The sequence below is a fragment of the Cervus elaphus genome, chromosome 18 (assembly GCF_910594005.1).
Source record: "Cervus elaphus chromosome 18, mCerEla1.1, whole genome shotgun sequence".
Taxonomy (NCBI): Eukaryota; Metazoa; Chordata; class Mammalia; order Artiodactyla; family Cervidae; genus Cervus; species Cervus elaphus.
In genome coordinates this window covers 110861825-110924703 of record NC_057832.1, presented here as the reverse complement: position 1 = coordinate 110924703, position 62879 = coordinate 110861825, and the positions used below count along the sequence as shown (strand labels likewise).

At 42.1% G+C, this 62879-nt stretch overlaps 4 protein-coding genes and 1 pseudogene across 7 annotated transcripts in view; 1 reads left to right on the top strand and 4 right to left on the bottom strand.

Annotated features, from left to right (window-relative positions):
- Positions 1-11347, top strand: part of CLEC5A (C-type lectin domain containing 5A) — a 13525-nt gene extending 2178 nt beyond the window's left edge. For 2 of the 4 annotated variants that reach the window (XM_043873410.1, XM_043873409.1), the window contains 4 exons: positions 1836-1895; positions 2209-2345; positions 6952-7058; positions 8515-11347. In XM_043873410.1, the coding sequence (XP_043729345.1) occupies positions 1836-1895; positions 2209-2345; positions 6952-7058; positions 8515-8629 (419 nt within the window). In that variant the 3' untranslated portion in view covers positions 8630-11347. The remainder of the gene's footprint in view (positions 1-1835; positions 1896-2208; positions 2346-6951; positions 7059-8514) is intronic. The other 2 variants (XM_043873412.1, XM_043873411.1) reach the window with 2 other exon arrangements.
- A 5217-nt stretch (positions 11348-16564) lies between these two features.
- On the bottom strand, positions 16565-17509 carry LOC122674895 (putative olfactory receptor 9A1). The gene has a single exon (XM_043873508.1). The coding sequence runs from the start codon at positions 17507-17509 to the stop codon at positions 16565-16567; it is 945 nt and encodes a 314-aa protein (XP_043729443.1).
- A 10488-nt stretch (positions 17510-27997) lies between these two features.
- LOC122674865 (olfactory receptor 9A4-like) lies at positions 27998-28942 on the bottom strand. The gene has a single exon (XM_043873458.1). It carries the CDS (start codon positions 28940-28942, stop codon positions 27998-28000), a length of 945 nt encoding a protein of 314 aa, XP_043729393.1.
- Positions 28943-39973: 11031 nt separating this feature from the next.
- LOC122673734 lies at positions 39974-40537 on the bottom strand (annotated as a pseudogene).
- Positions 40538-56943: 16406 nt separating this feature from the next.
- LOC122674841 (olfactory receptor 9A4) lies at positions 56944-57996 on the bottom strand. The gene has a single exon (XM_043873418.1). The coding sequence runs from the start codon at positions 57946-57948 to the stop codon at positions 57004-57006; it is 945 nt and encodes a 314-aa protein (XP_043729353.1). The 5' UTR covers positions 57949-57996; the 3' UTR covers positions 56944-57003.
- Positions 57997-62879: the final 4883 nt, after the last annotated feature.

Below are 62879 nucleotides of genomic sequence, written 5' to 3'. Positions count from 1 at the left end.
AGCACACCCAGAAAAACAAAGATCTTCTAATTAATTTTCTTACTTTTAGAGATGAGAAACCAAGACTAGAGTTGATGACATTTCAGATCCTGTTTTCCTTTTGGGAATGAGGATGATTTGTGTATAACTAGTGTAATGTGATATGAAAGTACTTTATAAACCCTGTCATTTAAAGAATTGTTTAAATAAACCCATGCCCCACAAAAATCATCAAAAATTATATTCAGTACCTTTTTTTGGTGCCAAGCAATATGCTAGACCAAACACAGAAGGAGACTGAAAACAGGAGAAATTAGTCAACTATCATTCTATAAAACACAAAGTCCAATGCCAGAAGCTATGGGGATAAAAACATGTCAGGCACGGCTCTCTTTATGAACCCCACCTCCTTTTGAAGCTTTTCCAAGGATCTCCTTCTCACTTGCTCTTAATACAAACCTATTACTAGCCACATCTTTATCAGAAAGATAATTTCTTCTTCATCTTTGTAGCAACCGAGGCACCCAGTAAGTACAGTGAGCCAAAAGGAGGAAATGCTCATGAAATATGTATACAGTTCTGTTCAGTTATAAACCCCAAGTCATTTCTAATGAAATCCAGGTTATGCTATATTACAAAGAGCCTTTGAATAGGGGACTAAAATAAAAAGTGAATGCTAACGTGCACATTTTATATATGATTGTAAGTAGCTAATTGGCACCTGGGTAAACTAAACTGGTCTTCAACCACCATGGACAAACAACTGGTCCAGGAAAAGTCTGATCAACCTCTGGAGCCACTGTAACCACCCACTCCGACAGCCAGTGTTCCCCAAAAATAATGAGGCCTCCTCTTGGAGGCCTACTGATTCTCCTTTTGTGTTTAAAGAGATGAATGGACTCTTCTCTGCCCACAGGAAATCTCTGGGGACTCCCCTGGCAGTCCAGTGGTTAAGACTCTGTGCTTCCACTGCGGGGGGGCATGGATTCAACCCCTGGTCAAGGAAATAAGATCCCACATGTCATGTGGCATAGCCAAACATCGAAAGAGAAACCTCTGGAATGTCCATCTGCCTCCTTGTCTGCCAACATCCTCTAGTTCTGAATCTTGTTCCAGTTAGCACAGTCCTTAGAGCTGATAATTGCTGATGAGAGAGAGTCAAGAGCTGCCCATCAGGACCATGGGTTTTCACATAGGGTTTAAGGCACACCCAGCAGTGGGGAGAGCAGCAAAGGTGCTATGTGGAGCCTGGAGAGGGAGCGCTCCAGACAGCTCTTTGGGGAAAACACTGTAAAAGGTACAGATGAGAAAGAACAGGGAGGTTTCCTTTCTGGTACTAAATGCATCTATTCCTCTTCCTTTCTCCTGCTCTTTTTCTTGGCATCTCACACTGTCAAAAGTATATGTGTGTGTGCTAAGTCACTTCAGTTGTATCCGACCCTTTGCAACCCTATGGTTTGTAGCCCACCAGGCTCCTCTGTCCATGGGGATTCTCTAGGCAATTATACTGGAGTGGGTTGCCATGCCCTCCTCCAGGGCATCTCCCAAATCCAGGGATCGAACTCGCATCTCTATGTCTCCTGCATTATCAGGCAGGTTCTTTACCACTAGAGCCACCTGGGAAACCCATCAAAGGTATATATGAGACACCAAAAAGAAGACATAAAATAGGACCTGAGACAGGTCAAATAATAGTAGTAGTTGGATGGACGTTCCAAAGAAAAAAATCTGAAAAATTCCAACACAGAGTGGCAAAGAGTCCCTTATTAATTCCACTGTCCATTCTGGACATCTGCTGTGACATTTGTGTGTCACATCCATCATCCAGCTATCTTCAGGTTTTCTTTGCATTTCAGTTCCGCAGATTTTGGGGAATGGCACTGTCAGCTTCACTCCAACAGAGAGCTATGGAACAGGTACAGCGCGTGCTTATAACCCGCTCCACCTCCAGGTTCTTAGGCAGTGAATTCTTAGATACTTTTCCCATTGTCTCCTTTCTTATGAAACTGTTTGACCCAATGGGGCCATAGTGACCTTATCATCATTCCCTTCATATTACAGACAGGGAAACTAGGGTCAAAGTGGATGAAATTTCTTCCTGGATTGAAGAGAATTGTATTGATATAATAATTCTAAAGAAACCCACTTCCTACTGTCTTGTGATTTGCTCCCAAGATGCATACCCAAAACCCCACTAATCTCATCCTCTCTTTTCTTGGATTCCTGTAGTCTGCCCCAAGGGGTGGGATTTTCATCAAGGAAGATGTTTTTTCTTGTCCAAATCGGAATTGCCTTGGAACAAGAGCATGAACTTTTGCAAAGTAAAAGGATCCACGTTGGCCATCGTCAACACGCCAGAGAAACTGGTGAGCCCATGGAATGGTACAGAAAAGCAGCATCCCTTCACCAGCCTCACTGGGTGGAGTTGAGTTGGTGGGGCAATTTGATTTGCGGAGCAGGGAATGGGTGGGGGTGGGATGGAGACGGGGCGGGAGGCTCTTCTCAGTAGCAGTGGGGTGTGTTCCTCAGGCCCATTTGAGCTAATGAAATCCACACTCTATGGTCTCTCCCATGATCAGGGTGTTGGGGAGGGGCCAGGACATTTAAAATACAGGGAATGACTAAATGAGCCAATGTGTATAAAGCTTTTAAAACTATGGAACTCTTCACAGACATGAGCTGTTAATATTTGATCCCAATCAGCCTAATAAGTAAGGAAGTTTTTAAATAACAAAATTAGTAATATGCAAAACAAAGAATGGGATCATAGTATTGGGATTGCGGTGTGCAATTATGAGAGTAAAAATAGCTCACACTATGTAAAAAGCTTTATTATCTCTTTTTATCATAATAACAATTCTGAGGGGTTGTTCTTTCTATAGTTCTTTATATTTTATATATGGGAACACTAGGAAAGCACCTATACTCCAATAAAAATTAGATTTTAAGAAGTGAATTTTCATGCTCAAATAAATAGAATAAAATTAAAATATAAAAAACTAGGGCACAGGGAAATAATTTGATCAAGGTCATACACCTAGTAAATGACAGCACACGGAATTGAATTGAGATCTCTCTAAGTCCAAAACCCACACTCTAATCAATTTTAGGGCTTCCCAGGGGGTGCTAGTGGTAAAGAGTCTGCCTACTGGTGCAGGAGACAGACGCAAGAGATGCGGGTTCAATCCCTGGGTTGAGAAGATCCCCTGGAGGAGGAAATAGCAACCCACTCCAGTATTCTTGCCTGGAGAAGCCCCATGGACAGAGGAGCCTGGTGGGCTATAGTCCAGGGAGTTGCAAAGAGTCAGATACGACCGAGCAACTGAATTTTAGGCCATAGTTTTAGTTTACAGTTGCCTCTCCTTCAAACCCCACGTACTTGCTGAGCACTAGACATTGTGCTCCACACAGTATTCTGCTGCTTTCCGCTCTTCCCTTCACCCTTCTTCTAAAAAGCCCTGTGGTGGTGAAGAGTTTATGACAGCGTCTCTGTGAATCTCAGTAGTAGGTGCCCAACAGTGAGCAGGGATCATGATGATACAGCTCCTCTAGGGCTACGGACCCAAGTGGGAATGGAAAATGCCTTGAAGTAGAAAACCAAGAGCAAGACAGAGGGCAGAAAAGAGAAAAAGGAAAGAAGAGGGGAATGGGAAAGGACGTCCATAACCTCTTTTCCTCTACTAACCCCTTAAGGGTTGATACATTTCAAAAGCCATCCTTGGCATTCTCTGCCACTTACACTCATGCTAACCCCAAAAAAAAGCTCATCACGTCAATGGCTTGCCAATGACTCTCATATCCGTATCTTCAGTTCCCTTTCCTAGACCAGACAGTGAATCACATTCTACTTTGATGTCTCAAAACCACCACAAACATACCATGCTTAAAACTAAATCAAGTTTTACCCCAACTGCTCCTCCTCTTGTATCCCAAATACTGGTGAGTCATCATGTCAACCGAAATGGAACACCGACAGTTTTCTTGGACTTTGCCTTTTCGTTTCCCCTCTAAATTATCTGCTAACCAAGTTCCTTCCCTGCTATCTTCACAGCAAATCATTCAGCTCTCCCCTGGATTTCTTTGGGATTCTTCTAATTTCTCTCCTTGCCCCTAGTTTTGCCACTTCTTACCTATCCTCCACAGATCTGACCTACTAACTGGTCTAAGGCTCTAAACTCTCTGTGCCATTCTTCCAAAATGAAGTGAGTTAAAGTCCGGTTTTCCTAGCATGACATGTAAGCCTTGTATGGTCCAGCCTCTGCCTTCTCTCCAATCCTGTGTCTGCACCAACCGAATTTAGCATCTTGTAGTTCCACAGATGCTCCAGCCTATGGCGCTAGTGGTAAAGAGCCTGCCTGCCAATGCAGGAAACTAAGAGGAGCGGGCTTCATCCCTGGGTTGGGAAGATCCCCTGAAGGAGGAAATGGAAACCTACTCCAGTATTCTTGCCTGGAGAATCCAATGGACAGAGGAGCCTGACCGGCTACGGTCCATGGGGTCACAAAAAGTCGGACACAACTGAAGTGACTGAGCATGCACGCACACTCTGCAGTCTGCCTGTGATCTAATACTTCCTTTTCCAGAAAGTTCAATCCTGACCACTACCCCCACCCCACCCCCCGCCACACACACACCCCGCTCCTAGCACTTGCCTTACAATAGCTATCTCCCCAAATCCATCTCACGTATTACCTCATCTACAGTCTTTATATAGACTCCGAAATCCCATAATTATTCACTTCCTCCTTTCTCCCTGGGCATGGCTGCGTGCTAAGTTGCTTCAGTCACATCTGACTCTATGAAACCCCATGGACTGTAGCCCACCAGGCTCCTCTGTCCATGGGATTCTCTAGGCAAGAATACTGGAGTGGGTTGCCATGCCCTCCTCCAGGGGATCTTCCTGACACAAGGATCCAACCCGCATCTCCTGTGGCTCCTGCATTGCTGGTGGATTCTTTACCTCTGAGCCATGAGGGAAGCCCTCCTGGTCCATATCTAATACATATTTCCTAAAAGCACTATACCTGGGATACCCTTCTATGCTGGTCAACTCATCTATCTTCTCTTATTAGATCTGTGGATTGTCAACATGTTGGGATAACTGATGTTTTAGAAATGGTGGTGAAATCTATTCATCTCTTTCCAGAAACATTACATAAGCACAATATTGTGAATAAAATTCCAGTGGTTTTATAGATCCCTGTAGAAACCATCCCTGCTTCCAGCAAGAGACAGAAGGGTTAAGAACCCTTGTTTCAGACCATGGGTCAGCAGACATTTTTTAAAAACACAGATGGTATATATTTTACACTTTTCAGGTCATATGTTCTCTGTCACAACTACTTAATAGTGCCATCATAGTTCAAAAGCAGCTATACACAATATGTAACAAATTGCCACGGCTTGTTCCATTAAAACCTTGTTTATAAAATTTTGCTCCAGTCTGAATTTGACCCACTGCCCATATTTTGCCAACCCATTTTAAATCATAATTTTTTTTTAAAAGAATCAAATGTATTTCTGTATCTCCAACCTAATACAATGCCTGGCACACAACAGATACTCAAAAAAAAAGTTTACTAATGAGTAAATCTGGTAATCAAGTTTTAAAAATAATGAAGTACTTCAGGGAAGAAAAATATTAGGAAAGGAGGAATAAAGGCAGTAACCAGGGGGATGGAGAGAATATTTAAGAAGACTTGGATAGTCACTGATAATGGGAGGAATGTGAAGAATACAGGAGAGTCCAGGGGACTCCCAGGTTTCTGGCCAGAATGATTTGTGACCCATTAATTTAATGCAGAAAGTAAGATGTCTAAGGTCACTGTCATTTTAGCAGGCACTCAAATCAGTTCAGTTCAATTCAGTTGTTCATTCATGTCTGACTCTTTGCAACCTCGTGGATTGCAGCACGGCAGGCCTCCCTGTCCATCACCAACTCCCAGAGTTTACCCAAACTCATGTCCATTGAGTCAGTGATGCCATCCAACCATCTCATCCTCTGTCGTCCCCTTCTCTTCCTGCCTTCAATCTTTCCCAGCATCAGGGTCTTTTCCAATGAGTCGCATCAGGTAGCCAAAGTATTGGAGTTTCAGCTTCAACATCAGTCCTTCCAATGAACACTCAGGACTGATCTTCTTTAGGATAGACTGGTTGGATCTCCTTGCAGCCCAAGGGACTCTCAAAAGTCTTCTCCAACACTACAGTTCAAAAGCATCAATTCTTCAGTGCTCAGCTTTCTTTATAGTCCAATTCTCACATCCATACATGACTACTGGAAAAACCATAGCCTTGACTGGACAGACCTTTGTTGGCAACTGATTATTTCTTGTGGCATTATCTGCTTTGGCAACACACTTTCAAATCTCCCTGTTTTTCCCTTGCCGAGTATTCAAGGAATTTACTTGATCCAGTCTTGCTGCTGCTGCTGCTGCTAAGTCACTTCAGTCATGTCCGACTCTGTGCAACCCCATAGATGGCAGCCCACCAGCCTCCTCCATCCCTGGGATTCTCCAGGCAAGAATACTGGAGTGGGTTGTCATTTCCTTCTCCAAGATGATCCAGTCTTATTTGGAATGTAAAACTTCTGGCAATGAAAACAATCCTATGCAGAGTAGATCAAAGAAATGTGTAGTTGAAATTACCCTTTTTTAGATGGTATAGTACCCTCCTCCTTCATTTTCAAAGCATCAGCATCACCCGGGAATTTATTAGGTATGCAAATTCTTGGTCCCTTCCACCACACTTACTAAACCGGAGCTCAGCAGTCTGTGTGTTAACAAGACCTCCACATGATTTTGATGCTCTGGGTAAAATGAGAATCACGTCTCTAGGGCTGATGGGCAGTGCCAGGGATAGCCAGCCCTGGAGTCCTTTACTTGTTCCCAGACAGATATAATCATGAGTCCATTGGCAGAAAGGAAGCAGCAGGAAAGAACTTTTTGCTGACTGTCTTATCTCTTTAATTTCTAGAAATTTCTCCAGGACATAACTGGTGCTGAGAAGTATTTTATTGGCTTATTATACCAGCCTGTAGAGAAGACGTGGCGCTGGATCAACAACGCTGCGTTTAATGGCAAGTACGTGAACATCTCACATTTTTCTGGGATCTTAGCTGCTTCTAGAGACTAGACCAGAGACTCAGTGGGTTTGCCCTGGAACAGCACAAAGGCTGAGACTTAGCTGCCTGTTCTCTCCCTCTCCTTTATTCCAACCCACTTATCCCCAGAGACACATTTTTGGGGTAAATTTTTTATTATGGAAAATATAAAATATTTCTGAGTAGAGAGGACTGTTCATTCAACAAATTATTTTGTTCAAATCAAAATCCAAACAAATCCCCATACATATCATGTTTGATATATATCTCATAAGTATCTTTTAACCCAGAGATCACAGTTTTTTAACTAAGTTCTTACAAGTTCCCCGGAGATGGTTTCTCTATCTAAGGAAATGTTACTATAAACAATTTGTCTATGCCTTAAAGCTATTAAACTTTAACTCCCAAGAGCTATGTCCTATGTATCATTCCATGGCCATAGCCATGGTGAGGAACATGACATTCCCAGCAGACCTATGAAAATGGTGAGTCAGATAGAAAGCAAGTCAGTTCCCCAGACTGTAACCAGCCGCTCGCAGAAAGGAGTAAGTGAACATTCATTCAGTGTCTACTAAATGCAAGGCCCTTGCTAAGCACTTTACATGTCATTCCTGGCAGTATTCACAATGATGCTACAAGGAAAAGCCTTTATTGATTCCCATTTAACAGACAGATGAACTGAGGCTTAGAAATGTGTTGAATATCACAAAGCCAGGGTGTGGTAGAGCTACAGTTCGACCTGCATCCACTTGGCTCCAAAACTTATGTCCTTCCCATGAAACCAGACTCTTTCCAGTCAGACTGAAAGACAGTTAAAAGAGGTGTGAAAAGACCAACCAAGTTTTTCACAAAGCCAGCTGGTGTCCAGGAAAGGAAGAGAAATCTCCTTCTTCCTTCTCCTCTTGGGCCTCCTATTGAAAACATAGGACCTCCAGCACTAAAACATTATGTCTGGGAGAAAAAGGGACAAACAACCCATGAAGTGTTTCTAACCAAACAGAGTGAGTTAATCCAAGATAACGAGTCCGTAAAAACTCACAGGAGAGCTGACAGGAAAGCATCAGTTTTTGAGCTGGATTTGGGGATGCTGCTGCTGCTGCTAAGTTGCTTCAGTTGTGTCCAACTCTGTGCAACCCATAGACGGCAGCCCACCAGGCTCCTCTGTCCCTGGGATTCTCCAGCCAAGAACACTGGAGTGGGTTGCCATTTCCTTCTCCTATGCATGCATGCATGCTAAGGCGCTTCAGTCGTATCCGACTCTGTGCGATGCTATGGACAGCAGCCCGCCAGGCTCCTCTGTCCACGGGATTCTCTAGGCAAGAATACTGGAGTGGGTTGCCATTTCCTTCTCCATGGGGATGCTGAGGGCGTACCAGAACCAGGAAAAGGCAGAGCTGAAATGACAGGCCTTAACTATGCTTTCTTTTCCCAACTAGCGTTACCAATCAGGGTCAGAATTTCCACTGTGTGACCATAGGTCTAACAAAGACATATGACGCTGTTTCATGTAACATCACCTACCGCTGGATCTGCGAGAAGAAGGCCCGATGATGCAGCTCTCTGTGGCCTCTGACAAGAACAACAAATATACTACAGAGACAGCAAAAGAGCATATTGGCAATTGGGACTGATCCGGGAGATACAGAACATTAAATTCCTACGTCTGTCTTCCACAGGTCACTGGAGAACCCCCTAATAGCTCCTCAGTGCTAAAGCACCAGGCCCTCCACAAACATACTTGCAAACACACAGCTGAGGCCAACTCCTCATTCTGTGTCAGCAACTCCCCGAGACCCTATTTCCTGAGAAAGTCAGACCCATGGCTTTCGATCTACACGGGTCAACTGATCAAATGATCTCTTTATCCATCTGTCTACTAGTAGAGGTCCTAGGCTATTGGAGGAAATCAGCTTCTGCACTCCACTTTGGGGGACTGGATACTATTAATATCACCAGGAGACAGACTGTTTGATGGAGACAACTGGGTTGGTACAAAGATAGAACCAAGAATTTCTGACTGATCAACAGGCTTTGTTTTGTCCTCAGAGCACATGACCATACTACCAGGGAGAAACTTCAGACTGAGCAGGTGTGAACGTTATTTAAAGGATAGCAAAGGTGGAAGAGGGATAAACTCAGCTTCTGGAGCTCAATTTTGTTCCCAAGAGACCCCTGTTCTCATGCCCTCCAGCCTGCCTGGGGAGGGACAGCAGAGGCCCTCTTCAATCTGCTTTGAGGCCAGGCCTAGGAATGGTCTTGTGAGCTAAGCTAGGACCAGAGACAGCACTGTTCATGGGAATGGAGAGGGGGGTGGGCAGGGCAGGAATCTGCTAGGAAACCTCTCTGAAGACTACCTAACACCCAAGATGACCACACTTCAGAGAACTGAATCTCTGTTCTTCAGCAAAGTCCTAAAGAAATAAGCTAAATATTTCCTTGGTCTTGGCCTGAATCTCCATTTTAATGGATTTTGATGACCTGACTGTGTTTGTTAACTATATATTAAGAATTTGGTATAGTTCCTTGGGTCCCAGTAGTCATAATATATTCCTGCCTGCAGTTCTAGAGAGATCGTGCTACCAGGTACAATACAATGACCCCAAAGACGCCAGCACTGGTTGATACCACACTGACCCAGGACTGGTCCAGCTGACCACAGAGTAGAAAAAGAGGAGGACTGCTCAAGGAGACATTGGGTGGAGGCAAGTTGTGGGCATTTTGTAGAAAGGGAACACCAGGGACACAGGAAAACCATTTGCAGGAGGAAAAAGAGTTCATTTGGCCATACTGAAAGAAAGGCCAGAAAAAGGTAGACAAGTCTTGTGGGCATCCAGTCTGTCCTCTGTACTTGCAGGAAGACATCAACTACAGACCCTCCTCAGTACGTATAAAAGAGAAAAGAAATATGTTTGTGTTTTAATTTAACAAGAATTAAGCCATAAGATCAGACTCATTGGAAAAGACCCTGATGCTGGGAAAGATTGAAGGCAGGAGGAGAAGGGGACGACAGAGGATGAGATGGTTGGCATCACTGACTCAATGGACATGAGTTTGAGCAAGCTCTGGGAGTTGGTGATGGACAGGGAAGCCTGGCATGCTGCAGTCCATGGGGTCGCAAAGAGTCGGACATGACTGAGTGACTGAACTGACTGACTGAAGCCATAAGGGAAGTTTGCATAAAACTACTAGAAATTATAGTCACCCAAGTAAAGAGCTCACCATTTATGTCTAATAAAAATGTACTACAATGATTGTGAACGTCACTTTTTGTATGTCAAATTAAATTGATGACAGTTTTATATTTTATTACAACACTAAGCTCTGGTTCTATATTCCTAGGCTTCCCTATTTGGGGTTAATTAGCATGGCCACTTACAATGTTTAAAAATGAGATTAACACATTATGTGTTAGAACTTGCTTGAAGGAGGTTATTAGAAGCATTGGGCTGGCCAAAAAGTTTTCATTCAGGGTTTATCCCAAACGAATGCTTGGCCAGCCCAACAATTTGCATCCAGATGGGAGTGGATGTTGGAATGATATTAGAACTCAATGGAGATACAATCTCTCTGATGGTGTCAGTGACAAGCAAGTGCTACAGGGAAGGAAGGGGGAGGTTGAAAGTGTTGTAAAGGAAAGAATGAACAGAATTCTGAGCTAAAGTGAGCCCAGGATTCAGACAGCAAAAGGGAAACCACAACCCTTCTGTTTGGCAAAGTGAGAACTAAGGTTGCCACACTTCCTGTTTTATGACAGAATAAGTTGCAGGCTTTTATAGTCAGGAAATGTAGACACTGATGGCCGGCTCAATTTTTCCCCAAGATGAGGCGGTACTTCCGCACAAGTTCTAACCACAAGGAGCTGGGATGGGGCTCTTGGTGAGGGGAGCTGGGAGCAAATATGTGGACTCTGGTTTAAGTTCATTACTAGAGATTGGGCTTCCCTGGCGGCTCAGACAGTAAAGAATCCACCTGCAATGTACGAGAACCAGGTTCAGTCCCTGGGTCAGGAAGATTCCCTGGAGAAGGAAATGGCAACCCGCTCCAGTATTCTTGCCTGAAGAATTCCATGGACAGAGGAGCCTGGCAGGCTACAGTCCATGGGGTCCCAAAGAGCCAGACATGACTGAGTGACTTTCACTTTCACTGGAGAATGGGGGGAGGGTTGCTGAATCAATAGAAGGGTAAGTAACTGCAGCCTTATTGGGAAGCAGTGGTATTGTTTGTTTGTTTGTTTTAAGCAATGGAAATTTAATAAACTATTGGACTAGAGTTTTGATTGTGCATCCAATATGATATGTGAATCCATACAGATTTCTTACTCTTTCTGTGCCTTGATCCCCTTACCCATAACATGGAGCAGTAATACCTGGCTCACAAAACTCTTTTAGATATATATGAAATAATATCCATACTCTGTGTGTATTTCAACAGCAATACACAATGAGGGATACACATTGCGGAAGATTTGAAGTTGAGATCTTCATCTGAGAAGTGGTTCTTTAATTTGCAAGAAGCTGAATGTAGGCAAGACACCATTTCTCAGAATCTGTTTACTCCTTTACAATATGGGAATAAAAAGAAAAGAAAAAGAGTTCAGGGAGAGGTGGCTCAAAATTCCTGTGGCCCCCTGGACATCAATGCCATGCTTTCCTTGTGTCTGGCTTACACACAAATTCCTCTTCCTCTCTGTGTGACCTACGGGTCCCATGACTAAAGCCATTGACCCTCTTATCCTCAATGTTGACAAATCAACATGGATAGCTGGATGACTGAAGACATCAGGTATAGGCAGCCTTTGCCCATTGTCCCTGTTGCCAACCCCCACTCCCAGAAGCCTTTGTCTTCCGGTTAGTCCTACTTCACCCGCTGAGTTTCTTGCAGCACAGACCAAGTAACAATGCAGGAGAAGTCTTAGCTGGCCTCTACTTTCCCCTCACCTCTGACTGACGTGGTGATTTAGGACTCACCAAAGTCTCCTTCAATGGGCCCTCAAGCTTCCTTCAGATCATCTTCACTATTAGCCTTGAGTCTGAGGCAGCAGAGGTATTTGAATATCTCTAAAGCTACAGTTTATGGTCAATGTCTTTCAACTGCGGGTACAGAGAACTGAATCAATCACAATGCTTCATTTACAAGGCATTCCCACCCTTGACACATGCAAGGTCTTTTTCTATGTACACATTGCTTCAGGGGACCTCTGGGTGCACAGGGTCCTTAGAGGAAGTACGTTTCAAGTACAGCCCAAAGACCCATGTAACATTCAAAGAAGAAGCTGAAGATACAGAAGATTTTTATGATGTTCCCTGAGTTTTAGAGCTATCAAGAAAGTATTATAAGAACTTCTCTTGTGAGGTTATCAATAACCTACACATAGTGAAATCCAGTGGCCATCTTACTTGACCTCTCAGGACCATATGACATAGTATATCAAGACATCACTCTTCTAGTTTACCTCCCATTGTGCTGCCCATTACCCAGTCTCCCTCACTGACTCCTATTCATTAGTTGGTCCCTAAATACTGAAAACTCAGGGCCCAGTCATAGGCATTATTATTCTCTTTATCTGTGCTTCATCCCTTGGTCAATCAGTTATTCTCATAGCTTTAAATACCACCTACACTCACTCTTGGGCTTCCCTGATAGCTCAGTTAGTAAAGAATCCACCTGCAATGCAGGAGACCCCAGTTCAATTCCTGGATCAGGAAGATCCACCAGAGAAGGGAAAGGCTACCCACTCTAGAATTCTTAGACTTCCCTTGAGGCTCAGCTTTTAAAGAATTCACCTGCAATGCAGAGACCTGGGTTCAATCCCTGGGTTCACTGAAGAATTGATGCTTTTGAACTGTGGTGCTGGAGAAGACTCTTGAGAGTACGTTGGACAACAAGGAGATCAAACCAGTCCATCCTAAAGGAAATCAGTCCTGAATATTCATTGGAAGGACTGATGTTGAAACTGAAATTCCATTACTTTGGCCACCTGATGTGAAGAACTGATTCATTGGAAAAGACTGGGCAACACTGAAGGCAGGAGAAGGGGACAACAGAGAATGAAATGGTTGGATGGCATCACTGACTCAATGGACATGAGTTTGAGCAAACTCCTGGAATTGGTGATGGACAGGGAAGCCTGGTATGCTGCAGTCCGTGGGGTAGCAAAGAGTCAGACATGACTGAGCAACTGAACTGAACTGAACTGAACATTCACTCTCAAATTTATGTATCCATCCTGAAGTTCCCTGAACTCCAGGGTTTTACGTCTGTCTCCTCAGTATGTTCTCTTAGACATTTAATATTAGACATCTCACACTTAATTTGTTCGTTAACTGAGCTCTTGATATTCCCCCCAAACTGGCTCATTCCATGGTACCATCTCAGTCAACAGAATTTCACCTCAGTTAATACAATTTTATCCTTCTAGTTTTTCAGACGTGCCCCCCAAAAATGTATAGTCACTAACTCATCTCTTTTTTCATATCAAATCCAAACAAATGCTGTTGTCTATAGATTAATGCAAATAAGATGATATTATATTAGGTTAGTTATGTATAAAATATAGTCTTTAAAAACAGACTTTACTGCCATCACCTTGATCCAAATGATTATCACCTGTTGCCTAGGTTATTGTAAAGGTCTCTATGGCTAATTAGACAATCATTTAAAATATTCAGCCTCTTCATCCCTGTCAAAGCAAAACTTGTCCTGGACAATGTTAAACAGGCAAAGAAGACTATTCAAGGTTATCAAACCAGGAAAGGGAACCCATGCCTGCACTTCTCTTCACTCAAAGAGTAGAAGAATTTTCAACTATAGAAATGAACTACTGGAAAAGTACTGAGGCCCTTCAGCTGGGAGATGTTGATCAATAGGAAATGGTGAGCACACTGAGTTTTCCTAAGTCTGTAAAAGGTGTTTTTCTGTGATGAGTCCAGCTCTGCTTGCTCTCTGGTATCCATCAAAGTCAGGCTCATCCCCTCCCACAGAGACTGGGAAAAAGGGCACTTTCTTCCTTGAGGATTATGTTTCAAAGGTACGGCTCCCAAGTCCCAAGAAAATCCTCCTTGGGATGTAAAACTGGCAGCAGGGTTTTTTAAAAGTTTACATCTCAAAGGAACAGAAAAAGGTTTTATAATTGCAAGTGTTCTAATGCAAATGCCAGGGGCCTACAGTCAGGAATAAGCCCAGTTTAAGTTTAGTCAAGCCAAGAGAAACATTAAGGACATCTTGGTAAACCTCTGCCTGGCCTCATGTCCTCCAGCAGCATATTATCCACACCTTGATTCTGGAATTTTTTCCGTGTAACCGGCTGTGAACAATACAATGGGACTGAAGATTCAGTATGCCAGATCTGAGGCCAGGTCCTAAGAGGCCGCTAGTGTTTTCAGCTGGGCTTTCTTGTGTTCTGTCATCATTATAGGAAAAACATGCCCAGGTGAGTCTGCTGGGCCCAGAAAGAGGAAAGATACCCCAGTTGCAACATCAATAGAGAGCCAGCCATAAACCACCTGACTACCATCCAATTCTTAGACTCATAGATAAGCCCTCCTGATTAGCAGAGCCACCAGCTAAGCCGAGCCTTGATAAGCTGAAACCCAAATGCATGAAAACAAAAGCATCATTGTAATCATTGGAGATTTGTGTGTGTGACTTATACAGCAAAAGTTAATGGATCTCCCTCCTTCTTTCTTACTGTCCTTCAATCGATTGCCTGCCCAGGAGTCAGAATAATCTTGTTAAAATAATAGGCAGATTCTGTCACTATTCTTCAATACCCTGCAATAGTTTTCCCCTTCACTCCGAAAAAAAGCAAATGTCTTTAAAAGACTTACACGGCTCTACATGATCTAAATCTCAATTACCTCTCTGATTTCATTTTCTCTTACTCATCTTGTCTTATTCCATTCCAGCATGTTGCTTATGCCTTCCCTGGGTTCTCTCTGCTTATTGTTTGCATACCTGGAATGTTCTTTAACTAATGTCTACATGACTCATTACTTCACCTCTTTCAAACTTTTCCTAACAACCTTATTTAAAATTTCAGCATTCTCCAAACAGTTCCTTTCATTCCTATTTTACTTTTCTTCATAGTACTTTTCCACCATCTAACATACAATTTTTTGCCAACTTTACAAAGATATAATTCACATACCATAAAGCTCACACATTTAAAATATACAATTCCAATTGGGGGGCATACTTACACAAATATGTGCACCCATAAAAGGTTGAGAAATTGAATTAGTACATGTCTTAAGACATAAGAGAAATGCAATTATTAACTTTTTCATAGGCATACATATGTAGGGTTACGAAAATAATAACAAGAATATTGAAGGGTATAGAGTGAAAAGTCTTGATCCCCTCCTCATTCTATCTGCCAATCCTCACTACTATAATCCCACCAGAAACCACCTATTAGATTTTTCTGATGGTGCCCATATGAAAATATAAGCAGATATGAATCTATATGCATTTCTATTCCTTCCTAACACAAAAGGATGAATAATAAATTCAGTGTACCTTACTTTTCTCACTTAACAATATAGACCAAAGGTTGTTTCTAACCACTTAAGAAAGAGCTTCTTTAATCTTTCTATAGCTAGATATTTTATTATACAGATGAAACATAATTTATTTAACCAGTCACTATTGATATTAGTTATCAATATTTTGTTATTACAAAGATGTTGTAAAAAAGATGCTGATAAAATTATGCTAATAACATAAGAAACAGGGGATCAGTTAGGAAGCAGGGTGCTGATTAGAGGAATGATGAGAATGGCAATGCTGGAGAGAAGGGAGAAGGACAAATTTGTGGGAAGCTGGAAAATAGTGTGGTAAACTTGGGGTGTGTGAGGGGGAAAGGAAAAGAAGAACCCAGAAATGAATTAAAGACCTGGAACCACAGAAAGAGAGCTACAGAGAGGAAGGAGGAAAGTAAGTGCCAGGAGAGGATGAATACAATTGCCAGTCGAGATAATTTATAGGAAGTCACTGTCACTGTTGAACCTTGGAGCAGAAGCCTCAATAATGTTGATCCCTGAAGTTGGACTTGGTATTGTTCATGGAAGTAATATAGGGAACTTCCAGCAGTGAGGAAACCAGAAAATCACAGAACAATATAGGTGAGAATGACCCAGCACCTAGAATCAAACATTTAGGTCAGCTGTAAGACAATGAACAACATTTTGAATGCTTTTCCCTTTCAAACAACTCAGTGTTTTTTAATAACTTGCGTATTTACAGTTCTTAAATTTATTTTGTGAGAAGCATTTTAACTGCAGTAATATGTATTAATGAATATAAGCACTTAAAAAATAACAGTCTACCATATAGGAATGACTCACTTATCAACTGAAGCAATGTCAGTATTTAAAAGTTGCCTTGTAGATCACAAACAGTTTGCAGATGAAAATGATTATTTCAGATTTTAATCTGTGCTTTCATCTTACTCAGGCCCAAGGTAATGAGTCCATCCTCAGGACACAGCTAATCCTTCAGGAGTTGATAGCAGCGTTTCATAACATTTCGAAAGGCCTCTATGAATTTGTCATCCCGGAGGGTGAAGATAAAAGGGTTCAGAAAAGGGTTCACCACTAAAACCATCAGTGATGCTACCCTGTTGTACTCAGCAGCCTGCGTTTGCTTGGGTTTCACAAAGAGGAACAAGCAGCTGCCGTAGCCAATGACAACAAAGGTGAAGTGGGAGACACAGGTAGAGAAGGCTTTCCTGCGGCCAGAGCCTGAGGGGATCTTGAGGATGGTGGATACGATGCAGGTGTAGGAGACAATTGTAGGGATCATCCAACCAACAATAATGAAAACAGCCATTAAAAACAGAATAAACTCTGTGAAAAGACTGTTATCACAGGATAGTTTGAGCAGTTGCCCTCGGTCACAGTAAAAATGGTCTAGCACATTTGATTTGCAGAAACTAAGATGAAACGTGGCATAGACTGGCCAGATTTCAAACAGGAAGCCAAATACCCAAGACACAATTACCACCCAGAGACAGGTGTGGCTGTTCATAATGATGTTGTACCACAGAGGGTTACAGACAGCCACGTAACGGTCCACAGCCATCGCTACTATTAATAACAACTCCGACATTCCCAAAGACAGGTACAAATACAGTTGTACACAACAGGCACTCAAAGATACTGCCTGCATCCCAGGAAGAAGCAGACCCCAGAGCATCAGAGGGATGGCCACAGATGTGGTCAGGATCTCTAGGACAGAGAGGTGACCCAGGAAGAAATACATGGGAGACTGAAGATGTTTATCAACACAGACTGTCAAGATGATGACCATGTTTCCAATTAATGTCACAGAGTAGAAGAAAAAGAAGGTGGCAAATAGAATATTGTGTAGTTCTTTAGAGCCAGGGAAGCCAAGGAGATAAAATTCAGTGACACTAGAGTAATTTTCCAACATTTGGCTGTATGCTTTTGTTGTTTTTGAAATCTGGAGGGCAAAGGAAAGACAACATGCCATTAATTTCAAATCACTGAAGACATTCACAGTTTGACAAATACCCGTCCTGCTCTCAGGCTCCATAGCATGAGCAGCAGGGTCCACATTTCACTGTTCCCTGTAAAAAGTTGATGTTAAGTGTTTTATGAACAACATGCATAATATATGAAGATAAGTGGGCATCTCCAGTTCAGTAAAAGATAATCATCAATACCACTCTATGCATAAGATCACACCCACCCCAGGAATCACCCTTGTCTCTCAATTCACTAGACATTCTGCCTGCACCCTTCCTTGACCACCTTATCGACTTCCCTGGCCACAACATACCCATTTAGAGCATGACCCCTTCCATCCTGAGTGTCCTAATCTGTCTTCTGGGCCTGTTGTGTCCATGCCCTGAAATAATTATTGCATCTCAACAGTTCCAAGAAAGTATTCCTAGTCATCTCAATGAGACATGGTTCCTTCTCCTTGTTTCCTTTGAACACTGATTCATTTGCCTCATCTTCACTTTGAAGTTTTCAATTCAGTTACCTGTATCATCATTCTTCCTGGGAAGGATGACAGGCAGGGGGGTGGGGTCCACTCAGGATGATGTCATAAGATAAGAGCTATTTTGAGACAAACTATGAAGTCTTTTCCAGACTTCTGGTAGCCGGCTTCCTGGAGCTGACTGTCCAATTTTTCCTCCTTATTCTTATGGTAAAAGTCACTTTCTTCTGCTCATTACAGTGAATGCGCCCCCTCAGTAGGAGAAGCCTCACTAGCTCTGAGTTTGTGACTTCTAGCTCAGAGATGATGATTCCACTTGTCACCAGGGGACTGCAGAGTGTTGGGGAACAGGAGAAGTGAAGACCCTGGGACTCTCCTTGCCAATGTCTATGACCCCCATTCCTACGGCAAAATCTGAAACCAGGAACTAGGAAGTAGCTATGATATAAGGTAGCATGCTCTGCTTGTCTAGGGTTTCAAAGTTCTAGCTCTAGCAAGAAGAGACTTCCAAATGGGAAATGTGTCCCTGTGTTCAACCAGCGATGGACCTAGAAATATGGGGAAGTATGGGAAGTCCCCAGAGAACATTTACTCATCTATGTCCTCAATAGTCTCCTGAGCCCTACAAGTAAGGAAAAGTGTCAGAAAACATCAAAATGGCTCACTCTGAGCTCCTTAGATTAACTGGATTCCTTCCTTCATCCCATGCAACTCATTGCTCAAACGTCTATAACCGGGTGCACTTCCAGAATCTCTAAAGCTACACATGTGCCTCTTCACACTCTGGACTCTCCTTAGGCTGTATTTTCTGCCTATTAGCTCTCATCAGGAGCTGAAATTGACGTCCCTCAAGGAAGCTTGTCTTCTTCATTCGTCGTCACACCTCTGGTGCCAAGAACAAGTATGACACAGAGTCAACATGGACTCTTTTAATGCTTCCTAAGTAAATAAATCAGTGAATGAATCACAAACAGGTCAATGAACGAACAAAGAGTATCCATCCTGACCTGCTTTTCCTTCTGCTGACAGGATAGGACTCTCTTTCACTCTTGACAGAGGACTTGTCTGGTCAATCTGTGGCCTCTCTTCCTGGGGATCCCCTACAGAATAGGAAGCATACAAAAGAAAGAAATAGAGAGAGATGAGCGAGCAGGGTCTCGGGTAATGACAGAGAGCTGTGTCTGTCACCAGCACTCACAACAGCAAAATGTGTTTTCTGCTCCGAAGGAATCATGGGTTCACCATGCAGCTCCCTTCATCCATTCTTCATATTCCAGGTGTCTTTCCTCTACAAGGTAGCAAAGCCCAGAACTTCCTATCCTAATCGTCTCCTGCTAGCTCTTTCACAGAGAGGAACCACTGGCAGACACTCACCTCCAGAGAAGGGGACTGGCCTGCAAAGTTCTATGGCTCTGGGATCAGCACTGGGTACCCCCTGCTTGGTGATGAGTGCTGGGCATGGTCTGTGGGTCACAGCAAACTGCTGCCCTCTCCACTCTCGGTGAAAGAGGGAACACCTCACACCAGCAACTGAGGGGTAAGTCTAGTGATAAAAGTGCTGTGAGAGCCTGACCATGGTTCTCTGTATCTCTCTCCGTTTTTCCTTCACCTCTCTGTCCCTAGGGAGACTGACTCACTGATTAACTAAATCTGTTAAGTTCAGAGAATCCCTAGAGAATCAGTGAAAAGAGAGTCAAAGAAACTTTTCCCTGTTCCTCTCGAGGCTAATCAAGTTTAGAACATGGAAAAGTTCTAAATGGGCAAACTTGAAACCTCTGAGGCAAGGAGTTTCTCAACACCCAGCTGGCCTTCCCTCAGACCCCAGGTCCTGGTTGTTATCAAAACAGTCAAAAAATAGCCAGACCCTGCTCTCTTCAATCTCCCTGATTCCATTCAGCCCTGAGAGCCAAGAGACCCACAAACAGAACACACTTCAACTGCCTCTAAAACATATCAAAACCCAACAGCCACCAAAGAGCCTCTGTCAAAAAGGTTTCCTTCATCCCAATCCCCAGGAATCCCACTTTTCCCAATGATCTCTGCACTCCACCTACAAGATACTCTCTGACCACAGTTATGGGAACCTGGGAAGAGAGAAAGAGGACGGAGGATCTGCCAGGCACCCTAAACTCACAGCCTGTGAATGCCGAATACTCTTCTAGGCTCTCCACCCTGTATACATTCCAACTGTGCTGCTCATTCATGTATTCCCTTAGATGCCAAATGCTACCAGGGCACCTTCCTGACCTGCCTGAAGTGAGAGGTACAGGCAGACGGAGCAATATACAGGACTGAGTCCTCCAAACATTAATAGTATATAAAAGTGAGGACAGTTGGATTGCTGGATAAAATAGCAAAATAACATTTAAAATATTTATAATTACTTTATTAAAACAACTCCTGGTAAGAAAATGAAGTTTTACAGAGGAATAGAAAACAAATTCCCTCTCACCAATGTACAATTCTCCTGATCATCTCATACATCTAAATACTATGATTCATTTCTATGATGTCCATACAGAAATTTTCTATCATACACATGCATATCTCTATAAATACCTTCACCTGTAACATGTACATTTGTACTGTAACAGCTTCTAAATCATATTACATGTCTTAGCTACTTTCCAATCACCCTCCAAAAAGTTGTATCAATTTATAAACTTAAAATGAGATTATATTGGGGTCATCCAGACAGACTTCTACAGGAAGTTGCAGGAAATTTTTATTCTCGTGTTCACCATATGACCTTCCCAGTAATCATACTAACATACAAGGAGACAATAATTACATTATGAAGGGGAGGAACATCCCAGGGTTCCTCATCCCCATGGGAACTGTGATGACAGCTGCCCAAGACACTGGTGTCTCAGCTACTGCCTCTCAGCCTCTGAGCTCTGAACGTGTCAGCTTCTATCAAGACGTTTTGTAGTTTGTGAAACAAGGCTACTGGCACATGAGGAAATCTGAGGGATGTAAGGTAGGTAGACGTTTCCTCTAAGAACCCTTATTGCAAAGCCAACTTCCCTAATTCAGAACATGGTTCATTGACCCTACATGTTCCTACAGTGATGTTTATGGCCATGGGAGCTCAACAGACACCTCAAAAGTAGGAAGGAATGTACACTAACAAAACCCATTAGGAAAAATTTTGTCAGTTTCTAAAAGCTAAAAATATAGCTACTATGACACAGCAATTCTGCTCCCAGAAATTTACCTAAGAAATGAAAAGATACATCTTGACAAAGATGTCTGTTCTGATGTTCCTAGCAGTTTAATTCATTACATCAAGTGACACAAAACAAATAGCCCCAACGAAAGAAAGGTAGTGTCAATCTTCATTATTCACATATTCTGTATCTGCGCATTCATCTACTCACAAAAACTTGTGTAGTCTCAAAATCAGTATTTCCAAGCAGTTTCCAAGGTCATTAATCAACATGGGCATGTATGCTCATAGCAGAAAACTGGAGTCACCTGGAGTACACGTTCTCAACTGAGGTTGAAGAAGGCACAACCCTCCCTCTTGTTGCAGCTTCTATACTGTAAATAAATGTCTTTTGGCTGTCCAATTAGTAACATGTTTTTGACATTTGTTTGCATTTTGTTGGTGATTTTGCTGCTTAAGCTAGTGTTGCTTTTCAGTTGCCAAGACGAGTCTGACCCTTTGCGACCACATGAACTGCAGCATGCCAGACTTCCGTGTCCCTCACCATCTCCTGAAGTTTGCCCAAATTCATGTCCATTGAATCTGTGATGCCATACAACCATATCATCCTCTGTCACCCTCTTCTCTTTCAGTCTTCAATCTTTCCCAGCATCACGTGATTTTCCAATGAGTCAGCCATTCACATCAGGTGGCCAAAGTATTGGACCTTCAGCTTCAGCATCAGTCCTTCCAAAGAGTATTCAGGGTTGATGTACTTTAAGATTGTCCAGTTTGATGACTCTTAAGCATAATGCTTAAGCATAATGTTTTTGCAAACTGTGGAAAATTCTTAAACATATGGGAATACCAGACCACCTTATCTGCCTCCTGAGAAATCTGTATGTAAGTCAAGAAGTAACAGTTAGAACTGGACATGGAACAATGGACTGGTTCCAAATTGGAAAAGAAGTATGTCAGGGTTGTATATTGGCACTCTGCTTATTTAACTTATATGCAGAGTACATCATACGAAATGCTGAATTGGATGAAGCACAAGCTGGAAGCAAGATGCAGGGAGAAATATCAATAAACCCCAGATATGTAAGTGACACCACCCTTATGGCAGAAAGCAAAGAGGAACTAAAGAGCGTCTTGATGAAAGTGAAAGAGGAGAGGGAAAAAGTTGGCTTAAAACTCACCATTCAAAAAATGAAGATCATGGCATCCAGTCCCATCACTTCATGGCAAATAGATGGGAAAAGAATGGAAATAATGACAGACTTTATTTTCTTGGACTCCAAAATCCCTGCAGATGGTGACTACAGCCATGAAATTAAAAGGTACTTGTTCCTTGGAAGAAAAGCTGTAACAAAACTAGACAGACTATCAAAAAGCAGAGACATTATTTGCTAACAAATGTCCATCTAGTCAAAGATATGGTTTTTCCAGTAGTCATGTATGGATGTCAGAGTTGAACCATAAAGAAAGCTGAGCACCAAAGAATTCATGCTTTTGAACTGTGGTGTTGGAGACTCTTGAGAGTCCTTTGGACTACAAGGAGATCAAACCAGTCCATCCTAAAGAAAATGAGTCCTGAATATTCATTGGAAGGACTGATGCTGAAGCTGAAACTCCAGAGCTTTGGCCACCTAATGCAAAGAACTGACTCATTGGAAGGGACCCTGATGCTGGGAAAGATTGAAGGTGGGAGGAGAAAGGGATGACAGAGGATGAGATGGTTGGATGGCATCACCAACTCAATGGACATAAGTTTGAGCAAGTTCTGGGAGTTGCTGATGGACAGGGAAGCTGGGTGTGCTGCAGTCCATGAGGTGGTAAAGACTTGAACATGACTGAGTGACTGAACTGAACTGAAGCATAATGCTGAAATGTTTATCTCTTGGTGCTAAGGGCAAGAAGGCTGTTATGTGCTTTGTGGGAAAAATACGTTTATATAAGAATTACACAAGCTTCATTATTTAAAATACGTGTTTGGTAAAATTCTTCAGGCATGAGTTACAAGCTGTTGGCTGTGTGTCAGTCTTCATGGATCAATAATACATATTAAGCAAGGTGTCATTGAATAGACTGAAGCGACTTAGCAGCAGCAGCATTGAATAGAAACAAACAGAAAACAGAGTTATATACTGACTAGCTGACGAAAGGAAGATGTAATCAGTAAACACAAATTTGGTTAACTGTCAATTACAAATTGGCGCTTGCCACGGGTATTTGCCATCTGCTTCTGCAGAGCTTGAACCCTGTGCTGCTGAAGCCGCTGGCCTTCAACACCCCCTGAGGGAGTTCAGCGTGAGAGTGAGGCACTCTGTGCTCCAGGGCATCTGGTCAACAGGTCTTTTGTTGTTGCTCAGTTGCCCAGTCGTGTCTGACTCTTTGTGACCTCATGCACTGCAGGGCAAAGGTTAACAGCATTTTGCCAAGGGAACAAGTCTTTAGATAGATATTTTCAGGAACTAATCTCAAGATCCCAATCCTTGCATCTCTTCATATTTAGGAAAGCACTAAATCCCTTCATGGTGACATCAGATCCTCGTGACTAGCAAAAAATCTTTTGTAAAGTAAGCATTTGATGGCATTGAACTTCCCCCTCACCAAAATCTTATATAATGACCCTCCCCCACTGCCTCTTTGGAGCAGTTTCTCAGACCTATCTGAAGTGCTGACTCCCAGGCTTCAGTCCTCATTTTTCCCCCAAATAAAACTCCCCCAGAGTTCCCCCACTGGCAACTCTCATGTTGTGTATCATTTTGGTCAATATAGCCAAGAAACATAGTATTGAGGCAAGGAACATGATTTTATTTGGAAAGCCAATTGACCAAGAAGATGGCAGACTAATGTCTCAAAACAACCATTTTGTAGGGGTGTGGATGCCAGGGTCTTTTATAGGACAGTGAGGAGGAAGAGATGATGAAGTAAAGACCATTATCTTGCAAATATCTCCTGAAGTGGACATCTACAACATAGTTTCCTTCCATCCTGATGTGGTCCTATGGCTTTGTCACTTCAGAAGTTGAAGGATTGAGAAAAGAAATAACTACTGAAATCATCAGGGAAACCACCATATTGTAATTGGATGTCAACTGTGTTCTGTGCCAGTTTTGTCCACATCCTGAAAAAACTGCTGTATATTAACAGTTGAAGAAAATATTTTTGGGCATCTCTGTTGGTCCACTGGTTAGGAATCAAAGCTTTCGCTGCCAGGGTTTCCAGGCCAATCCCCAGTTGGGGAACTAAGATCCTGCAAGCCCCATGATGCATACAAAATGAGAGAAAGTTTTCCTTGCCAATCCCACTCAGACATGGCTACTTCTTTTCTTTGTATCCACTGAACACAGGCTGCATTGGGATTATATGCATTTTAAAGTGGTTACATGTTTTATGTATCACTTTAGGTGTGCTGTTGAGAATTGTGCCTATCAAGGACATTGTCATAAAATAATTTGACACAGAGTATTGAATCATTCCCTTATTTCTGGGGAGCTGGCTTCCTAGTGTGGATTATTCACTATCTTCAACTTTATTCTTGTGATAAAAGTCTTCCTCTATCTGTGCTTTTAGTGAATGTGTCTCCTCTAAGCACAAAGAACCTAGCCAGCTCCAAGTTGATGACCTTAAGTTCTGACATTATATTTCCACTTGTGATCCCATGCCATGAGAGAGGAGAGGTCCCAAGAAATGAAGAGGCTCAAGACTTTCATCCCTATGTCCCATCTATCCTACACATCTATCCCCAGTCTCCATCTGGGGTTCACAAAAAAAAAAAGCAGCTGAAAGTTAGAGACAAAATTCTCTATATTCCGAGGTCCCAAATCTCTAGTTGCAGCAAGGAGCCAGACATTCAAATAAATAGTCTGTCCCTCGGACCAAACTGCCATCATCTCAGCTTCATAGAGCAATGTGTAAAGGCTGCAAAAACATATCTGCTTGTCTATGACTTTTCTATTTTGTCTAGAGCCCTAGGCCAAGAAAAATGCTAGAAAATGCCAAACCAGATGGTACTATGTTCCTTAGTTGCCAGGCTCCTCGCGCACTAGAGGTATACCTTTGCTCAATTCACCCCTTTCACACTCATTGCTTATATAACAATTTCATTATACAAATCTCGTTCTCTAAACTCTCTAAGCTGCATTTATCTTTCTATAAGCTTTCATCAATATCTCAAATCATATTACATTTGTACTTATCATTTTAACATCAAAATCCCACATTGGAATTAAGTACCTTGAAGGCACCTTCTTTGGCATCCTAGTATCACAACCAGTGATAAGAAGAGAGAATGACAAAATGTGTACTCTATAAATACTATTCAGTGAATATATCAATTAGTATATTAAAGAACAAAACAATAGACAAAGAACGTCCAACCTGACTAGCTTTCCCTCCACTCATTCTTTCCTAAAGCATTTTCCAGTCAACTTGTAATCTCTCTCGCTGCAGATCCTTTACAAAACGAGGAGTGATACAAGGAAGAGATGAAGAGGGAGCAGGGTCATAGGTCCCTCAGGCAGAGGGCTGTGCCTATACCCAGCACTGCACATCCTCGCCCTGCTCTTTGCTATGGAGGGATGATCTGAAGGACAGTTGATCTACTCTGCAGCTGCCTCACTTCACTCTTTCTTTGAGAAGCCAGCCCAGCTCAGCCTTCCCAAAGGGATGCTTTTCTCTTCTCTCCTTCACAGAGAAGAATCGCTTGGAAGACATTCATCTCAAGAGAAGGGGAAGGACTAAAAGGTCTCCTGTCCTTCAGGCATCAACCACCACCCCCACATGACAATGCTTGGGAGGCAGCCTGATACTGTCCTCTTCACTCATAACGAGGAATAAATAGCCAAGCGCAAAAACTTAAAGTACAAAAATAATGGTGCTAATAGGAATCTGGCTGTCCCCCTGTCTCTCATTTTCTCTGCCTCTTTCCTCCTCTCCCTTGTCTACCCCCAAGGATGGTTGTTCACTGAGGAAAAATTTGCACAGGTTCAGAGACACAGCAGAAATGTAGTCAAGGAAAGGCTGAAGACACTTCCACTCGTCCCACCTGAGGCTAATCAAGTTGGAGACCCTGGATGTGTTGTGCAGTCAGCAAAATTGAAAGCTCCCAGTCAGGAGCTTCTCAACACCCAGGCCACCTTACTCACTCGACCTTCCTTACCCACTACCACACATTCCCAGCTGTCTAAATCAGCCAACGCAGCTGCTACATGCTTCTCCCTGATTACATGGACCCCTACAGAGCCTAAGCCACCCCCAAGCTGTGACCCCACAAGTGGATTCAAGACACTTTTCAAAAACTTGGTGGCCAAATGGACTTCTGTCCAATTCCTCTCTTCATCTCCAGGGTTACGAGAAGCCCGTCTTTCCCAGATGATCTCTGCCTCTCTGTACCCCACAGCCTCTGGTCATAGTTATGGATCCGGGTCAGAGATCCACAGAGAGGATCTGCCACCTACTCTACCGCCAATGTGTTAATGCCATGGCCCATTCCCATCTCTCCAACATGCATGCATTCCAGGTGGGGTTGTTCAGTCATACATTTCCCTCTAGGTCTTCAAATGCGATTGGGTTTCGGAGACCTGCTCAAAAACCTCAGCTGCTTGGATTGAGGGATAGAGGTTTAAAAAATATTCAAAATTAATCCCAAAAGTGCTACATAAAAATGAGAATGGCTGAGATGCTGAGTAAAATTGTAAAATCACATCTGAAATATTTATTATTACATTTGCAAAAACAGTTGCCATTTTTCATAAAATGAGCACAAGTCATAGTTAAAAATCAAATGGAATGATGGAACATCAATGTCCCTCTCCCCTTCTGCTTAAGTCTTCTGATCCATTTCCTAGAGCTAAATATTAAAACAAATTTCTAGCATAATAGATAGAGACTTGTCTGTATTAACACATTCAACATTGATGTTGTTAAGGAGTGAATTCCTCTTACAACTGCTGGTTGAGAAAAACTCCAAGAATGCACTACCACTGTTGCACCTTGGACCAGAAGCCTCAAGAAAAGGTTAGACCCTGGAGTTGGACTTGGCATCACTCATGGAAATCATATGGGAAGCTGAGGCTTTGAGAAAACCAGGGAAACACAGGACAATATAGGTGAAGATGACCCAGCACCTAGATTCAAACATTTAGGTCAGTTGTCAGAGAATGAATGATTCTTCTCTACACATTTCACATTCAAACATCACAGCATTGTTTTTAATAACCATTAACATCTTTTACATTTTTAGTTGTTAAATTTATTTTTTTAATTATATGTATTTGTTTTATTTTTATTTATTATTACTTTTTTGACCATGCTGGGTCTTTTTGCTGCATGCAGGCTTATGCTAGTTGGGGTGAGGCAGGGCTATTTTCTAGTTGAGGCTTCTTATTGTGATGGCTTCTCTTTTGCAGAGCACAGGCTTTAGGGTACACAGGCTTCAGTATTTGTGGTACACAAGCTTAGTCGCCCATGGCATGTTGGATCTTCTGGGCCAGGTTTTGAAACCATGTCTTCCGCATTGACAGGCGGATTCTTTAGCACTGGACCATCTGGTAAATCCTATTAAATTTATTTTGCTAGGTGTATTTTAACTAGAATAATGTGTATCAATTAATATATCCATGTAACTACAATAATATGTGTAAATGAATATACCCACTTAAAAAAAGGAAGTGATTATTAAAAGCTAAAAGTTACATTAGACCATAAACTACTTGATGATGAAAATGATTATTTCTGATTTGAATCAGGGCTCTCATTACTCAGGCCCAAGATGATGAGTCCATGGTGGTCCAGAACAGCTAAGCCTTGAGGAGTTGATAGCAGCTTTTCATGGCATCTCGAAACACCTCTGTGAATTTGTCATTTCGGAGGGTGAAGATAAAAGGGTTCAGAAAAGGGTTCACCACTAAAACCATCAGTGATGCTACCCTGTTGTACTCAGCGGCCTGTGTTTGTTTGGGTTTCACAAACAGGAACAAACAGCTGCTGTAGCCAATCACAACACAGGTGAAGTGGGAGGCACATGTAGAGAAGGCTTTCCACCTGCCAGATCCTGAAGGGATCTTGAGGATAGTGGAGATGATGTAGAGGTAGGAGACTATTGTAGGGATCAAAGAACCAAAAAGTACAAAAATAGCCATTAAAAAAAGAATAAATTCAGTGAAAAGGCTATTATCACACGATAGTTTGAACAGCTGTCCTCGGTCACAGTAAAAATGGTCTAGCACATTTGATTTGCAGAAAGTAAGATGAAACGTCGCATAGATTGGCCAGATTTCAAAGAGGAAGCCAAATACCCAGGACACAATTACCACCCAGAGACAGGTATGGCTGTTCATAATGACGTTGTACCGCAGAGGGTTACAAACAGCCACGTAACGGTCCACAGCCATCGCAGCAAATAATATGAACTCCGACATTCCCAAAGACAGGTACAAATACAGTTGTACACAACAGGCAGTCAAGGATATTGCCTGCATCCCAGGAAGGAGGAGACCCCAGAGCATCAAGGGGACAGTCACACTTGTGGTCAGCATCTCTAGGAGAGAGAGGTGACCCAGGAAGAAATACATGGGGGTCTGCAGACGCTTATCAATACAGACCATAAAGATGATGACCATGTTTCCAATTAATGACACAGAGTAGAAGAAAAAGAAGGTGGCAAAGAGAATATTGCGTAGTTCTTTAGAGCCAGGGAAGCCAAGGAGATAAAATTCAATGTTACTAGAGTAATTTTTCAACATTTAGCTGGTTGCTTCTGTTCTTTATGAAATCTGGAGGGCAAAGGAGAGACAACATGCTGCTAATTTCAAAGCACTAAAGACATTCACAGGTTGACAAGATATTATCTCTTGCTCTTTCAGGCTGCACAGAATGACCAGGCTGGTTCATATTTCACTATTCTCTGTACAAAGTTGATGTTAAATATTTTATAAACAATATGAGGGTTTCCCTGGTGGTTCAGTGGTAAAGAATATGCCTGCCATTGTGCGAGACATGGGTTAGATACTGGATCCAGGAAGATGCCCTGGAGAAGGAAATGGCAACTCACTCCAGTATCTTGTCTGGGAATTCCTACAGACAGAGGAGTAGGGTGGGCTACAATCCATGGGGTCATGAAGAGGCGGACATGACTTAGTGACTGAAAAACAAGAACAAGTATATGATAATGTGAAGATAAGTGTGGATCTCCAGTAAGATAAGAAATAGTTAACAATATCACTCTATGCATAAGAACACACCAAACCAAGGAATCACTTTTGTCTCTCATTTCACTGGACATTTGGACTCCAACTCTGCCACCATCCCTGACCACCTTGTCTTTTTCCAAGGCCTCAACATACTCATTTACAGTCTGACCCCTGCCATCCTGAGTGTCCTAATCTGCCTTCTTACATCCATGCCCTGAAATAACCCTGCATCTCAACAGCTAAAAGAAAGTATTCCTAGTCAATCTCACTGAGACATGTTTCCTCCTCCTTCCTTCCTTTGAACACAGATTCATTTGCCTTATCATCCCTTTAAAGATTTCAATTCAGTTATCTGTATCATTTTTGCCTCTTGGGAAGGATGACAGGCAGGGAGATGGGTTGATGTCCTAAGATAAGAGCTGTTTTGAGACAAACTATTGAGTCTTTTCCTGACTTCTGGGCAGCAGGCTCTCTGGAGGGAGCTCTCCACTTTTCCTTACTTATTCTAATGGAAAAAGTCCATTTCTGCCTCTCATTTCACTCAGCGTGTCTCCTCCTAACAGGAAGAGCCTCAGCAGAACCTAGTTAGTGATTTCCAGCTCAGATTAATGAATCCTCTTGTCAACAGGGGACTGCAGAGTGTAGGGGAACAGGAAGAGTGAAGAGGCTGGGACTGTCTTTGCCAACTTCCATCACTCCCATCCCTACTGCATAATCTGGGACCAGAAACTAGAAAGGGGCTATGATTTAATGGTAGCATCTGTTGGGCTTCTGGAGTTTCAGACTTCTAGCTCTAGGAAGAAGAGACATCCAAAGGTGCAGTACGTCCCTATTTCAACCCATTATTATCTGAGTACTATAGGAAGTGTGGAAACGTCCCAAGAGAACATTTGCTTGCCTAACTCCTCCATTGTCCACTGAGTTCTACAAATAAGGAAAACTGTCAAAAAAACATCAAAAAAGATTACCCTGAACTCCACTGGATAAGTGGATAAGCGAAGGCCCTCACCACCTGCAGCTGATGGCTCAAATGTCTCAAATCCTGTGGCCCTTCCAGACTTTCTAAAGCTACACACGTGCCTCTTCACACTTTCTTCCCTCTTTAAGCTCTATTTTCCTCTTATTAACTCTCATCAGAAGCTGAAACTGAAGTGCCTCAAGGATTTTTTCTTCCTTGTTCACTGTTACACCTCCAGTGCCAAGAACGGAGCCTGACAGAGTGTGAACAAGTAATCTTTTAATATTTATTCAGTAAATAAATCAGTGAATGAATCACAAACAGGTCAACAAGTGAACAAGGAGTGTTCATTGTGACCTTCTGTTCCTTCTGCTGACAGGATAGGACTCTATTTACAGAGGACTTGTCTGGTTAATATGTGGTCTCTCTTCCTGGGGATCCCCTATGGAATAGGAAGCATACAAAAGAAAGAAATAGGGAGAGATGAGCGAGCGGGGTCTCAGGTAATGACAGACAGCTGTGTCTGTCACCAGCACTCGGAACAGCAAAATGAGTTTTCTGCTCTGAAGGAAACACGGGCTCACCATGCAGCTCCCTTCATCCATTCTTCATGTTCCAGGTGTCTTTCCTCTACATGGTAGCAAAGCCCAGAACTCCTATCCTAATCCTCTTCTGCTAGCTCCTTCACAGAGAGGAACCACTGGCAGACACTCACCTCCAGAGAAGGGGACTGGCCTGCAAAGTTCTATGGCTCTGGGATCAGCACTGTGTACCCCCTGCTTGGTGATGAGTGCTGGGCATGGTCTGTGGGTCACAGCAAACTGCTGCCCTCTCCACTCTCGGTGAAAGAGGGAACACCTCACACCAGCAACTGAGGGGAAATTATAGTGATAAAAGTGCTGTGAGAGCCTGACCATGGTTCTCTGTATCTCTCTCCGTTTTTCCTTCACCTCTCTGTCCCTAGGGAGACTGATTCACTGATTAACTAAATCTGTTGAGTTCAGAATATCCCTAGAGAATCAGTGAAAATAGAGTCAGAGAAACTTTTCCCTGTTCCTCTCGAGGCTAATCAAGTTTAGAACATGGAAAAGTTCTAAATGGGCAAACTTGAAATCCCTGAGGCAAGGAGTTTCTCAACACCCAGTGGGCCTTCCCTCAGACCCCAGGTCCTGGTTCTCATCAAAACAGTCAAAAAATGCCAGACCCTGCTCTCTTCAATCTCCCTGATTCCATTCAGCCCTGCAGAGCCTAGTGACCCACAAACAGAACAAACCTCAACTGCCTCTAAAACATATCAAAACCCAACAGCCACCAAAGAGCCTCTTTCAAAAGTTTTCCTTCATCCCAATCCCCAGGAATCCCATCTTTTCCCGATGATCTCTGCACTCCACCTACCAGATACTCTCTGACCACAGTTATGGGAACCTGGGAAGAGAGAAAGAGGATAGAGGATCTGCCAGGCACCCTAACCTCACAGCCTGTGAATGCCACAGACCCTTCCAGGCTCTCCATCGTGCATATATTCCAACTGTGTTGGAATATGTCCCTTAGGTGTCAAATGCTTCCAGCGTACTTCCCTGAGCTGCCTGAAGTGAGAGGTAAAGGCGGAAGAAGAAATGTATAGGACTGACTCCCCCAAATATTAATAGTATATAAAAGTGAGGACAGCTGGGATGCTGAATAAGATAGCAAAATTACATTTCAAGTATTTATATTTACCTCGTTAAAACCATTTCAATTTAAAACAACTCCTGGTAAGAAAATAAAATTTTATAGAGGAATAGAAAACAAATTCCCCCTCACTAATGTACGAGTCTCCTATTTATATTGTACACCTAAATACAATGATTAATCTCTATTATATCCACACAAAATTTTCTATAATACACATGCATATTTCTATATGGACTTTACTTGCTATTTTAGTCACCATAATGCCTTGCTACTTTCCCTTTCTTATATATTTATGTGTGTGTTTGTTTGCATATGAAATCGTTCTATATTAGGACTCTCTCACATTTCAGTTCAGTTCAGTTCAGTCGCTCAGTCATGTCCGACTCTTTGGGACCCCATGAATCGCAGCACACCAGGCCTCCCTGTCCATCACCAACTCCCAGAGTTTACTCAAACTCATGTCCATCGAGTCAGTGATGCCATCCAGCCATCTCATCCTCTGTCATCCCCTTCTCCTCCTGCCCCCAATCCCACCCAGCATCAGGGTCTTTTCCAATGAGTCAACTCTTCACATGAGGTGGCTAGAGTATTGGAGTTTCAGCTTCAGCGTCAGTCCTTCCAATGAACATGCAGGACTGGTCTCCTTTAGGATGGACTAGTTGGATCTCCTTGCAGTCCAAGGGACTCTCAAGAGTCTTCTCCAACACCACAGTTCAAAAGCATCAATTTTTTGGCACTCAGCTTTCTTCACAGTCCAACTCTCACATCCATACATGACCACTGGAAAAACCATAGCCTTGACTAGACATACGTTTGTTGGTAAAGTAATGTCTCTGCTTTTTAATATACTATCTAGGTTGGTCATAACTTTCCTTCCAAGGTGTAAGCGTCTTTTAATTTCATAGCTGCAATCACCATCTGCAGTGATTTTAGAACCCAGAAAAATTAAGTCTGACACTGTTTCCACTGTTTCCCCATCTATTTTCCATGAAGTGATGGGACCAGATGCCATGATCTTAGTTTTCTGAATGTTGACCTTTAAGCCAACTTTTTCACTCTCCTCTTTCACTTTCATCAAGAGGTTTTTTAGTTCTTCTTCACTTTCTGCCATAAGGGTGGTGTCATCTGCATATCTGAGGTTATTGATATTTCTCCCAGCAATCTTAATTCCAGCTTGTGCTTCTTCCAGCCCAGCGTTTCTCATGATGTACTCTGCATATAAGTTAAATAAGCAGGGTGACAATATACAGCCTTGACCTAATCCTTTTCCTATTGGGAACCAGTCTGTTGTTCCATGACCATTTCTAACTGTTGCTTCCTGACCTGCATATAGGTTTCTCAAGAGTAGTGTTTACTAAATAAATATTCACCTTATGAAAATAAACACCATTTAATTATTGAGTACCTTGCTCAAGAACATTACATCTTTTCCAGTTTTTCACCAGTATAATGATGCTGCAATAAATACCTTCACCTGTAACATGTACATTTGCACAGTAATAGCTTCCTAAATCATATTACATATATTGACTGATATCCAATCACCTTCCAAAAAATCGTATCTATCTATAATCTATTAAAATGAGATTCTGTTGGGGCCACCCTGACAGATTTCCACAGAAAGGTGTAGGAAATTTTTTCATCCATGTTCACCACGTGAGTTCCCAGTATGATACTAACATATGAGGAGTCAGTAATTACATTGTGAAAGAAAGACACATCCCAGAGGTGCTCATCTCCATGGGAACAGTGCTATCAGCTGCCCAGTCGACCACTGTCCCAGTACTGCTTGTTAGCCTCTGAGTTTCAAACGTCAGTTCCTATCATGACTGTCCGTTGAATGTGAAGTGAGGCTGCTGGCACACGAGGAAATCAGAGGGAGGTAGATACTTTCTCTCAGAACCTCTATTGCACAGGCAGCTTCTCTAATTCAGGCCATGGTTCATTGACCCTAGAGGCCCCTCCAGTGTTGGTGAAGGCCACAGGAGCCAAACAGACACTTCACAAGTAGGAAGGAGTGTATACCAGCAAAACCCAATAGGAAAACTTCTGTCAGTTTCTTCAAGCTAAGGATGTACCTACCCCCTTGACACGGCAATTCTGCTCCCAGGTATTTACCTAAGAACTGAAACCACATCCTCACAAAGATCTGCTTTAATGTTCATAGTAGTTTAATTCATTACCTCAAGTGACACAAAAAAAATAGACCCACCAAGAGAATGGTACAGTCAATCCTCATTATTCACACATTCATTATTCTCACATTCATCAACTCACAAAAACCTACATGTAGCTCCAAAATCAATATTTCCAAGCACATTCAAGTTCATTAATCAACATGGGCATGTATACTCATAGTCAAAAATTGGAGTCACCTGGAGCACATGTTCTCAACTGAGGTTAAAGAAGGCAACAACCCTGCCATCTTGTTGCAGCTCCTATACCATAAGTAAATATATTTTGTGCTGTTTATTTAGCAACATGTTTTTGGCATTTCTTTGCATTTTGTTGGTGATTTTGCTGCTTAAGATGGCTGTCAAACATAGTGCTGAAATGCGGATCTCCCGGTGCTAAGTGCAAGAACACTGTTAGGTGCCTCATGGGGAATATAAGCTTGTGCTGTGCTTAGTCGCTCAGTCGTGTCTGATTCGTTGCAACCCCATGGATTGCAGCCCACCAGGCTCCTCTCTCTGTGAGGATTCTCCAGGGGAGAATACTGGAGTGGGTAGCCATTCCCTCCTCCAGGGGGTCTTCCCAACTCAGCGATTGAACCCAGGTCGCCCACAATGCAGGCAGATTCTTTACCATCTGAGTCACCAGGGAAGCCCAAGAATACTGGAGTGGCCAGCCTATGCTTTCTTCAGGGGATCTTGCTGACCCAGGAATTGAACCGGGGTCTCCTGACTGCAGGTGGATTCTTTACCAGCTGAGCTACCAGGGAAGCCTAGGTAAGTATTAAACAAGCATCATCATCTAAAATACCTGTTTGATAAACTTCTTTCAGGCATGAGTTACAGTCTCTTGGCTGTGTGTCAATGTTAGTGAATCAGTAATACATATTAAGCAACATGTTGTTCAGCAGAATCAAACATAAAATGAGGGTATATACTGATTTGCTGATGAAAGGAAAAGTAAATTAGTAAGTACAAATTTGGTGAGCTGGCAAAGAGTCAAACCTAGAATTTGTTATTGAGTTCAACATCAGTCTGCTCACCCCAGCACAGGCAAAGAAACTAAGAGACAACGTGTTGAGGCAAGGAATACTTTGTTTGGAAAGCCGATTGACAACGATGATGGCAGACTAATATCTCAGACCAATATTATGGGGGTTGTGGATGCCTGGTTATTTTATAGGACAGAGAGGGGGAGGAGTTGAGGAAGTAAAGACCATTATCTTGCAAACATCTCCCTGAATGGAGATGACAACATCATTTCATTCCATCGCAAACTGCTCCAGTGACTTTGTCACTTCAGGGGGTGAAAGACTGAGGAAAGAAATAACTACTTAAACCATTAGGGAAACAATAACTATGGAAACTATCAGGGAAACGACCATAATCAACTGTAAATTGTGTTCTGTGACTGTTTTGTCCACGTCCTGAAAACACCGCTGTATGTGAAGAGATTGAAGAAAGCATCCCTGGGATTCCCTGTGGTCCACTGGTTAGGACTCTGAGTTTGCCCTGCTGAGAGTGTTAACAGGAGGAAAAGGGATAGGGCAGAACTTTTGAAAGAACGACATACAGTGGCATCACTTAAGGACACAATACAAACAGATTAGAGTCAAATGGGTCCAAGGGGGAAGACAAGTCGACTTTGACTAGACCTTGAAAACACGCTATGGTTTTTCCAGTGATCATGTACGGATGTGAAATTTGGACCATAAACAAGGCTGAGCACTGAAGAATCGACGCTTTTGAACTGTAGTGTTAGAGAAGACTATTGAGAGTCCCTTGGACAACAAGGAGACCAAACCAGTCAATTCTAAAGGAAATCAGTCCTGAATACTCATTAGAAGGACTGATGCTGAACCTGAAGCTCCAATACTTTGGCCACTAGATGCGAAGAACTGACTCATTGGAAAAGACCCTGACGCTGGGCAAGATTGAAGGCAGGAGGAGAAGGGGACAACAGAGGATGAGATGGTTGGATGGCATCACTGACCTGATGGACATGAGTTTGAGGAAGCTCCGGGAGTTGGTGATGGACAGGGAAGCCTAGTGTGCTGCAGTCCACGTGGTCATAAAGAGCTGACACGACTGAGTAAGTGAACTGAACTGATCCTCAATCAGAAAGCTATATGACACACCCAGAGGTGCCATGATGGTTTCAAGTCACCATCAAAAGACCAAAAAGTGGGTGGTGGCCCAGATCCTAGAATTCTCTACCCCTTCCTCAAAATAATTGGAATAATCCTCCCACTCATTAGCCTATGAAATTACAAAGCCCATAAACGCTAACCACGCCACATTTCAAGGCGGCCAGACTTGCCCTCTGAGATGGCCCATACTCTGTGCAGTGTGCTCCTCTCTACTCTAAAGAAATCCACTTCTTACTTATCCACTTTGTCTCTCACTGAATTCTTTCTGAGATGAGATATCAAGAATCTGAACTCCGTTAGGGCCTGAAACCAGGTACCAAGGTTCTGACTGGGTTTGAGTCCCAGCACATGAGTTCAAGACTCAATCTGAGGTAAATGGTTTCAGCTCCCTAGTATGGATTATCCACTTCTTCAACTTTTTTCTTGGGATAAAAAGATATCTTCCATCTGTGCTTTCAGTGAATGTGTCTCCTCTAAGCAGGAAGAACCTGGCCAGCTCCAAGCTGATGACCTCAGCTCTGACATTATATTTCCTCTTGTGGTCACACACCAAGAGGGAGGAGAGGCCCCAAGGAACGAAGAGGCTCGGGACTTTCATCCCTATGTCCCATCAGTCCGACAGTCTCCATCTGAGGACCAGGACACACAAAAAAAGCAGCTGTAATTTAGAGGCAACATCCTCTATATTCTGAAGTCCCAGATCCCTAGCTGCAGCAAGGAACCAGACCTTCAAATAGTTAGTCTGTCCCTCGGACCAAACTGCCATCATCTCAGCTTCATAGAGCAACTTGTAAAGTCCCCCAAATATATCTGCTTCTCTATGAAATTTTCGTTTTGTTGAGGACCCTAGAGCAAGGAAAATATTAGAAGATACCAAATCAGATGGTACTATGTCCCTTAGTTGCCAGGCTCCTTGTTCACTAGATGCATACCTTTGCTCAACTTACCCCTTTTACACTCATCGCCTGTATAACAACACAAACACAGATCACTCTCTAAACTCTTTAGGCTGTATTTCTCTTTCTGTTGGCTTCCATCAACATCTCAAATCATATTACACTTGTACTTATCATTTTAACATCAAAATCCCACATTAGAATTAAGTACCTTGAAGGCACCATCTTTGGCATTCTAGGATCACAACCAGTGATAAGAAGAGAGTCTGACAAAGTGTGTACTCTATAAATATAATCCAGTGAATATATCAATTAGTAGATTAAAGAACAAAAGAATAGACAAAAAATGTCCAACATGACTAGCTTTCCCTCCACTCACTTTGTTCTAAAGCATTTTCCAGTCAACTTGTAATCTCTCTTGCTGCAGATCTTTTACAAACGAGAAGTGATACAAGGAAGAGATGAAGAGGGAGCAGGGTGATGAGTCTCTCAGACAGAGGGCTGTGCCTACACCCAGCACTGCACATCCTCACCCTGCTCTTTGCTATGGAGGGATGATCTGAAGGACAGCTGATCTACTCTGCAGCTGCCTCACTTCACTCCTTCTTTGAGAAGCCAGCCCAGCTCAGCCTTCCCAAAGGGATGCTTTTCTCTTCTCTCCTTCACAGAGGAGAATCACTTGGAAGATATTCATCTCAAGAGAAGGGGAAGGACTAAAAAGTCTCCTGTCCTTCAGTCATTGATGCCACCACTACATGGCTGATACCAGGCAATGCTTGGGAGGCAGCCTGATTCTGTTGTCTTCACTCATAATGAGGAATAACTAGCCAAGTGCAGAAACTGAAAGAAGTACAGAAATAATGGTGCTAAGAGGAATCTGGCTGTCCCCTTGTCTCTCATTCTCTCTGCCTCTTTCCTCCTCTCCCTTGTCTACCTCCAAGGATGGTTATTCATTGAAGAAAAAATTTGCACAGGTTCAGAGACACACCAGGAATGTAGTCAAGGAAAGGCTGAAGACACTTCCACTCTTCCCACCTGAGGCTAATCAAGTTGGACACCATGGTGTTCTGTGCAGTGGGAGAAATTGAAAGCTCCCACTCAGGAGCTTCTCAACACCCAGGCCGCCTTACTCCCTCGGCCTTCCTTACCCACAACACATTCCCAGCTGTCAAAATCAGCCAACGCAGCTGCTACATGCTTCTCCATGATTACATGGACCCGTACAGAGCCTAAGCCACCCCCAAGCTGTGACCCCACAAGTGGATTCAAGAAACGTGTCAAAAACCTAGAGGCCAAATGGACTTCTGTCCAATTCCTCTCTTCATCTCCAGGGTTATGAGAAGCCCGTCTTTCCCAGATGATCTCTACCCTCTCTGTACCTCACAGCCTCTGATCATAGTTATGGATCCGGGTCAGAGATCCACAGAGAGGATCTGCCACCTACTCTACCGCCAATGTGTTAATGTCATGGACCATTCCCATCTCTCCAACATGCATGCATTCCAAGTGGGGTTGTTCAGTCACACATTTCCCTCTAGGTCTTCAAATGCGATTGGGTTTCAGAGCCCTGCTCACACACTCACCTGCTTGCATTGAGGGATAAAGATTTAAAAATATTCAAATTAATCCCAAAAGTGCTACAGAAAAATGAGAATGGCTGAGATGCTGAGTAAAATTGCAGAATCACATCTGAAATATTTATTATTACATTTCCAAAAACAATTGCCATTTTTCATAAAGTGAACACAAGTCATAGTTAAAATTCAAATGGAATGATGGAACGTCAATGTCCCTCTCCCCATCTGCTTGAGTCTTCTGATCCATTTCCTAGAGCTAAATATTATCACAAACTTCTAGCATAATAAATAGAGACTTGTCTGTATTAACACATTCAACATTGATGTTGTTAAGGAGTGAATTCCTCTTACAACTGCTGGTTGAGAAAATCTCCAAAAAGGCACCATCACTGTTGCACCTTGGACCAGAAGCCTCAAGAAAAGGTTAAACTGTGGAGTTGGACTTGGCATCACTCATAGAAATCACATGGGAAGCTGAGACTTTGAGAAAACCAGGGAAACACAGGACAATATAGGTGAAGATGACCCAGCACCTAGATTCAAATATCTAGGTCAGTTGTCAGAGAATGAATGATTCTTTTCTATACATTTCCCACTTATATCTCAGTGTTGTTGTTAATAAACATGAACACCTTTTATACTTTTCGTTGTTAAATTTTTTTTTAATTTTATGAATTTGTTTAATTTTTATTTATTATTATTTTTTTGGCCGTGCTGGGTCTTTTTGCTGCATGAGGGCTTTTGCCTGTTGGGATGAGTCAGGGCTACTCTCTTGTTGGGGCTCAGGCTTCTTATTGTGATGGCTTCTCTTTTGCAGAGCACAGGCTCTAGGGTACATGGGCTTCAGTAGTTGTGGTACACAAGCTTAGTTGCCTGTGACATGTTGGATCTTCCAGACAAGTGATCAAACCTATTTCCCTGCATTGGCAAGTGGATTCTTTACCACTGGAATACCAGAGAAGTTGCATTAAATTTATTTTGTGAGATGTATTTTAACTAGAATAATGTGTATAAATGAATATATCCACTGAAAAATAAGGAGGTGATTATTAAAAGCTAAAAGTCACATTGTAGATCATAAACTACTTGATGATGAAAATGATTAATCAGAGCTCTCAGGCCCAAGATGATGAGTCCATGCTGGTCCTTATGACATAGCTAATCCTTGAGGAGTTGGTAGCAGCTTCTCATGACGTCTCGAAACACCTCTGTGAATTTGTCATTCCGGAGGGTGAAGATAAAAGGGTTCAGAAAAGGGTTCACCACTAAAACCATCAGTGATGCCACTCTGTTGTACTCAGCTGCCTGTGTTTGGTTGAGTTTCACATAGAGGAACAAAGAGCTGCTGTAGCCGATCATGACACAGGTGAAGTGGGAGGCACATGTAGAGACGGTTTTCCAGCGGTGAGAGCCTGAAGGGATCTTGAGGATGGTGGAGATGATGTAGGTGTAGGAGATAATTGTAGGGATCAAAGAACCAAAAAGAACAAAAATAGACATTAAAAACAGCAAAAGCTCTGTGAAACGGCCTTTATCACATGATAGCTTGAACAACTGTCCTCCGTCACAGTAAAAATGGTCTAGCACATTTGATTTTCAGAAAGTCAGATGAAACGTAGCATAGACTGGCCAGATTTGAAACAGGAAGCCAAATACCCAGGGCGCAATTACCACCCAGCGACAGGTGTGGCTGTTCATACTGATGGTGTACCGCAGAGGATTATGTATTTATTATGTAATATGTATTATTACGTATTTATGCAGTAAATACATCAGTGAATCAATCACTAACAGGTCAATGAATAGAAAAGGATGTCCATACTGACCTACTTTCCCTCTTACTATATACGATAAGGCTCTCTTTCACTCTTTAGTGAGGACTACTCTGGTCAATCTGTGGCGTCTCTCCCTGGTGATGCCCTGCAGAATGGCAAGTGTACAAAAGGAAGAAGTGGGGAGAAGTGAGAGAGAGAGCAGAGAAGTCAGAGAGCAGGGTCTTCGGGAACGGCGGAGCTGTCTGTCACCAGCACTGAGAACAGCTGCACGTGCTCCTTGCTCTAGAGGAAACAGTGCCTGTAGAGTTGGTTCACCATGCAGCTCCGAGTCTACTCTTTGCATCCCACATGTCTTCCTTCTACATGGTAGCAAAGCCTAGAACTTCTTATCCTCATCTTCTCTCACTCACTCTTTCCCAGAGGGGAACCCATGGCATTTACTCACCTCCAGAGAAGGGAACTGGACTGCAAAGTTCTATGGCTCCGGGATCAGCCCTGGGTACCCCCCGCCTGATGAGTGCTGAGCACGGTCTGTGAGCCAGAGCAAGCAACGGCTGTCTTCACTCTCAGTGAAGGAGGAGCACCTCACACGAACAGCTTAAAGAAAGTCCAATGATCAAAGTGCTATGAGAGCCCCAGCATGTCTCTCTGTCTCTCTCTCTCTCCTCTCTTTTTTCCTTCATCTCTCTGTCCCCAAGGAGACTTATTCACTGAGGAAATAAACCACCCAAGTTCAGAGAATCCCTAGAGAAGCAGTGAAAGGAGAGTCTAAGAAACTTTTCCCTTTTCCTGTTGAGGCTAATCAAGTTTAGAACATGGAACAGTTCTAAATGGGCAAACTTGAAATTTCTGGGGCAAGGTGTTTCTCAGCACCAAGTTGGCCTTCCCTCACACCCCAAGTCCTGGTTGTCATCAAAATGGTCAGAAAATAGCCAAACGCTGCTCTCCGCTGTGTCTCCCTGATTCCATTCAGCCCTGCAGAGCCTAGAGACCCACAAACAGAAGACACCTCGTATGGCTCTAAAACATATGAAAACCCAACAGCCACCAAAGAGCCTCTGTCAAAAGTTTTCCTTCATCCCAATCCCCAGGAATGCCATCTTTTCCAGATGATCTCTGCACTCCACCTACCACATACTCTCTGACCACAGTTATGGGAACCTGGGAAGAGAGAAAGACGAGGGAGAAACCTCCATGCACACCAACCTATAGCCTGTGAATGCCACAGCTGGTTCCAGTCTCTCTAACCTGCATGCATTCCAACTGTGCTGTTCAGCTATATGTTACCCTAGGTACTGAGACAGGCAGGCCTGGCGTGCTGCAGTCCATGGGGTCACAAAGAGTCGGACATGACTGAGCAACTGAACTGAACTGAAATGCTACCAGGGCACCTTCCTGACCTGTCTGAACTGAGAGGTAAAGGATGAAGAAGCAACAAACAGAACTGACCCCCAAAAAATAGTATGTAAAGGTGACATCTGGGATGCTAAATAAAATAGCAAAATCACATTTGAAATATTTATATTTACCTTGTTAAAAACAGCTTCCGTTTAAAACTACTCCTGGTAACTTGTATTCAACACAGTTGGGAAGTCCTAGTTACAGCAATCAGAGAAGTTAAAAGAAGTAAAGGGAATATAAATTGGAAAAGAAAAGCTAAACTTTCACTGTTTGCAGATGAAATGATACTACACATAGCAGATCCTAAAGATTCTACCAGAAAACTAATAGAACTCATCAATGAATGTGCTAATGTTGCAAGTTAGAAAATTAATACACAGAAATTTGTTGCATTTCTATACACTACAAATGAAAGATCAGAAAGAGAAATTCAAGACAATGACATTTTCCATCACATTGAAAAGAATAAAATATTTAAGGCAGAAAAGGAATAGTTCTAACTAAGGAGACAAAAGACTTGCACTCTGAAAACTTTCAGATGCTGATGAAAGAAATCGAAGAGACATAAACAGATGGAAATATATACCATGCTTGTGGATTGGAAGAATCAATATTGTCAAAATCACTATACTACCCAAGTCAATCCACAGAGTCAATGCAATTCCTATCAAATTACCAATGGCATTTTTTCACAGAACTAGAACAAATAAAAAAATCTTAAAATTTGTGTGGAGACACAAAAGACACTGAATAACCAAAGCAATCTTGAGAGACAAAAAAAGAGCTGGATGAATCAAGTTCCCTGACTTCAGCCTATGCTACACAGCTATGATCAAAGCACTATGATATGGGCACAAAAACAAAAATATAGGTCAATCTCCCAGAATAATGAAAATGAAAACAAACATAAACACATGGACCCTACTTAAACTCAATGGCTTTTGCACAGCAAAGGAAACAATAAACAAAATGAAAAGACAATCCACAGGTTGGGAGAAAATATTTGCAAATTATGTGACTGACAAGGGATTAGTCTCCAAAATTTAAGAACAGTTCATGGTACTTAGTACCATCAAAACAAACAACGCAACTAACAAATGGGCAAAAGATCTAAATAGACATTTCTCCAAAGGCATTTACATGGCCAAGAGGCATATGAAAAGATGTTTAAAATCATTAATTATTAGAGAAATGCAAATTAAAACTACAGTGAGGTATCACCTCACACCAATCGGAAAGGCCATCATCAAAAAATCCACAAAAAATAAATGCTAGTGAGGGTGTGGTGAAAAGGAACCCTCCTACACTTATGGTAGGAATGTAAATTGATACAGCCACTAAGAAGAACAGTATGCTGCTGCTGCTGCTAGGTCGCTTCAGTTGTGTCCAATTCTGTGCGACCCCATAGACGGCAGCCCACCACGCTCCCCCGTCCCTGAGATACTCCAGGCAAGAACACTGGAGTGGGTTGCCATTTCCTTCTCCAATGCATGAAAGTGAAAAGTGAAAGGGAAGTCACTCAGTGGTGTCCGACTCTTTGCGACCCCATGGATTGCTGCCTACCAGGCTCCTCCATCCCTGGGATTTTCCAGGCAAGAGTACTGGAGTGGGGTGCCATTGCCTTCTCCGGAAGAACAGTATGGATGTTCCTTAAAAAGTTAAAAACAGAGCTACCATATCACCCTGCAATCCCTGTTCTGGGCATATATCCAGAGAAAAACATGATCCAATAGGATACATGCACCGCAGTGTTCATTACAGCACTGTTTACAATAGCCAAGACATGGAAGTAACCTAAATGCCCATCAACCAAGAAATGCATAAAAAAAGGATGTGCTACATATATACAATGGTATATGTGGTACACTACAATAGTATATTGCTCAGCCATTAAAAAGAATGAACTGTGTAGCAAGGTCTACAGACCTGGAACATCATACTAAGTGAAGTAAGTTAGAGAAGGAGAACTATTGTATGACACCCCTTATATGTGGAATCTAAAAAGAAATTATTATATAAATGAACTTACTTACAAAACAGAAAGAGACTCACTGACTTAAGAGAATGAACTTACGGTTTCTGGGGGGAGGATGTGGGAAGGGATAGTTAAGGAGTTGGGGATGGATGGGTACACACTGCTGTATTTAAATAGGTAACCAACAAGGACCGACGGTATAGCACATGGACTCTGCTCAGCTTTATGTAGCAGCCTGGATGGGAAGGGAGTTTGGGGGAGAATGGATACACGCATATATATGGCTGAGCCCCTTCACTGTTACCTGAAACTATCACAACATTGTTAATTGACTATACCTCATTACAAAGTCAGTTCAGCTCAGTTGCTCAGTCATGTCCGACTCTTTCCGACCCCATGGACTGCAGCACGTCAGGCCTCCCTGTCCATCACCAACTCCCGGAGCCTACTCAAACTCATATCGATAGAGTTGGTGACGCCAACCAAACATTTCATCCTCTATTGTCTGCTTCTCCTCCCACCTTCAATCTTTCCCAGCATCAGGGTTTTTTCCAGTGAGTCAGTTTTTCACATCAGGTGGTCAAAGTATTGGAGTTTCAGCTTCATCATCAGCCCTTCCAATGAATATTCAGGACTGATTTCCTTTAGGATGGACTGGTTGGATCTCCTTGCAGTCTAAGGGACTCTCAAAAGTCTTCTCCAACACCACAGTTCAAAACCATCAATTCTTCGGCGCTCAGTTTTCTTTATAGTCCAACTCTCAGATTCATACATGACTACTGGAAAAACCATAACTTTGACTAGATGGACCTTTGTTGGCAAAGTTATGTCTCTGTTTTTTAATATTCTGTCTAGATTGATCATAGCTTTTCTTCCAAGGAGCATCTTTAAATTCACGGCTGCAGACACCATCTGCAGTGATATTGGAGCCCCCAAGAATAAAGTCAGCCACTGTTTCCACTGTTCTCCATCTATTTGCTATGAAGTGATAGAACTGAATACCATGATCTTACTTTTCTGAATGTTGAGTTTTAAGCCAGCTTTTTCACTCTTCTCTTTCACTTTCTTCAAGAGGTTCTTTAGTTCTTCTTTGCTTTCTGCCATAAAGGTGGTGTCATCTGCATATCTGAGGTTCTTGGTACTTCTCCCAGCAATCTTGATTCTAGCTTGTGCTTCATCCAATCCAGTATTTCTCACGATGTACTCTGCTTATAAGTTAAATAAGCAGGGTGACAATATACAGCCTTGACATATTCCTTTCCTAATTTGGAACCAATCTGTTTTTCCATGTCTGGTTCTAACTGTTGCTTCCTGACCTGCATACAGATTTCTCAGGAGACAGGTCAGGTGGTCTGATATCCCCATCTCTTTCAGAATTTTCCACAGTTTGTGGTGATCCACACAGTCAAAGGCTTTGGCATAGTCAATAAAGCAGAAATAGATGTTTTTCTGGAACTCCATTGCTTTTTCGATGACCCGACGAATGTTGGCAATTTTATCTCTGGTTCCTCTGTCTTTTCTAAATCCATCTTGAACATCTGAACATCACGGTTCATGTACTGTTGAAGCCTGGCTTTGAGAATTGTGAGCACTACTTTGCTAGTATGTGAGATGAGTGCAATTGTGCAGCAGTTTGAGCATTCTTTGGCATTGCCCTTCTTTGAGATTAGAATGAAAACTGACCTTTTCCAGTCCTGTGGCCACTGCCGAGTTTTCCAAATTTGCATGCATATTGCGTGTAGCACTTTCAGAGCATCATCTTTTAGGATAGAAATAGCTCAACTGGAACTCCATCACCTCCAAGGCCCACTTGTATTCACATTTCAGGATATCTGGCTCTAGGTGAGCGATTACACCATCCTGGTTATCTGGGTTATGAAGATCTTTTTGTACGGTTCTTCTGTGTATTCTTGCCACCTCTTCTTAATATCTTCTGCTTCTGTTAGGTCCATACCATTTCTGTCCTTTATTGTGCCCATCTTTGCATAAAATGTTCCCTTGGTATCTCTAATTTTCTTGAAGAGATCTCTTTTGCCAAGAGAACGCACTGGTCATAGCAATCACCCTCTGCCAACAACACAAGAGAAGACTCTACTCGTGGACATTACTGGATGGTCAATACCAAAATCAGATATATTACATTCTTTGCAGCCAAAGATGGAGAAGCTCTATACAGTCAGCAAAAACAAGACCAGGAGCTGACTCTGGCTCAGATCATGAACTCCTTATTGCCAAATTCAGACTTAAATTGAAGAAAGTGGGGAAAACCACTAGACCATTCAGGTATGACCTAAATCAAATCCCTTATGATTATGCAGTGGAAGTGACAAATAGATTCAAGGGATTAGATATGATAGGCAGACTGCCCCATGAACTATGGATGGAGGTTCACAACATTGTACAGGAGGCAGTGATCAAGACCTTCCCCAAGAAAAAGAAAGGCAAAACGGTTGTCTGAGGGGGCCTTACAAATACCTAAGAAGAGAAGCAAAGGGCAAAGGAGAAAAGAAAAAATATACGCATTTGAATGCAGAGTTCGAAAAAACAGCAAGGAGAGATAAGAAAGCCTTCCTCCTTGATCAATACAAAATAAAAAGTAAAAAAAAAAAAAACTCCTGGTTAAAAAAATGTATAGAGGAATAGAAAACAAAATACAAATGTCCCTCTCACCAATGCTGGATTCTCCTGATCTGTCTCATATGTTTAAATACTATGATTAGCTTTCTATTAAATCCATAGAGAAATTTTCTATCATACACATGCATATCTCTATATGGTCTTTTACTTGCTTGTTTAGTTGAAATAATATCTTGCTACTTTCTTTGTTGTATGTTTGTGTGTGGGTGTATTAAACCCTTCCATATTAGCACTCATATATCTCTCACATCATATTATTACTAAATAAATACTCACCTTATGAAAATTACCACCATTTATTTATTGAGGACCCTGCTTAAGAATATTGCATCCTCTCCAGTTTTTCATGAGTATGATGATGCTGCAATAAATACCTTTACCTGTAGGCATGTACCTTTGTACAGCAATAGTTCCCTAAATTATGCTACATTTCTGAGCTGTTATCTAAGCACCCTTCAAAACATTGGATCAATTTACATCTCTTGAAATGAGATCATATGTGGGCCAGCCATACAGATTTCCATAGGAAGATGTGGGAAATTTTTATTACCATGTTCATTGTGTGCAATTCTTAGTAATGATACTAACATATGAGGAGCCAGTATTTACATCATGAAATAAAGACACATCCCAGAAGTTCTCACCCCCATGGGAACTGTGCTGCCAGCTGCCCAGGACACCCTTGACCCAGCATCTGCCTCTTAGCCTCTGAGCTCGGATCATGTTGGCTCCTGTCATGACAGCTGGAGATGCATGAGGCAAGGCTGCTGGCAAAGGAGGGAATCCAAGGAAACTACACTCTTCTCTCAGAACCCTTGTTGCAAAACCAACTTCCCTAATTCAGGGCCCACTTCATTTACTCCAGATGTCCCTCCAGTGTTAAGGCCACGGGAGCCCAACAGATACTCAGAAGTAGGAAGGAGTGGATACTAGCAAAACTCATTAGGAAAGATGTTGTCAGTTTCTTAAAACTAAGTATACACCTCCTCTATGACTCAGCAATTCTGCTCCCAGTTATCTACCCAAGAAATGAAAAAATATGTCCTCACTGAGATGTCTATTTTAATCTTCATAGCATAATCTTCATTACATCAAGTAACACAAAGCAAATGTCCATCAGCAAGAGAATGGTATAGTCAATCCTCATTACTCACACATTCTGTATCTGTGGATTCATCTACTCATGAAAACTTATGTGTAGCTCCAAAATCAATATTTCCAAGACCTTTCAAGGGAGCACATGCTCTCAACTAAAGTGGAAAATGGCAAAATTCCCATCTTGTTGCAACTCCTACAATGTACAAACAATGGCTTCTTTGTTGTCTAATTAGCAGATGTTTTTGGCATTTTATTGGTGATTTTGCTCTTAAAGACGACTCCCAAGCAGAGTGCTGAGGTGCCTACCTACTGTTGCTAAGTGTAAGAAAGATGTTAAGTGTCTTACAAAGAAAATGAGCTCAGATAAGCATTAAACAAGCTTTTTTACCCAAAATACATATACCAGGGACTTAGTGGATAAGAATCTGCCTGCCAATGGAGGGGACACGGATTCTATCACTGGTCTGGGAAGAGTCCACATGCAGCAGAGCAACTAAGCTCCTGAGCCACAACTAGTGAGGCCTCCAGCCGAGAGCCTGTGCTCCACTACAGGGGAAGCCAGGGCAATGAGAAGCCTGCTCACCGCAACTAGAGAAAGCTGGCACCCAGCAACAAAGACCCAGCACAACCAAAACTAAATAAATAAACACACACACACACACAAATGTGTTAGGCAAACTTCTTTGGGGCTTCCCTGCTGGTTCAGTAGTAAAGAATCTGCCTACCAATGCAGAAGACACGGGTTCCATCCCTGGGTCAGAAAGATGCCCTGGAGAAGGAAACAGCAACCCACTCCAGTATTCTTGCCTGGAGAATCCCATGGACAGAGGAGCCTGGCAGGATACAGTCCATGGGGTCACATAAGAGTTGCACATGACAGAGCAACTAAACAACAACAACTTCTTTCAGGCATGAGTTACAGAGGTTGGCTCTGTGTCCATATTAATGGATAAATAATATTTACTAAGTAAGGTGTGTTTGAATACCAACAAACATAAAACAAGGCTATGTGCCCATCAGTCGACGAAAATCTTGTGGTAAATGTTCCCAGGAACATTTCTCCTACAGCAGTGACTTAGTATTCAGTGTTCCCACAAACTTGAAAGACATAACCACACAAATAATGAGAGTCAGCTGCATAGTCATGTGAGGAAATACTACTCAGCAATGAAAAGTAACAAACTACTGAGATACACAGCGTGGGCAATCTTCACCTACACTACACGGAATGAAAGAGCCAGACACGCCAAAGACTGAATACTCTGTGAGGTGAAGGGAAAAGTACTCAGTCGTGTCCAGCTCTTTGCGACCCCATGGACTATATGGTCCATGGAATTCTCCAGTCCAGAATACTGGAATGCTAGCCTTTCCCTTCTCCAACTTTATGACTCCACTATAAATGCTCTAAAGTAGGTAAAAAATAATCATAATCCATGTTTTCAGAAATCCCCAAAGTGACTGCCTTGGTCCTGGAAAGAAATTGACTAGGGAAGATTATGAGTGAATTCTGGAATACACTATCTCCTTTATATACTGTTGAATTCTATTTGCTACCTTTTTATTCAGGATTTTTACTTCTATCTTTATGAAATATATCAGCCTGCAGTTTTCTGTTCTTATAAGATCTTTCTCAGGTTTTGGTATCAAGGTCATTTTGGTTATTATAAAGTGAATTGGGAAATGTGTCTCCTTTTTCTGTGCATGCTCAGTTGCTAATTCATATCTGACTCTTCGCAACCCCATGGACTGTAGCCCACCAAGCTCCTCTGTTCATGGAATTCTCCAAACAAGAGTATTGCAGTGAGTAGCCATTCCCTTCTCAAGGGCATCTTCCTGACCAAGGGTTTGAACACACGTTTCCTGATCTCCTGCATTAGCAGATGGATTCTTTACCTCTTTCTATCTTATGGGAAAATACGGCATTATAGGCACACTTCATTATAATGTGCTTTGTTTTACTGTGCCTTGCAGATAATTGAGTTTCTTACAAATAGAATGTGGCAACTCTGCCTTGATTGATGATGTTCAGAATATTTTAGCAATAAGGTATTTTTAATTAAGGTAAGTACATTACTGTTTTACACATAATGCTATTGCGCACTTAGCAGGTAACATAGCCTAAACACAACATAGGCACTGGAAAAATTTTTTTTTTAATTAAAAGTAAAAATTTAAAAATTCACTTATTTTACTGCATTATTCACTTTATTGCAGTGGTCTGGAGACATACCTGTAATGTCTCTGAAGTATGCCTATGTTTCCCCCTGAAATATTTGGAGAATTTGATTACATCCAGGCCAAGAGTTACTTTGCAGGAAAATTTGTAATTACAAGTTGTGGTAGCTAAATAATGCCTGATCACCCTGTCCCAAAAAATCTACACTCTAATTGCCAGAACCTGTGAATGTTATACAGCAAAAAGGACATTAAAGCTGTGATTAAGTTAAGGTTTTTTTAAATGGGGAGATTGTCTGGGAGTATCTGGGTAGACTCTCTACATCTGATAATATTTCTTCTCTTAAGTCTATGGTTTCTAGTATTATAGAACACTGCCAGCTTTCTTTAGCTTCTTGTTTTCATGTTATAACTCTACCTGTCATTCTTAATTCAACCTGTCTTTATATTTCAAGTGTATCAAGGATAGACATCAAGAGCTGGCCTGACAATTTTGTTTAGCATTTAGTCCAGTTACACAAAATATGATTTTTTATTTTCTAAGGGTACCATTTTCCTATCTTTTTATTTTCTCCTAGTACATTTCTTTTCTTCTATTCTTCCTTTTCTGGATTAATTAAATATTTATCTTTTCTAGTATAATTTCTTTTTTGCATTTTACACATAACTATTTTGATTACTTTAGTGTTGCTATCTGGGATTATAATATGCACTCTTAAATTATCACAGTCTACTAGGACTTATTGCCAGGAAAAATATCAACAACCTCGGATACGCAGATGATACCACTCTAATTGCAGTAAGTGAAGAGGAACTAAAGAATCTCTTGATGAAGGTAAAAGAGGAGAGTGAAAAAACTGGCTTAAAACTCTACATTCAAAAAATTAAGATCGTGGCATCCAGTCCCTCACTTCACGGCAAGTAGGAGGGGGAAAAGTGGAAACAGTGACAGATTTTATTTTCTTGGACTCCAAAATTACTGTAGATGGGGACTGAAGTCATGAAATTAAAAGGTCCTATTTCCTTGGAAGGCAAGCAATGACAAACCTTGACAGCATATTAAAGAGCAGAGACATCATTTTACCAACAAAAGTCCATAGACTTAAAGCTATGGTTTTTCCAGTAGTCATGTACGGATGTGAGAGTTGGACCATAAAGAAAGCTGAGCGCCAAAGAACAGAGGCTTTCAAATTGTGGTGCTGGAGAAGGCTCTTGAAAGTTCCCTGGACAGCAAGGAGGTCAAATCAATCAATCCTGAAGGAAGTCAACTCTGAATATTATTGGTAGGACTGACACTGAAGCTGAAGCCCCAATACTCTGGACACCTAATGCAAAGAGCCAACTCATTGGGAAAGACACTGATGCTCGAAAAGATTGAAAGCAGGAGGAGAAGGGGCTGACAGATGATGAGATGGTTGAATAACATCACCCACTCAATGCACATGAATTTAAGCAGACTCCAGGAGATAGTGAAGAAAAGTCCATGGGTTCGCAAAGAGTCAGACATGACTTAGTGACTGAACAACAACAATCAGGAATTAATACTGCACCACTTAGCATAAAAATGTAAAGCTTTGTAAAAGTACAATTACATTTATGCTCCTATCTATCATAGTATTGTTATCACATATATTAGATCTACAGGTGCTATAAAAATATCATCATTTTTGCTTTAAAGATTCATGTGTCTTTTAAAGGAATTTTGAGAGTAAAACATATATTGTATTGGTCAAAATGTTTATTTGGGTTTTTCCATGGAAAAAGTGTGTAATGTCTACATATATATTCTTAAATTCTTCCTTAGTGAGTATGTTAGGGCTTCTTATTCTTACTTTCTGTCTATTTGTCCTGGGATATACATCAGAGATGTATGTAGGGATGACTTTCCCAAATGTAACAGTGACGTGACAAACTCAAAACTCACAAACCCATGGCTGATTCATGTCATGTATGGCAAAACCCACTACAATATGGTAAAGTAATTAGCCTCCAGTTAAAATAAATAAATTTTTAAAAAACTCACAAACAAGAAGGCAATGGGGAGATTCCCTATTGAAAGAATCTTCCCTGTAACATTATTAATAGGTGAAAATTGGAACACAGCTTTACCATTTCTAGGGATGAACACATGTCTGTGGAAGGGAGCTTTAATTATTGAACTCTTTAACTTTATGTCAAGCCTTAAACTAACTTAATGTAACATCTACCTCTGTCCAACTTCTACCTTTTTGAGTCACATGGAACATGAAAAAAATGAAAGTTTTAGTTCCTAGGTCATGTCCGACTCTTTGTGACCCTGTGGACTATAGACTGCCAGACTCCTCTATCCATGTAATTTTCCAGGCAAGAATACTGGAGTGGGTAGCTTTTCCCTTTTTCAAGGTATCTTCCCAAATCAGGGATTGAACCCAGCTCTCCTGTATTGCAGGCACATTCTTTACCATCTGAGCCACAAGGGAAGCCCTGAGTTACAGGGACTGGCTTTTAAGTATCTTCCCACTTAAATCTTCAAAATTCTATACAAAATCTCATCAGTCGCTGTATCTATGCCATGGAATCTTGACCCTGCAGTATTCTAGCTGCCCCCCTTGGGATGCTAGGTGCCTTTGTGCAGGTTTTCATTCATATGTTCACAGTGCTCTGCATTTAGAGACTTCTTCAAACTGCAGAGAACAAATGCTTCAGAACTGGGAGATTTTCTTACACTTTCTTTTGTAATTCACTCATTTATGCTTCCCTTGTTCTATCTTTGTAGAACTTTTATCTTCAGATATGGGACTCCTGAATTAATCTTTTAAGCTGCTTACCTTTCTGATTTTCCAAATTGTAGCCTATTTTTGATATGTTTTGGGCATTTTTATTTTCTTCTTCAGCCTATTTATGAATTTCTTTTTACTAGTCCTAATATTATATTCTAGGAGCATTTTCCTTTCTGATTTTTTTACATCCTCCTCTTCAGGACAAAACATGTTCTAATTTTAAAAGGATATGTATCGTAGGATTTTTAAAATTGGATTTCTTCCCTAAGTGATCTTCATTTTAATCGAATTTTTTTTCTTCTGTTTTTCGTTCTCTTGATTCTTCCAACTGCTTTGGTAGGTCAGCTGGATATAGATAATGTGACCAACCATCCTGGCTTCACAGTTGACTGAGTTTCTGGGATATGGGACCTTCAGATTCTAAAATGGGAAAGTCCTGGATAAAGTGGGATGAGGGGTCACTCTACTTGTGGAACAGGTATTTCCTTGCCTACACAGAAAATGCAAGGGACCTGCAGTGCCTGGCTGCTATTTACACAAGCTTTTAAGCAGTACGCCTGTTTATAAGCTCTCTCTCTCACAATCCTTGGCAGCTGAGGCCTCTATGTGCTGCCTGACCAGTTCTGTTGGGTGAATCGACCTGTTTCTTCTTACTTTCCCCATTGCAGAATTTAGTTTGTATCTCAGTCTTATTACCTTGGAAACACTTATTTTTGCTTTCCATATAAAAAAACTGTAAAATATTATCCATTGTAACTTTTCCCCCATTCTCTTTGTCCTTGTTATTAACAATTTTTGATTCCTACAATGTCTTTTAGTGTGATTGGGAGAGTAAGTTGAAATGGTCAGCTGACCATATTAAAAAGAAAGAATTATTATTCTCCTCCCTGGAACTTAACTGTAGCAACCCGGGTAAGGGGTCAGCTGTTTCATTTTCATGACTACTGACCCTCCCTGGTGCTTCATTCTGTATCTTCTGGCCCTGGCCTTGTTAGGGAACAAAGGAGTTACTAGGGCACTCACACAGAGTGACTGTGCTCCTATCTGGAACAGAGGAAGAGAAGAAACTAGAGTTGTGCTTTGGTTTGAAGGAATGGAATGGCTGAAAAGGGGCAGATTTAGGGGAGGTGCCTACTCTGAGCTCTCTCTGGGAATTAGGGAGTCATGCAGAGAGGAGGCATGCATGAAGCACTTAAAAATACCTGCTGACATTGAGTGTGGAAAGGGTCAAAATCAAAAAAGTAAGAAGATAAATATTTATAAACAAGCAAGCAAAGCCGATCAGTCATGTCCGACTCTTTGCGACCCCATGAACTATGGAGCCCACCAGGCTCCTCCGTCCATGGGATTTTACAGGCAAGAATACTGGAGTGGGTTGCCATTTCCTTCTCCAGGGGATCTTCCCGACCCAGGGATCGAACCCAGGTCTCCCGCATTGCAGGCAGACGCTTTACCCTCTGAGCCACCAGGGAAGCTATAAATACTTATAAGTTGACCCTCAATACAACAAGGAAACTGCTGACACTGTAACTGGAGAAGTGGCATCGCTCACATTTCTAACACAAATATCAGAGTGCACGGTTACGCTCTGACCCAAGGAGGCTGGTTTTGCACACGACGTGGAGAGGTGGGTTAAACTCAGGCATGTGCATGAATGCACTGGCATGTGTGCACACAATAAGCATATGATAGTGACATAATTTATGAATGTTAATCTCTAGACAACACAGAGCTGTTTAGTCCCTAATTTAGGATCTTCTCCAAAAGCTACTAGTCAGGAGGGGGAGATTTCTCCATCTCTGAGCATCCATAAGTGTTGGGCGGCATTCTAAACCAGGAAAAATATTTTTCTCCAGCTGAAAAATTTCTCCGCACTGACTCACAGGGACTAATTAGTTATTTTCTTACTTTGAAAACTTTGTAAGAAATTAAAGCAATTATCTCCTTCTTAGATGGCATATACCTTAACTCAGCTTCTACTAATACCTCCAGCACAAAATCACTCGGAATTTCTCTCGAGAGACTCTGATGCAATTCTTTCAACCAGTTAACCATGTCCCTTCCCTCGTCAGAAATCAAGTGCAAAAACATCGTTTTTTGTTACTTTTATCTTCTGAAGTGAAGAAGTTCTTGACTTCCAAATGCTGGGAACTTGGTGTAGAAGAAGCTGTTTATCTCAGCATCACCAGCATCACACAGGAAAAATTCTGTCTCACATTTTTTATAGATTAATATAAAATAATCTTGGGCTCCAAAATCACTGCAGATGGTGGCTATAGCCATGAAACTAAAAGATACTTGATCCTTGGAAGGAAAACATGAGAAATCTAGACAGCATACTAAAAAGCAGAGACATCACTTTGCCGACAAATGTTCATATAGTCAAAGCTATGGCTTTTCCAATAGTCATGTACGGATGTGAGAACTGGCCCATAAAGAAGGCTAAAGAATTGATGCTTTTGAATTGTGGTGCTGGAGAAGACTCTTGGGAATCCCTTGGACAGCAAGGAGAACAAACCAATCAATCCTAAAGGAAATCAGTTCTGAATATTTATTGAAAGGACAGATGCTGAAGCTGAAACTCCAATACTTTGGTCACCTGATGTGAAGAGCTGACTCATTGAAAGAGACCCTGATGCTGGCAAAGATTGAAGGCAGGAGGAGAAGGGGGCGACAGAGGATGAGATGGTTGGATGGCATCATCAACACAATGGACAGGAGCTTTGCAAATTCCAGGAGATAGTGAAACCTGGTGTGCTGCAGCCCATGAGGTCACAAAGAGTCGGACATGACTGAGTGACTGAACAACAAAATATTTTATTATACAGATGAAACAGGATTTATTTAACCAGTCACCTATAGCTATCTCATTGTCATCAATATGTTGTTATTACAAAGACACTAACAAAGACGCTGATAACATTGTGCTAATGAGATAAGAAATGGGGAGGTGGATTAGGACTGGGGTAGAGGGTTCTGATTAGGGGAGTGGTGAGGTTGCCAATGCTGTAAGGAAGGCATGAGACATCTCTGTGGAAAGCTGGATACTAGTGTGGTAAACTCGGGGTGTGTGAGGAGAAAGGAAAAGAAGGCCCCAGAGATGAATCAAAGACCTGGAACCACAGAAAGAGAACTATAGAGAGGAATCAGGAGGGAAAGTGGCCAGGAGAGGATGAACAAATGAAGGGACAGGAAGCAGGGACCTTGAAGGGATGGCAGAATGTGAGAAATCCAGGGAGGGGGCAAAGGCTGCCTCTTCCTCCACTCTTACTCTTTTTTTTTTTTTTTTCATTTATTTTTATTAGTTGGAGGCTGATTACTTTACAATATTGTAGTGGTTTTTGCCATAAATTGACATGAATCAGCCATGGATTTAAATGTGTTCCCCATCCTGATCCCCCCTCCCACCTCCCTCCCCATCCCATCCCTCTGAGTCTTCCCAGTGCACCAGCCCTGAGCACTTGTCTCATGCAACCAACCTGGACTGGTGATCTGTTTCACCCTTGATAGTATCCTTGTTTCAATGCTATTCTCTCAGAACATCTCTCCCTCGCCTTCTCCCACAGAGTCCAAAAGTCTGTGCTGTACATCTGTGTCTCTTTTTCTGTTTTGCATATAGGGTTATCATTACCATCTTTTCAAATTCCCTCAGCCCAGCCACCCGGCAAGGCCAGTGCTCCCCTCCGTTCCAGCTGGGGCACAGCAGCTCTGCGGACCCAGCCCCCTCCTGGCGGGCAGCACAACCCGGGGGCCAGCAGGTGGGAGAACTCCTTGCTCAGCCCTTCCTCCCACACCCTGAGAAGGTCCACAGATTAGAGAGGCGTGTCTGCACCTAAACAACGACGACCCCTGAAACTGTACAGGTGTCAGACTGTGCACTGAGTTCAGAGCCAGCCAAGAAAATGCGCAGAGAAGTATTAAGGCCACAGGACTTTGGGATAGGAAAACAAGAGATATGCTGGAGCCAGAGAAGGAATAGGGAGCTTCACACAGTCAGAGGGTATAAAGCTAAGGACAATCTATGAGAAGATGATTCAAGAACCTGGAATCAAGTAGTTATTCAATTCTGGAGCCAGAGAATATATTTCTGATACTGTCTTCTTCGGAAAGCTAAATATCACATGTATTATTATTACATTTAATTTTAAAACATTTTATTTTGCAGTGCATCATAAGTGAAACATATATATATAAAATAAAGTGAATGTTTAAATAACGATCTATAATGATAAACACCATGGATATAATGTGAAAGAGTTCTGTTGCACACAGATTATTTGATGATGATTAGGCTCCAGTTCAAAGTGCTTTTCAGACCATTCTAGAATTCAGAATGTATTCTCCCATATAAAAAGTTTTAGGGCAAGACTAGTTCCTGAATTGATGACAGCATTGTTTCACTCTGTCCCGAAGTGCTTCTATGAATTTGTCATTCCGAAGAGTGAGTATGAAAGGATTGAGGAAAGGAGTGACCACGGAAACCATCAGGGAAACAACTCTGTTGTAATCCGCGGCCTGCGTCTGCTTGGGCTTCACATAGAGGAACAAGCAGCTGCCGTAACCAATCATGACACAGGTGAAGTGGGAGGCACATGTGGAGAAGGCTTTCCTGCGGCCAGAGGCCGAGGGGATCTTGAGGATGGTGGAGATGATGTAGGTGTAGGAGACAATTGTAGGGATCAAAGAACCAAAAAGAACAAAAACAGCCATTAAGAAGAGGATGAATTCCATGAAAAGAGTATTACCACAGGATAGTTTGAGCAATTGCCCTCGGTCGCAGAAAAAGTTGTCCACCACATTTGATTTGCAGTAGGAAAGCTGAAATGTGGCATAAACTGGCCAAATTTGAAAAAGGAACCCGAACAACCACGACACAATTACCACCAAGTTGCAGGTGCAGCTGTTCATAATGACGTTGTACCTCAAGGGGTTACAGACAGCCACGTACCGGTCCACAGCCATTGCCCCCAACAGTGCAAACTCTGTGGTCCCCAGAGCAAGGTACAGGAAGAGCTGGGCGACACATGCAACCAGAGATATCGTCTGCATCCCAGGGAGCAACAGCCCCCAGAGCATCACGGGGACGATAATGGTGGTCACCAGGATCTCCAAGGCAGAGAGATGACCAAGGAAGAAATACATGGGAGACTGCAGATGTTTATCCAGACAGACAATCACAATGATGACTGTGTTACCCATTAATGTCACTAAGTAGAAGAAGAAGAAGGTAGCAAAGAGGATATGGCGTAGTTCTCTAGATCCAGAGAAGCCAAGGAGATAGAATTCAGTGGCACTGGAGTGATTCCCCAACATGTAGCTCTGAACTTTTGTTCCTTGTGAAGTCTAGAGAGCAATGGAGAGAGAACATACTTCTAACCTCAGAAAGAGGAAAGACATTTTCAACTTGAGGAAATACACCCTACTCCTGGCTCTACAACATGACTACTTTCTACACAAGGTTAATGGTTGATACTTTATGAAGGAATGTGCAGTATATTAAGATAATAGCATAGGTCCAAAAAAATGAGCAACGGTCACCAATACCACCCTAGGCATGAAACCCCACCCTCCCCAGTATGCACCCTTGCCTCTCAGTTCACATCTTTGCTCTGCTACCCTATCTAGTCCTGGAACACAACATGCTCATTCATACAATGACCCCTTCCATCCTGAATGCCCTAAATTCTCTTCTGTACCTGTTTTGTCCATGTCCTGCAAAGACTGCTGTATGTAAACAGTTAGAAGACAAAAAAATGTTAATTTCTCAGTCGTGTCAGACTCTTTGCAACCTGATGGACTCTAGCCCACCAGGCTCCTCCGTCCATGGAATTCTCTAGGCAAGGATACTGGAGTGGGTAGCCATTCCCTTCTCCAGGGGATCTTCCCGACCCAGGGATCAAACCTGGGTCTCCTGCATTACAGGCAGATTCTTTACCACCTAAGCCACCAAAGGAGCCTATGAGACAGAATTCCTAGTTAATCACAGCCAGACATAGTTACTTCTTTCCTCTGTATCTGCTAAAAACAGGCTCCATTTCAATTACATTCATTTTAAATTTGTTGCCTCTTATATTTATCATTTTAGGGGTACTGGTGGGAATTTGGATCAATCCAGAACATTGTCATGAGATAAGAGCTATTTTTGAAATGAAGTATGAAGTACTTCTCTGATTTCGGGGGAGCTGGCTCCCTAGAATGAATTATCCATGCTTTCCTCTTTACTTTTGTGATAAAAATGATTTTCCATCTCTGCCTTCATTGAATATGTCTCCTCTATGCAGGAAACCTGGCCAGTTTCTAGTTGATGATTTCTCGCTCTGAGATTACAATTCCCCTGCAACCAGATGGCTTTCACTTGGCCCTAATCAATATCTGATATCTATCATGCTTTTACTTGTTTATTCACTTATCATCAATATCCCACATTAGAATTCAGTACCTTGATGGCATATTCTTTAGTATTCTTATATCACCACAAGTGACAAGAAGAGAGTCTGACAATGTATGTGCTCTGTAAACATCATTCACTGACTATATCAATTAGTAGATAAAGAACCATACAATAAATAATGTCCAATCTGACTAGCTTTCCCTCCACTCATGCTTCTCTAAACCATTGTCCAGTCAGCCTGCAGTCTCTCTTGCTGCACATCCCTTACAAATGGCAAATGAATAAGGGAGAGATGGTGAGAAAAGAGAGTGTAGGGTCTCAGTTCCCTCAGGCAGAGGGCTCTGCCCACACCCCCCAACCTGCTCCTTGCTATGGAGGGGTGGTCTGATGCACAGCTCGTCTGCTCTGAATCTGTCTTAGTTCACTCGTCAGCCTCTACATGCCCTTGTTCCAGGAGGCAGCCCAGCTCAGGCCTTCCCATGGTGATGCTTTTCACAGAGGGAAATCGCTTGGAAGACACTCACCGCCAGAGAAGGGGATGGAATGTAATTTCTACCACCCTTTAGGCGTCACCTCAGCCCAGCCCCTATAAAGCTAGTAGAGAGCAATATTTGGCAGACAGGCTGATTCTGCTGTCTCCACTCACAATGAAGAACAAGTGGCCACACACAGAAACCTGAAGAAGTCCAGAAATAATGGTGCTGAGAAGGATCCAGCTGTCTCCCTGTCTCTCATTCTCTCTGCCTCTTTCCTCCTCTCCCTAGTCTGTCCCCAAGGATGGTTACTCACTAAGGAACAATTTGCACAGGCAGATACACACTAGGGAGGTAGTCAAGGAAAAGCTGAAGAAACTTCCACTCTTCCCTCCTGAGGCTAATCAAGTTGGAGACCATGGAAGTTTAAGTTTTGTGCAGTGGGCACACTTGAACGCTCCCAGTCAGAAGCTTCTCAACAACCAGGCTGCCTCCCTCCCAGGCCCTCCCACACCACCACACAATCCCAGCTGTCAACAGTCAGCCACCTCAGTGCTCTGCGCCTCTCCCCGACTACATGGAGCCCTACAGAGCCGAAGCCACCCTGAAGCTGTGACCCCACAAGTGGGTTCAAGACACTTGTTGAAAACCTAAGAGGCCACCAAATGGACGTCTGTCCAAATTCTCTGTTCATCTCCTGGGTTGCATGAAGCCCATTTTTCGCAGATGATCTCTGCCCTCTGTGTACCACATACCCTCTGGCCATAGTTACGCATCCTGGTCAGAGATAAACAGAGAGCATCTGCCACCTACTCCACTACACACCTGTTCATCCCCCAGCCCATTCCCATCTCTCTAACCTGCATTTGTTCCAAGTGGGGGTGTTCAGCCATACATTTCCCTCTAGGTCTCCAAATGTGACTGGTAACCTCCCTCATCAGCTCGAATTGAGGGATAACAGTAGTGTAGAAACAACACTGAGGACGGATAAAAAAGGTTTTTAAAAAACATAGACCTGAAGATGCTTGGGATGCCTAGTAAAATAGCAAAATCATATTTTAAATATTTATTTTTTATACTTTCAAAAACAACTGTCATTTTTCATAAAATTAGCACTGATCAAAATTTTTAAAAGCCTAAAAGCTTTTGCACAACAAAGGAAACTATAAGCAAGGTGGAAAGACAGCTTTCAGAAGAAATGGGAGAAAATAATAGCAAACGAAGCAACAGACAAAAGATTAATCTCAAAAATATACAAGCAACTCCTGCAGCTCAATTCCAGAAAAATAAATGACCCAATCAAAAAATGGGCCAAAGAACTAAACAGACATTTCTCCAAAGAAGACATACAGATGGCTAACACACACATGAAAAGATGCTCAACATCACTCATTATCAGAGAAATACAAATCAAAACCACAATGAGGTGCCATTACACACCAGTCAGGATGGCTGCTATCCAAAAGTCTACAAGCAATAAATGCTGGAGAGGGTGTGGAGAAAAGGGAACCCTCTTACACTGTTGGTGGGAATGCAAACTAGTACAGCCGCTATGGAAAACAGTGTGGAGATTGCTTAAAAAACTGGAAATAGAACTGCCATATGACCCAGCAATCCCACTCCTGGGCATACACACCGAGGAAGCCAGATCTGAAAGAGACACGTGCACCCCAATGTTCATCGCAGCACTGTTTATAATAGCCAGGCCATGGAAGCAACCTAGATGCCCATCAGCAGATGAATGGATAAGGAAGCTGTGGTACATATACACCATGGAATATTACTCAGCCATTAAAAAGAATTCATTTCAATCAGTTCTAATGAGATGGATGAAACTGGAGCCCATTTTACAGAGTGAAGTAAGCCAGAAAGATAAAGACCAATACAGTATACTAATGCATATATATGGAATTTAGATAGATGGTAACGATAACCCTATATGCAAAACAGAAAAAGAGACACAGATGTACAGAACAAAATTCTGGACTCTGTGGGAGAAGGCAAGGGTGGGATGTTTCAAGAGAACAGCATCAAAACATGTATATCATCTAGGGTGAAACAGATCACCAGCCTAGGCTGGACGCATGAGACAAGTGCTCGGGCCTGGTACACTGGGAAGACCCAGAGGAATCGGGTGAAGAGGGAGGTGGGAGGGGGGATTGGGATGGGGAATACATGTAACCCCATGGCTGATTCATGTCAATGTATGACAAAACCCACTACAATATTGTAAAGTAATTAGCCTCCACCTAATAAAAATAAATGAAAAAAAAAGAAAAAAAATTAAAATTTCACACGTAGGGACCCAGGCTAAAATTTAAATGTCCCTCTCCCCATTTGTTTGATTCTACTGATCCATTTCCTAGAGCTAAATATTATTATAGATGTCTTTGTATTAATATAGAAATTCTCTCTATATATACATGAATATCTCTATATAGTTTTATTGAGTAAATGATGTTTTAATAAATAAATTATCCTGCTACCTTTTTCTGAATACATATATAACATTTGCTGTTGTTCAGTCACTAAGCTGTGTCCAACTCTTTGTGACCATGGACTGTAGCAGGCCAGGCTTCCTTATCCTTCACCATCTCCCTGAATTGGCTCAAATTCATGTCCATTGAGTTGATGATGCCATCCAACCATCTCATCCTCAGTCACTCCCTTCTCCTCTTGCCCTTGGTCTTTCCCGGCATCAGGGTCTTTTACAATGAGTTGGCTCTTCACATCAGGTGGCCAAAGTATTAGAGCTTCAGCTTCAGCATCAGTTCTTCCAATGAAAATACAGGGTTGAATATTCAGGTATATAATATCTACCTGTGTATGTGTGTGTGCACTGAACTTTTCCATATTACGATTACATAACTGTGTAGGATGGGGCTCAGCCTACTGCAGTATAACCTCATCTTAACTAATGACGTTGGCAATGATCTATCTCTAATTAAGTTCACATTCTGTGCTACTGGGTTAGTAGTTCAGCAAATGAATTTTGAGGGATGCAATTCAACCCATATCAGGCATCTTGGTTGCTTCCAATTTGGGGGGATTTTGAATATAGCTACAGTAAACATTCCTGTGCAGGTTTTGTCTGGACATAAGCTTTCAACTCATTTGGGTAAATATCCAAACGAGCAAATTTGGAGCTCAATTTTTGGATTATATGGTAAGAGTATAGATATTCCTGGCCTTCTTGGACGATGGGTTACATCTAGAGAAGCTCATCACATTGAAACTATCACAAGTAAAAAGGCATTTAATACACTTAACCTACTCAAAAGCATAGCTTAGCCTAGTAAAACTTAACCTTGTCAGCACACTTACATTAGTCTACAGTTGGGCAAAATCATCTAACACATTTTATAATAAGTATTAAATAT

Bases quoted from the DNA above. Each gene is read 5' to 3' on its own strand.
- LOC122674895 (XM_043873508.1), bottom strand. From the start codon at position 17,509: ATGTTGGAAAATTACTCTAGTGTCACTGAATTTTATCTCCTTGGCTTC.
- LOC122674841 (XM_043873418.1), bottom strand. From the start codon at position 57,948: ATGTTGGGGAATCACTCCAGTGCCACTGAATTCTATCTCCTTGGCTTC.
- LOC122674865 (XM_043873458.1), bottom strand. From the start codon at position 28,942: ATGTTGAAAAATTACTCTAGTAACATTGAATTTTATCTCCTTGGCTTC.